This window comes from Melospiza melodia, unplaced genomic scaffold (assembly GCF_035770615.1).
Source record: "Melospiza melodia melodia isolate bMelMel2 unplaced genomic scaffold, bMelMel2.pri scaffold_54, whole genome shotgun sequence".
In the NCBI taxonomy this organism is placed as follows: Eukaryota; Metazoa; Chordata; class Aves; order Passeriformes; family Passerellidae; genus Melospiza; species Melospiza melodia.
Genome location: NW_026948798.1, coordinates 4,454,215 through 4,526,303, shown reverse-complemented (window position 1 = coordinate 4,526,303; position 72,089 = coordinate 4,454,215).

The following is a 72,089-nucleotide window of genomic DNA, read 5'->3' as shown; positions in this document are numbered from 1 at the left end:
TTTTCCTCCTGTAAAAAAACTTCACAACTAAACAAGAAAAACTTCTCTCCAGAAGTAAAGTAAAAAAAAGGCTATTCAAGAAATAGTCAACGAACTAGAAGTTTTAAGTTAGTTTTAAGTTAATTTTAATTTAATTTTAAGTTAAATTTTACTTTCTTTACATTGTCAGTAAAAAGAAAAAATTGTAAAGAAAAAAAAGGTATTTTAAAGAGTTTACTTTAATTCTTAATACTTATTTATTTTTTAATTTAATTTTAATAAAATTTTTTATATCCTTTAAAAATTTTAAGCCTACTATACCTTTCTCATAATCCCATCTCACAACAAAATAAATACATAAATAATTAACTGACACTAAAACCCACCACACTCACCAATACATAAATTAAGAAATCTCAAGAATAGAGAAAACTTAAATAAGAAAAGAAAACCACTAAAATGTAATAATAAACCTTTTGCAGAAGTTTCTCTGATTTTCCAAAATTGCCAGTAATGACTGTTTTGTTCTTCTGAGCTCCTGAGAAGCTCTTGTTGGTATTTCTTCAGGGAGTCAAACTCAGAGTACACAAACAATTGTAATTCCTTTTAAATGTCTCCTTGAGAGAGTTGTTTGGCGTTTGGGAGTCAGGGTTTGTCTGTCCTGCTTGGCACAGCCCAGGCAGGACTTCCCCAGCCACATTTCACACTCCATTTAACAGCTGGAGCCGCTGGTGCCTCTGAGTTGTGCTCCCCCAGCCCCAGTGATGCTCTCCTTGTCTGCCCATTTCCCCATGGTCTCTGGGCAGGGATGGCCTCAGTGAGGGCTGCTGACATCCTCAGCACCTTGGAGGCTGCTGCTGAATTTTCCTGCTCCAGAGGCGTGTTCAGCCTTCAGCTCTTGAGTGCAGGAATTCAGTGTCCCAGAGCTCATTAACATTGAGAACACCTTAACAAGCCAAGCCTCTGGGAATAATTTGATTAAAGTTTTCAGATCATCTATGGTTAATTTGACTGATTTCACTAGTGTGTTCAAATGGAATATATTCTATTCACAAAGATAATGAGAAAGCTTTTTTTAGGTCCTGTTTAGGTTTTTTTCCTCTTAATAAATCCATATGTGCAGTCTCCAATTGACGTTGAATCCAAGCAACTCCTCACACAGTCAGAATAGAGACGAAAATCAAGACCATTCATGGCTGACAATCAATCAGACTCTGTCCCTACCCCCACCCCATCATTTCCCCCATCCAAACCCTGGCACTCAGAGCAGCCTTGTGCAAATCTGAGCTCCCTCCAGCCCAGGCTGCACCTGCATCTTTCAGCTGTGGAGAGATTTATTCATAATTGGTTAGCTGAGAAAGGCCATACTGACATAATGCCACTGGTTAAGCTGAAGGAGAAAAGTCAGCAGTCAGCAAGCTGAAAGGAAAGGTCAGCAGTGACCTTGCTGCAACATGAGGATAGGGAGTAGAGATTATTCCTGAATATATCCTAAGAATATGTAGAAAGTATCAAAAGTAGAACCATAGGAATGTAGAAGTAGGCGTAGGTGCTGATATGTAACTGACCAATCCTGAGCTCAACTTTTGCAATATGTATGAAGCTCATTATTAACTGTATTTAACCCGCCGTACTGATCAATAAAATTGAGCCTGTGATGATCAAACTGATGTCCTGGTTCCCTTCCGTCGACAAATGGTGGAGAATGCGGGCAAAGCTGAATCTCTGCCCTATTTTCTCAGATTAAAAGAAAAAGGGGATTACGCCACGGTCGAGGAAGTTGGGTTTGGGTCCTTGCAGCTGGGACGGTGCCGGAATTTGAAGCACCCTTGAGGTTCACAACGGTGACTGTCGCCTTCTGATGCAAGGCGAGGTGACCTGGTTCTGAGGAAACGGCACGGCGACCCAAACTCTCCAGGGTCACTCGGGCCAAGAACACACACAGACACCAGTATGGTGGACGGTTCAAGACCTTTATTGTCCCGTTTCGTCGGGTTTTATACCGGGAAAGTTTTTTCCCTACGTCAGGGGGCTTTACTTTACTGTAATTGGTTAGTAAGGAGTAGAAAGATACTAATGTTAGGGGGGACTACATTCTTGGGTGATCCCTTATCACTAGAAGTTAGGGGGAGAGGAGCTCTACTGCTTTCCGTAACATCGCGAGATTTTCCGAGCGTTTGACCCTATCTACTACATCTCCCCCCGCTTTTTTACAAATGAACGAAGTAGTCATATACATAGGTACTGAGCTGAGGCGTAGGGTTGTCGACAGAGAAAGGGGTTCGGTGAACCTGGGTAGAAAATCTTGTGACTGGCAGTGTTCTCTGGTCGAATTCACAGCAGTGAATTGCCGGCCTATGAACAGGATGTTGGCCCGTTCTAGGCGGGTCTGAATGAATGAGATCAGCTTGTTCAGCAGGCATGGTCCGAAGGTGACAGCTAAAAGTAGCATTGCCAATGGACCTGTTAGGGTAGAAAGTAGGGTGGTTAGGCATGTTGATCGATTGAACCAGGACTCGAACCAACCCTGTTGGGCTTCCCTGTCTCTCTGTCTCTGAGCCAGTCTGTTTCGGAGTTCTGCCATGGAGTCTCTCACGACTCCCATGTGGTCTGCATAGAAGCAGCACTCCTCCTTCAAGGCGGCACACAGGCCCCCTTGCTGCATGAACAGGAGGTCTAGTCCTCGCCTGTTCTGCAAGACCACTTCTGAGAGTGAGGAGACTGACTTCTCTAAAAAGGAGATGGATTTCTCGATCCTCTGCGGGTCCTCGTCAATTGTTGTCTGCAGCTGTGACAGTCCTTGGTGCTGGGTCGCTAGGGCTGAGACACCCGTGGCTGTTCCTGCTGCTCCTGGGCCCAGCAGCGTTGCGACAGCTACACCTGTTGCTATTTCTCTTTTGTGGAGCCGGCTGGGCTCCTCGAAATGGCAATACACTTCTTCATCTGCGCGGCACAGGGCTCTAGGAACAATCAGAACTTGGACACAAAAGTCATTAGAGTCATTGAATTTGGCAAGGAACACACAGGGACTCACTCCAGATTGCTGGCAAACCCACATCCCAGACGCGGATGGGACTACCCACTTACTGTTTTTCCCGTTGGGTTTGACAACTTTGGTGCAGACGTTGCTTTTCCGCCTAGCTAGGGTTGCATTGCCAAAGCATCTGCCTCGGCCTGTGACTTGACTCAGGGTGATTCCTTTGCGGGGGGTGTCCCATCTACATTGGTTGGGTGCATCTGCTGTGGGGTAACTGAAGGGAGTGTTTAAAGCGACTCCTTTGTAAAAGGGAGATTCGACATTGTAACAGAGCCAGCAGGATTCGGTTAGGTTAGGGTTAGATTCGTTCAGGGATAGGAAGGTAGCTTCTAACACACGAAGGATTGGATCTAAATCTGACTCGGCTAAATGGTCTACCCGAAAGGACATGTGCGTGGAGTGTGGGGAATTGGGGTCTACCTTTGGCCGTCCTGGGAACAGGTTGGTGATGCGGAGCACGAAGGATGGGGTGTTCGGTGTGGTGATTTCTCTGAGCACCTTGTCACTACTAAGGTGTTGCGTGACCCACTTGAACGGCCGATGGGGGTTGTGGTCTGGGCTGACTTGCCCTCTGGCAGCAAGCCCCAACAGCAAGATCACACAGAAACACCATTGATGCTTGGGTCTCACCCGTGCGGGTCTCTCGGGTGCTGCCTGACGGCTTGGTGGTCTGTCACTTTTGTCTGGAACCGGGATGTACGCGTCACGAGGACATCCCACGAGCAGGTCCTGTAAACAGAAACTCGCAACTCTCGTCAGTCTCATTCTGCTCGCTATGGAGGTCCGGCTTAATTGGCTTAAGTGGACACCACCTAATTTGCCGTCCTTTTTGACAGCTGCGTACCCTCTCCCCATGAGCGTCAACCTCCAGCCCCATCCCCATTCGCCTAGCTCGTTTCTAATTAACACCTGTGGGCCCTCCGCTCCTGTTTCTGCTCCCAGGCCTTCTGATCCTCCCTTTTTCATCTGCTCCAGTCGCTCCAGCTGCCTCTGGCCCTCCTGGTGCAGCTCCTCAGTCCTCAATGCCCGCTCCTCTGCATTCTGCTCCGTCTGTTTCACAATGCCCGGCCGGGCTCTCATCAGCTCCTGCTTCCTCTGGCGCTCCAGCTCCTCCTGGACCTCCATGTCCTTCTCTCGCTCTATTTCCATCATCTTGTTCAGATGCCTCTCTTCCTCCGTCAGTTCCTCGAGGATCGTCTGCTTCTCCAGGACTTGCTTGTCCCAGGTCATGTCGCACTTGGCACTGAGGAACAGCGCGTTCAGTTCCCGCACATCTTCCTCCTCTTCCGGCTTCATCCTTGTCGCTCGCTGCAGCAGCTTCTGCTTCCCCTGCTGCAGCTCCTCATCCACGTCTCTCCCGGGGTCCCTCTCATCCTCCAGCTCTGCCTTTGCTTCTTCCAGCATTAGGGCTGCTGCTGATGTTGACACTCCTGGTCCCTTTTTTGTGTGAAGTGTTAAAGCCACCAACTGAGTGCTTTTCCACGCCCGGGACTGCCCTCCCACTCCGTTCACTGGAGGGACTTCTTTGAATTGCCAGTGTTCGGGTCAATGTACTTGGGGAAAAATCGTGCAGTCTGATCCCGTGTCTGCCCAGAACTGAAACCCTATGACGTGGAGATGCTGACTGCCGTAAAGGCGGCATGTCCCCCACACCATCAGGGGTTCCTTCCCTATTCTCATGGCCAAGGCCACCCAGGGATCCCACGCTGGGGTGTCCCCTGCTGTTCCCGTGACTCTGGTGCGGCTTGTGGCAGTGGGGGGTGCGAAAGCATTACTGGTGGTGTTGTGCAATTCTGGCACTGCGTTGTAGGTGGGGATGTAAAATTGACTGCTCCCTGTGGGGGCATGGGGTATGAGGGTCCCCTGCCCCACTGGGGGTTGCTGTAGTTGGGCCGCTGCACATTCCAGATGGGAGGGGGCTGAACACGGCCCAGCCACCCCCTCCCTCCCCCGTTTCCCTGGAGCCTGGATCTGCATTCCTCAGCTAAATGTCCCTTCTTCCCACATGCCCAGCACGGTCCCCTAAGTTCTCCTTCTCGTGGTGGAGCAGCTGCTGATAGGCACCTTGGCTGGGGGCAGTTTGCTGCCATGTGGCCTGCCTGGCCACACTCAAGGCATGCCATCGTACTGGTTATTGCAGTGTGGACTGCTGCTTGGATGGGAGCAAGGTGTTCCTCCTTTGCCACGTGTCTGATCATGTCGGCTATGTTAGCCCCAGGTGGCAGTGATCTTAAGATGTCCTTGGTGGCTGAATTGCATTGCTGGCGTAGGCAGTCTGCCAGCACGGGACCCTTAGCCTCTGAGGGTAATGAGGAGGAATCTAATGCTGCCTGCAGCCTGTCCACAAACTGAGTAAAGCTCTCACTTTCACTCTGTCTTATGGTGGACCACGGGACAGGGCTAGCCACTACTTTGGAAGCAGAAAGAATGGCCTCTCGGGCAGTCCGGGTGGTTGTCATAACTTCATGGGCCCTTAATCCCTCAGCCTGGGCCTGGGGGTTGATCATAGTGGGGTCTTTACCCATCAATCTCTGTATACTGGAGCCGTGTAGTGGATGATCAGGTCCCGTTATCTGGGCTAGCTCCTTTGTGCATTGATCCTCCCACTCTTGTTCAAAAACAATCATTCCTGCCCCATCAAAAATCATCCTACACGTCTGTTTGATGTCAAAGGGAAGCATGTCATGCCCCCCAAAAACCCCGTCTATGAGTGTGTTAACCATGGCAGAATTAATTCCCTTGTCTGCAATCGCTTTAATAATCGCCTGTACCTCTTTTGGATTCACTGGAGAATAGGTCCTTCTTTGGTTTTCGCCTGCCCCCCCTACAGGGACAGGGAACACTAACTTAGCTGAAGGGGTGTACTCGGCGCAGGCTATCTTTATTTTTCGCCAGTCTGTAAGCGGGGTCCGGTCTTTCTCTGATGATCCCTTCACCCATGCGGGAGCGCTGCGACTAGAGACCTTATATGCTGTTGCTCTCCCTTTGTTAAGGCTAGTATCCGAACCGGAGCTCCCCAACTCCCTCTCAGACTCGTCCCGGCTCGGGTCTGAGTCGGAGTCAGATGTGGATTGGCCGAGCACTTCTGGGCTGCTCTGCCTTTTTCTCGGGCTCCGACCCCGCCCCCACCTGCGGAGGGCGGACTGTTCCCTCCCCCTGGGGTCCCCCCGCCTCCTGCTGGGGGAGATCCTTGCCTTATGTGGGCTTAATTTGAATAGAGCGCTCTGATTGGTCTCACCCTCCACCGCGGGGAACGCCCCCCCTCCCCGCTCTCCCGCGCATGCGATGTTAGGCGCGCTGACTCCATTTCCGCCCTTTTCCCCCTCTTCTCTTCCGCCCTGACCATGCGGTCGGTCGCCATTTTCGAGCCCATACGGCGGCGGAGAGATCGTATCGATCCGGGCGGTTTCTGACCGTCCCACCGCTTCCCACGCCTCCTCCGCCAGCCCCCCCCAAAAACACTGCGCCCGTTGCTCTGCCTCCTGCGTCGGGTAGGCAATCGGCGGGGGGGAGACGGGTAGAGGGGCCGCGGTTTTGTCGAGGGGCTCCGGGGGGGGCCTGGGATCCGGCGGGCTCCACGGGGGGGTTGGGGGGTCTCCCGGGGGTTCTGGGCTGGGGTTCGGGGGGAGGTGGGACGCGTCTAGCCCCCGCACAATCCCCGTCTGCAATCTGATCACTTTCCGGGGTGGTCTGTGTCGCTGCCCCCACCCCTAGCTGCGGAGTAGCTATTAAGCAGCTTCCGGCAGCTTTCCAGGTTTCTTGCTCTTCTCGAGCTTTTTGCAGAGCCCGGATGACTCTGCCCCACGATTTTAGGGCTTTCCCCGAGCCCGAAGACATGGTCTCCTCAGCCAGGGTTTTTGTACAATTATCCCACACCTCCGGGTGTAAAATATCCCCGGGGCTCTCTATAGCCCCCAGCTTAATCAATCTCGACAATGCGAGAGTCGTATCTTTAAGCTTACAATCAATTCCCCATCGTGTGCACACTTCACTTACGACCTTTGCAATCACTTCCATGATTCGAGGGCGTCCCCTCCGCTGCACAAGGCCAGCTGTGCAGCCGCCGTCCTCTGTCCAGGCGATACCCGTTCCCCGAGCACTGGTTCGATCCCGGGTTTCCGGCACCACTTGTCGCCTTCTGATGCAAGGCGAGGTGACCTGGTTCTGAGGAAACGGCACGGCGACCCAAACTCTCCAGGGTCACTCGGGCCAAGAACACACACAGACACCAGTATGGTGGACGGTTCAAGACATTTATTGTCCCGTTTCGTCGGGTTTTATACCGGGAAAGTTTTTTCCCTACGTCAGGGGGCTTTACTTTACTGTAATTGGTTAGTAAGGAGTAGAAAGTTACTAATGTTAGGGGGGACTACATTCTTGGGTGATCCCTTATCACTAGAAGTTAGGGGGAGAGGAGCTCTACTGCTTTCCGTAACATCGTGAGATTTTCCGAGCGTTTGACCCTATCTACTACACGGTGACTCAAGCCAATACGTGTCCGCCGGAGCCTGGAGAGTTGCAACAGTGCGCGCTGATTAATAGGTATGGATAGGCAAGCGGCATATGATTTATTCACTGCCTATTTAGAGCGGCGAGGGATAAAAGGGATAGATTTAAAAAAGGAGTTACCAGGGTTATTAGCTTATGGCCATGCTAAGGGTATCTTTTCTAATCCTCATACAGTTCATGAGCTAGCAGAGTGGAAGAAGTTTGGGGAAATATTGTGGGATACAGTACTAGACTATGATAAGTCAGCAAAGAAATTCGGGAAGTTATGGCGGGTGGTGTATAACACGTTACTTCAGCAGGTCTCTGAGAGAAAGGCAGCAGAAAGGGCAACAGAAGCTTATAAGAGGAATGTAGGGTATGGTAGTGAGGATGATCCCCTGGCACCTTCTGTAACTAAAATACTAATGCCTAAGAGTCCCCAGCAAAGTGGTGTGGAGGATTTCCCTATAGGTGCAGTGGAACCGTCTGCACCTTTCCTGTCAGAGGGGGAGGGAGAGTAGGATGGTGGGGGTAAGAGCAAACCAGCTTTGCCTCCGCCACCAGCTTCAGGCGGGTCGGATGGTGGGGGTGGGAGCAAGCCAGCTTCGCCTCCGCCACCAGCTTTACCTCCGCCGCTTCCCCTCAGCGAGCCGGCTCTGGTTACAGCTTCAGTGGGGGGGCCAATTCAACCGTACGAGCCGGCTCCAGCGGGGAGGCTGATTCTTCCGCGCGAGCTGGCTCCGCTCGAGCCGGCTCCGGTTTCACTGTCAGATCCAGCGGGGGGGTTGCTTCCTCCGCGCGAGCCAGCCCCTGCTTCACTGCCCCCCCCGCGCGAAAATTCGGTGTCTGCACCAAAGCGCCAGCAGCATAGCACCCTTAAAGAGTCAGATCCCATCCCAGGGGCACACCGTGATCCATGGGGGGAGATGGCTAAACAGAGGAGGGAAGCTTGGGCTGCTTTGGCGAAAGAAGTAATGCAAATGGGGGATGGTGAAGCAGTGGAAATAGCTTCTAGTCTTGCATGTCCAGTTACATACACACCACAGTATGATGCACAGGGGAACCTTACGCATAATATAGCAGAATATACTCCCTTAGATTGGAAGCTGTTAACTCAGCTACGTTCTACGGTTAGTCAGTTTGGAGTAAAAAGTGAACCTGTTAGGCAAATGTTAGATTATCTTTTTAATACTCAGGTTTTATGTCCTAATGATTTAAGAGGAATAATTCGGTTGATATTTACTCAGCATCAGCAGTTATTGTTTAATGCACATCACCCATTACATGGGGTGACAGTAGAGGAGCTGATGGGCTTAGAGGCATTTTTACGTACAGAGGCACAGATGATATAGGGAGAAGATAAACTTAGAGAGTCTATGCGGTTAGTGTGTGCTGCAATAGACATGGTTAAAGAGCCAGGAGGGTTACCGGCTTATATGGGCATTAAACAAGGTAGGGAAGAATCATTTGGAAATTTTATCGATAGAACAGCTACTGCTATAGATCGGGCTGGTGTTGCAGGGCGCTATTGAAGCAGGTGTGCTTTGTAAAATAGCAATCCAGCAACCCAAAGAGTGTTAGCTACTTTAGGGGCAAATTAGACTATTGAGGAAGCATTAGAGCGAATGGCATTAATGCCAACAGCTTCACAGGCATTTATAGCAGAAGCCTTAAAGGAATTAGGATTAGGGTTGCAAAAGCATAGTCTACTCAAAATCAGGTGTTAGCTGCTCTTGCTCCTCTCCAAAGCGGCTCACTGGCAGTCACGTAAAGAGGCTCGAGACCATTCATCAAGTGTTACCGATGCGGCAATGAGGGACAGACACAAGTTGCTGCCGTGACATCGGAGACACCATCTGCTGCCGTGACATCGCTGCCACCTCCTATCTGCAACCCGCAACAACCGGGAGCCTCGGCTTGGACTTATCAGCAGCAGTAGACGTCACACTAATGACGAACCGGCCTGAGAGGATACCCACTGGAGTAAAGGGCCCTCTTATATTAAATGGACAAACATGTGGAGCATTATTGCTGGGACGTTCCTCTATAACTATGTTGGGATTATTTGTTTTGCCTGGTGTTATCGATGCGGACTTTACAGGGGAAATACAAATTATGGCTTACACCCTTTATCCTCCGATTAAGATTACAAAGGGACAACGCATTGCACAATTGGTACCACTGTCACAAATGACATCAGGAATACAATCATTTACTGGGCAAGCACGGGATGAAAAAGGTTTTGGCTCTACTGGTGTTACACTTTTAACTGTGGATTTACAAAATAGACCAAAGCAAAAGGTTGAAATTACCTATGGGCATCAAAGCATAACCCTTTATGGATTATTGGATACAGGAGCAGATACCAGCATCATTTCTCCAGAAGCGTGACCACAACATTGGCCTCTATTTCCCTCATCAAACATGCTCACAGGAGTGGGAGGATTTACATTGGCAAGCAGGTTGCCGTCTTTGTCTGTGTGCATTGAGAATCAACAAATATCTGCTGTGTTTTCAATTGTTCAACTGCCTCCTACAGTTTCCTGCTTAATTGGAAGGGACATTTTAACACAATTGGGAGTGGTATTAACTAATCAGCACCCTTTGGGGTAATTGCCATTGCTTGGACTTTCCCCATTCCACTCACCTGGAAAACGGATACACCGGTGATGGTTAAGCAATGGCCATTAAAAGGGGAGAGTCTTATGCATGCCCATGAATTGGTACAGGAACAATATGCAAAAGGGCACCTAAGACTGTCCACAAGCCCTTAGAATACACCTATTTTTGTAATCAAAAAGAAATCAGGGAAATATCATTTGATACATGATTTGAGGGCTGTAAATGACCAAATGGAACCAATGGGGGCCTTACAGCCTGGTCTTCCAAATCCAGCTATGATTCCAGAACACTGGCCACTTTTAATTATTGACCTAAAGGATTATTTTTTCACTATTGGCCTGCATCCTTGTCCTGGTTTAGGACAAATTAGGGGAAATCTCCAAAAGGGAGCCCCCCAAAACAAGACAAACCTCCAACCACCCCTCCCCCAACACCGGGTTCGGGAAGGAATTTCTCGGAGGAGCAAAGTGGAAAACAAAACCTATTTATTTACAAGTAACAAAAGAACACTCCCCAACACAAGAAAAGGAAAGAAACAGACTGTGTATGGTGAGGGCACCAGGCTTCTCTTGCAAGCTCCAGGTGTCCTGGACGTCTCAGGTCAGGTCCGGAGCCGGTCCAGTATCTTCAGGGGAGGGTAAGAAAGAGGGAACAAAAGAAAAGAAAAAAAACAGCGCAAAAAGCAGAAAGCAAGCAAGCAAAGCGGCTAGCCAAGCCAAGCAGCAAAAAGCCAAAAGCCAAAAAGACCTGGTCAAACACTCCCCCCCTCTCTTCCCCGCCCCGCCGCAGCAAGACGGCCGGGGGGGGGAAGAGAGAAAAGGCACAGCTGCCAGACACAACACACGATATTGGGATAAAGGCTGTCAACCCACGACACTCCACCCCTTATCCCATATCGTGAATATACAATATAAACTTTCATTTCACTTACTCACACCTTTGACACTTACGCATTCCTCTCATCTTACTTGCTCAGACCTTTGACACTTACAGTTTCCTTCTGTCTCACATTCAACAAACAATGACATTCATATATGAGTCTCATCCCACAATCAGGTCTCCCTGAGGTACACACCGTGTTGTTCCATCTTTCTGCATTATCCACCATGTATAACCTGGTCCTTGAGCAAAGACAATCCCACGGATGGGTTTGTCTGTACTCGAGGCAGGGTTGATCCATACTGTCTTTCCCAACAAACCTCTGACATGGGCCACTGGGGCTTTATCCCCATCTACTATATTAAGGAGCTCAGACTGAGCAGGACCTGCTCGGTTGGTGGAACCTCGAGTGTTAACTAACCAGGTAGCCTTTGCTAAATGCTGCTCCCAGTTTTTAAAAGACCCCCCACCCAATGCTTTTAAGGTGGTTTTTAACAATCCATTATACCTTTCCACCTTCCCTGCAGCTGGTGCATGATAGGGGATATGGTATATCCACTCGATGCCATGTTCCCTAGCCCAAGTATTAATAAGATTGTTTTTAAAATGAGTCCCATTATCCGACTCAATTCTCTCGGGAGTACCGTGCCTCCAAAGGACCTGCTTTTCAAGGCCCATGATAGTGTTACGGGCTGTGGCATGAGACACAGGGTAGGTTTCCAACCATCCCGTGGTGGCTTCTACCATGGTCAGTACATAGTGCTTGCCCTGGCGGGTTTGAGGCAGTGTGATGTAATCAATCTGCCAGGCCTCCCCGTATTTGTACTTAGACCACCGCCCCCCATACCAGAGGGGCTTCACCCGCTTGGCCTGCTTAATGGCAGCACACGTCTCACAGTCACGAATAACCTGAGAGATACTGTCCATGGTTAGATCCACCCCTCGGTCTCGTGCCCACTTATAGGTGGCATCTCTACCCTGGTGGCCTGAGGCATCATGGGCCCATCGTGCTAAGAATAACTCTCCCTTATGCTCCCAGTCGAGATCTATCTTCAACTCCCCTATCTTTGCAGCCTGATGTACTTGCTGGTTGTTTTGCTGCTCTTCATTAGCTCTACTTCTGGGGACATGGGCATCTACATGGCGAACCTTCACAGGTAACTTCTCTAACCGAGTAGCGATATCTTTCCACTCTTCCGCAGCCCAAATTGGTTTTCCTCTTCGCTGCCAGTTCGCCTCTTTCCATCTCTTCAGCCATCCCCATAGAGCGTTGGCTGCCATCCAAGAATCGGTATACAAATAGAGCCTTGGCCACTTCTCTCTCTCTGCAATACCTAGGGCCAGTTGAATAGCTTTGATTTCAGCAAATTGACTGGATTCGCCTTCTCCTTCAGTAGCCTCTGCAACCCGTCGAGTGGGACTCCATACAGCTGCTTTCCACCTCCGTTTCATCCCTATGACGCGACAAGAACCATCGGTGAATAGAGCGTAATGCGTTTCTTCTGCTGGTAACTGATTGTATGGCGGAGCTTCCTCAACCCGGGTCACTGGCTCTTGTTCCTCATCCGCGACACTAAAGCTTTCACCTTCGGGCCAATTTGTAATTATTTCCAGGATCCCAGGGCAATTTAACTTCCCAATTCGAGCGCGCTGCGTAATGAGGGCAATCCACTTACTCCAAGTAGCATTGGTGGCATGGTGGGTAGAGGGAACCTTTCCTCTGAACATCCATCCCAGCACCGGTAGTCGGGGTGCCAGAAGGAGTTGTGCCTCTGTACCAATCACCTCTGAGGCGGCTTGGACTCCTTCATAGGCGGCCAAGATTTCCTTTTCTGTTGGAGTATAGTTATCTTCAGACCCCCTGTAGCTCCGACTCCAAAATCCCAATGGTCGGCCTCGGGTCTCGCCAGGCACCTTCTGCCAAAGGCTCCAGGACAGACCATGGCTCCCGGCTGCAGAGTAGAGCACGTTCTTCACATCTGGTCCCATCCTGACTGGACCAAGGGCTACAGCATGAGCGATCTCCTGCTTGATTTGGATGAAAGCTTGCTGCTGCTCAGGGCCCCAATGGAAGTTGTTCTTCTTGCGGGTAACCAGATAAAGGGGTCTCACAATCTGACTATACTCAGGGATGTGCATCCTCCAGAAACCTATAGCACCCAAGAAAGCTTGTGTTTCCTTCTTATCAGTTGGTGGGGACATAGCAGTGATTTTGTTAATAACATCTGCAGGAATCTGACGCCGTCCATCTTGCCACTTCACTCCCAAAAACTGAATTTCTCGGGCAGGTCCCTTGACTTTGCTCTTCTTAATGGCAAATCCGGCTTCCAAGAGAATATGAATTATCTTCTCTCCTTTCTCGAACACTTCTATTGCCGTGTTCCCCCAAACAATGATATCATCAATATATTGTAAATGTTCTGGAGCCTCACCCTCTTCTAGTGCAGCCTGGATCAGTCCATGACAGATGGTAGGACTGTGTTTCCACCCCTGGGGCAGTCGGTTCCAGGTATACTGCACTCCCCTCCATGTAAAAGCAAACTGGGGCCTGCATTCTGCTGCCAGAGGGATGGAGAAAAATGCGTTAGCAATATCGATGGTCGCGTACCACTTTGCTGCCTTGGACTCCAGCTCGTACTGCAGTTCCAGTATGTCCGGTACAGCCGCACTCAGTGGTGGAGTCACTTCATTCAAGGCACGATAGTCCACAGTCAATCTCCATTCTCTGTCAGATTTTCGCACGGGCCAGATAGGGCTGTTGAAGGGTGAGTGGGTTTTACTGACCACCCCTTGGCTCTCCAGCTCTCGGATCATTTTGTGGATGGGGATCACGGCATCTCGATTCGTCCGGTACTGCCTGCGGTGCACTGTTGAGGTGGCAATTGGCACTCGTTGTTCCTCTACCTTCAAGAGTCCTACTGCAGATGGGTTCTCTGATAGTCCAGACAAGGTATTCAATTGTTTAATACCCTCTATCTCCACTGCAGCTATTCCAAAAGCCCACCTGAATCCCTTAGGATCTTTGTAATAGCCATTCCGGAGGAAGTCTATGCCCAAAATACACGGAGCCTCTGGACCAGTCACAATCGGATGTTCCTGCCACTCCTTCCCAGTCAAGCTCACCTCAGCTTCCAACAAAGTCAACTGTTGTGATCCCCCTGTCACTCCAGCAATGGAAACAGGTTCTGTCCCCACGTGTTCCGATGGCATTAAGGTACACTGTGATCCAGTGTCAACCAATGCTTCATAGTCTTGTGGCTCTGATGTGCCAGGCCATCTGATCCACACCTTCCAGAAAACCCGGTTCTCCCGTGCCTCTTCCTGGCTGGAGGCAGGGCCCCTCTAAGCCAGACTGTCCTTCTTTCCTTGGGCATATGCCTTAGAAGTTCCTTCAAGGGGATCGGACATGTCATCGTCATCAGCATACTTAACATCTCGGCTACGAGCGACCGGAGCTGCTATCCTTTTGGTGATACTTTCTCTTTTCTTCAAATCATGCACCCGTTGTGCCAAAGCAGCGGTGGGTTTTCTGTCCCATCTCCTCATGTCTTCTCCAGACTCACGCAGAAAAGCCCATAACTCAGCCCGTGGGATGTACCTTCTCTCCCCATCAAAGGAGTGCCAGCGTTGGACACCAGGGCCTCTAATTTGTACAGCTGAGATTTGAATAAGGTCCTCCTTAATCTCTTCCCGGAGTTTCTTATGATTCTCCTCTATTTTGTCCTCTAGTTTCTGCAGTCGGGTTTCCACTGCTGCAATTCTGGCATGAGTTGGGCCATGCACAGCATCTGCATACGCTCGAAGCTTCTTTGCCATATCGAGCACAGTCTCATATGTATCATCCCGCTTCATTATTGCTAGGGCAGAAGCGTATTCAGGTGGCCCAAGTCGCACAAGTTTCCTCCACATTATAGGTGTGCATGGTACCAGGTCCGGATTCCTAGTTGTTGTATCATCTGAGAAAATGAGCTCTGCCACCGCCATCTCTCTCAGGCGTTGGATCCCCTGTTCTATGGTCTTCCACCGTCTCTGCTGCATATAGAGATCATCCGTACACAGGTATCGTTCTGCTACGCTTCTTAGGACCCGTTCCCAGAGGCTGTGAGGGTTAGCCCCCCTCATCATACCTTGATCAATGACAGGATCATGTGACAGGGATCCCAAATGCCTCGCTTCAGTACCATCCAAAATTGTAACCTCCCCTGCAGCATCCCAAAGGCGGACTAACCAACTAATTATAGATTCGTCAGGTTGTCGTCTGTAATCCTTTCTTAGGCCTCTGAGGTCCTTCAGAGAAAAGGAGTCAATATTAGCTCCAGATTCTGTGCCCCTTGATGTGGCCTCTGATTTTGGTGAGGGTCCTTCTCCTGCATCATCATCATCATCATCCACCTTTCGATCAGTCTTGCCTTTACACTTTCCACCTCTTGTATTAGCTGCAACAGCCATGGGTTGGGGCCTATTGTCTGATTCAGCTGCTAGCCTGGAGCCTGGGATGTTAGCTGCAGCCTGGGTCACTGGGATAGTAACTAACTTATCTCCCTGTTCCCTTTCTGCTATCTGCTGCTCCACAGTATCTAGCAGAGTACGGTAAACAAACGCCAAGGCCCAGCTCACTGCAGTAACCCTTTCCTCCTTAGTATTACCATGGCACTTCTCCCTCAAATACTTTGCCACCTCGACTGGATCCTGAATTTGATCAGATGGAAAGTCCCAGTCTATAGGATCGGAAAATTCCTTTAAAGTCTGGCCCATGTCCTCCCATTTCCCACTCCAGTCAAGATTTTTCCTGCTTTGTTTTACTCCTAAGTCAGGAGTGTCTCTAACCCCTCTAGAAATCTCAGTCTTCATTTTATACACACTCTAGACAGTATAGAAAAGGCTTAATAAATTAAATGCCAGAAAGATGGTTTCTTTCAAACTCAGGGGAAATTCAGTATTTTCTAATAGAGATGTCAACAATTTGGAGGACAAGAAGGAGGACAAAGGCTGAAAAGCCCCTTCCCCTTCTTCTCCCCAAACAAACTGAGTAAACAACCATAACAGCAATCCATACATTCCTGAAATAAAGTCCAGCATTTTTATCCGACACATCATCACACATAAGACCAGCACAATGACTATTCTGGTTAGTGCCCCCCGCTTACAAAAGCTACTTATTAGGGACAACATCAGAGCTATTTTTGGGTAAGGAAATAACCCCAGGGACCACAAAAGTATTAAAACTGCAAAAACCCCTAGGGACCAGAAATACCGGCAAGCTTCCACTCCAAATGACATTATGAATCACCAATATGCCCACCAAAATAGCCAAAACCAAAATATTATTGTTATAGGTTTTTTTTCCACTGTTTTTTTTGGCCTCCGTTTCCCGGCCAACGCACCAAAAAGTATATTGTCCTGGTTTAGGACAAATTAGGGGAAATCTCCAAAAGGGAGCCCCCCAAAACAAGACAAACCTCCAACCACCCCTCCCCCAACACCGGGTTCGGGAAGGAATTTCTCGGAGGAGCAAAGTGGAAAACAAAACCTATTTATTTACAAGTAACAAAAGAACACTCCCCAACACAAGAAAAGGAAAGAAACAGACTGTGTATGGTGAGGGCACCAGGCTTCTCTTGCAAGCTCCAGGTGTCCTGGACGTCTCAGGTCAGGTCCGGAGCCGGTCCAGTATCTTCAGGGGAGGGTAAGAAAGAGGGAACAAAAGAAAAGAAAAAAAACAGCGCAAAAAGCAGAAAGCAAGCAAGCAAAGCGGCTAGCCATGCCAAGCAGCAAAAAGCCAAAAGCCAAAAAGACCTGGTCAAACACTCCCCCCCTCTCTTCCCCGCCCCGCCGCAGCAAGAAGGCCGGGGGGGGGAAGAGAGAAAAGGCACAGCTGCCAGACACAACACACGATATTGGGATAAAGGCTGTCAACCCACGACAATCCTGATGACATGAAGAGATTTGCTTTTACTTTACCAGCATTAAATCGTGGGGAACCAGATAAAAGATTTGAATGGACATCTCTTCCGCAGGGCATGCGCAACTCCCCCACTTTATGTCAGCTTTATGTTGATGCTGCATTACAGCCACTACGTCGTAAATGGCCAGCAACTATAATATATCATTACATGGACGATATTTTGTTTGCACAGCAGCAGCCATTCTCCTCTTTACAGATTAACACCATTATAAATACTCTTGCTGCATATTCACTTGTTATTGCTGCAGAGAAAATTCAGACTACAAAGCCCTGGAAATATTTGGGATGGACTTTGATGGATCAAATAGTGATACTACAAAAATTGGAATTACAATTGGACATTAAAACTCTACATGATGCACAGAAGTTGCTGGGAGACTTACAGTGGCTGAAGCCTATTGTGCGAATACCAAACAATTTATTGGAAGCCCTATGGCCTTTGTTAAAAGGTGTGGACCCTACTACTCCTGTACACCTGACAAAGGAGCATCGTCTTGCCTTGCAGCAAATTAGTAACTGTGTACAGCAAGGGTATGTGTCTCGTCGACAACTCGACCACCCCATTGACCTTACTATCTGGAATAGCCCTTGCCACTTGCTTGGTGCTCTCTCTCAGCTGCAAAGAAAACGGGGGAGATACGGGTGTTGGAATGGTTATCACCACCACTACAGCACAAGAAAACAATATCTTCAAAAATTGAACAATTGGCTGCATTAATCAAAAAGGGGCGTCTCAGAATTCTTGAAGTGGATGGTAGAGAACCTGCTACTATTAGATTACCTATGGAAAAAGAAACCTTGGACTGGCACTTGATAAATTCAAAGAATTTACAAGAAGCATTATTGATGTCACCTGCTAAAGTAGAGACTAGTAAATTAGTGCCTAGAGTTTTGCAATGGATGACAGAATGGAACTGGATCACTCGACCTTTGAGAGAAGAAAACCCCATAGAAGGAGCTATTACAGTTTTTACAGATGCAGGAAAGAAATCAAGGCGTGCTGCTGTTACCTGGCAAGAAAAAGGACAATGGAAGCATAAACTCCTCACAGCAGACCCTAAAGATAGCTTACAAACTTTGGAATTGTTAGCAGTAGTATGGGCGGTGTCCAACTTACAGGAGCCTTTAAATGTGGTCACAGACTCTATGTATGTTGCAGGAGTAGTCAAACGAATAGAGGAAGCAGCAATTAAGGAAGTGAATAATAAACGATTGTATGAGTTACTGATACAGTTAAGGAAGGCTTTACGAGAAAGAAATGCAGCATATTCTGTGATTCATATTAGGAGCCATAAGTGGTCTGAAGGTTTAGGAGAAGGGAATGAACGTGCAGATAAATTGGTTACCCTACCCATTGATAATTCTTGTCCTATTGACAAGCACACATTGGCCAGAGAAGCACATAGTAGATATCATCAAAATGCAAGAGGTTTAGCAAAACACTTTGAGCTGAGTTTGTCAGAAGCCAAGGCCATTGTCAGAGCATGTCCAACATGTAGTTATCATAATGGTGGGATAGGTCTAGGCATCGGGGTTAATCCTCGAGGTTTAAAAATAAATGAGATATGGCAAATGGATGTTACACACGTAGCTAGATTCGGTAAAGTCAAGCATGTGCACGTCACCATAGATACATATAGTCATTACATATGGGCTACGGCTCAGGCAGGACAGAAAGCTATACAGGTTATCAGACATCTGTTAAGTTGTTTCGCTGTTATGGGAGTTCCAAAGAGTATCAAAACGGATAATGGTCAAGGTTATGTAAGTGCTAGGGTCCGGAAATTTTTGAATCAGTGGTCTCTCAAGCATGTGACAGGTATTCCACACTCTTCTACTGGACAGGCAATAGTGGAAAGAGCAAACGGTACCCTTAAGCAGTATATTGAAAAACATCAAGATTTGACAGATCCACAAGCATGTTTGGCTAAGGTTTTGTATGTGATTAACCATTTATGCATTTTTGGGGAAGATGATACCCCCCCTGCAATGAAACATCATCCGAGGTCAGGTCAGGAAAATACTAAGGAAGCAGAGGTCTGGGTTAAGTATAGGAACCCAAGTACAGGATTATGGGAAAAACCTGCAAAAGTATTATATTGGGGTCGGGGGTATCTTTGTGTTTCCTCACCTACAGGGCCTTTGTGGGTGCCTGCTAAGTGGACGAAACCTGTTTTTGATGCAGCCTCTGGTGGATCGCCTTACGGAGGAGGACAGGGAGCGACTGGGGAAGAAACTGCTTCTAGTCCTACAACCACTACTGTTACAATTGAAGGGGTACTCGGAAGCGGTGGACAGAGCACTGACACGTCACTATCGGACAGCCCAGGAGTTGATTGGTTTCATTGACTCATTATCAACTTTTCACTTAACAGATCCAGCGAAACTACATTGCCTTGACTGTCATAATACACATTGTGCTGCCTGGATAGCTCTACGTTGTGGGGGTTGTAAAAGAACTTTTTTGATAGAACAATCATTATTACGGGATTTGTGGTGTCATACTTGTGAACACGAGCACACGTGGGGAAAAAGCTGGCAAGATGAATTATGGAGACAAACGGGGCAAAACGCATATATAGCTTTAAATCTTTATGAGTCTCCTGAACAGAAGGTTCTTGCTTATTATCGATGGGAAATACAATGTATTGTAAATAGAATTAAGGTTCAAAGTAAATCACGTATAGTTTCTATAAGGTGTAGGAAATTAGTGCCTTTAACACAGCATTCAGTTGTAGGACCCTTCCAAGGGGATCCTGATAGAGCATTAGATTGCTGCATTGATAAGTTGCAAAAATTAAGTTTGAAAGTGGCAGGACCAGTGAAATTAGGAGCAGCGAGATTGAAGACAGATGAGAAAAAGAAGGCAAAAAAGGGAACGGTCTCATTTGAATAGGGGTATCAGTGATTGCTAATTGATTTTCTATGATTAGAACACGTTTACAGTTGTGGGACCCTCAGGAGGATATAGTTGTTGAGGAGGATAATGAACAAGAACTACGATTACGAAATAAGATACGCCTTGTGTTAAAGAAAGACCTTGAGCTGTTAGCCTCATATAGTAAAAAAGCTGAAGAGGCTTTGCGATCACCACCATTGAATTGGTTGCTTTGGGTTGAAGAACCAGAATTTTATACTGGTCCTTACTTACATTTGCTTCCTTGTTATGTTTGCAAAAAGGATAAAGATAAATGCTATGCATGGGTAGCTTTGCATTGTGCAGATTGTAATCAGGTTTATTGGTATTCACAGAGGTCATTGGGATATTTATGGTGTACATCTTGTTTTGGAAAGTGGATTCGAAATTTTATCTGGGTTAGAGCTCTTGAGCAAAGTACTGGCCTGCCAGGACGGACAGGATTACAGCTCTTTGAGAGTGCAGAACAAGTGATTATAGCATATCTTAGGTGGAAGTTGCAGGAAAACCTTAGAGTATTTGAAATTACTAAAGCCTCATGCATCATAGCAGCTCACTGTAAAGCTGATTTGTCTTCAAACTTACCTCATGCTATACCTGTGAGCAAGGATGCTGATTTAGAATTAGATCAGTATATTCAAAAATTGACACAGCCTTACAATAGACAATCTAGCAAACCAGGGAAAAGACAGCGAAGAATGGAAAAACAGCGCAAACAGAAGGAAGAAAAGGAGAAGCAAAGCAAGCAGAAAGAAAAATGAGGTTTGTTTTTGTTATACTGCTCAATGCTGTAGCAAGTGAAGCAGTAAGAGTAACACACTTTAGTCAAACAAGGGAAAATTTATGGGTAACACTTGCTAATCAAACTAACCAATCATCACTTTGTCTTAGTCTTGGAGGAGTCACTAACCCATTTCGAACATGCCTGGTGGGACTTCCAGTGTGGTCTCCTGGAGAATTTTGCAGTTTGATAAACAATGAAACCTTATGTATGTCTAACATGTCAAACATCACATTGCCGGTGCAACAAGGGTATACTGCAGGTCAGAGTGATGGCTATCGTCAATGCTTACTAATCCAATCACTTAACACATCTTTGCATTCTCCTCCTGAAGAACTGGATCTTTTCGGAAGTACAAATGCCAGCATATCTAACACTACATCTGGTGGATGGTTTAGCTTCAAACTTCCGGGTGCTCAGAATTTAAACCAACCTAAAGAAACATGGGCCACCCTAGATTCATCCCTGAATGTGAGTGAATTCTCTCCACAGCATTACAGTCAATGTAACGGCACAAATATCACAGCACCAATGAAATTACCCACAGGAATATTTTTGATTTGTGGAGACAGGGCATGGAATGGTATACCAGCTAAACCACAGGGTGGACCCTGTTTTTTGGGAAAATTGTCACTGTTTCATCCTAATGTGTCCTTGCTAATATAGCTGAGTCAAAATTCAAACAGGAGAAAACGTAGCATACATGACTTAGACTGCAGCAAGATAGGAGATCCACGGTTTTGGGGCACATTCAAACAGGTGGTGGTTTCAACTATCTTACCAGGAGGATCTGCCAATAAAGCCATGAATTTAGCAAAACAATTAGGATGCTGGGCAAGGGATGAGCTGAACAAGACATCACAAATCCTAGACATGTTAACTGCAGATGTGCAAAGTGTTAACCATGCTGTTTTGCAAAATAGAGCTGCTGTAGAATTTTTGCTCTTAGCATAAGGGCATGGATGGGAAGAGTTCGAGGGAATGTGTTGCATGAATCTGATCATTCAGTGTCCATTCACACTAAGATAAAAGAACTGCAACAGGGACTTCACAAACTTAAGGAAGAAGATGGTTTAGGAATTGACGAATGGCTTAAAGGCTTAGGACTCGGACCGTGGCTGAGGAACCTTGTGATCTATGCTATAGGACTGCTGGGTGTAATTTTACTGTTTTTGCTTATTTTGCCTTGTATCTTTAACTGTATTCAAAACATGGTCAGCCGTACAATAGGAAAAACATGGCAAACTAATCTCCTTGCACAAGAAGAAAACGGGGGAAATGTGGAGAGTATTATTAATAATTGGTTAGCTGAGAAAGGCCATACTGACATAATGCCACTGGTTAAGCTGAAGGAGAAAAGTCAGCAGTCAGCAAGCTGAAAGGAAGAGTCAGCAGTGACCTTGCTGCAACATGAGGATAGGGAGTAGAGATTAGTCCTGAATATATCCTAAGAATATGTAGAAAGTATCAAAAGTAGAACCATAGGAATGTAGAAGTAGGCGTAGGTGCTGATATGTATACTGACCAATCCTGAGCTCAACTTTTGCAATATGTATGAAGCTCATTATTAACTGTATTTAACCCGCCGTACTGATCAATAAAATTGAGCCTGTGATGATCAAATTGATGTCCTGGTTCCCTTCCGCCGACACCACACCTTGAGTACTGCCTCCAGTTCTGGGCCCCTCAGTTTAGGAGGGATGTTGAGATGCTTGAGCATGTCCAAAGGAGAGCAATGAGGCTGGTGAGGGGCTTGGAACGCAAGCCGTATGAATAAGGACTGAGGGAGCTGGGGTTGTTCAGCCTGGAGAAAAGGAGACTCAGAGGTGACCTTATCACCCTCTTCAACTTCCTGAAGTGTGGCTGTGGTGAGCTGGGGGTCGGTCTCTTTCTCCAGGAAACAACAGATAGAACAAGAGGACACAGTCCCAAGCTGTGCCAAGGGAGACACGGCTAGAATTCAGGAGGAAGTTTTTCACACAAAGAGTGGTAATACTGGAATCATCTACCCAGGGAGGTGGTGGAGTCACCATCCCTCGATGTGTTTAAAAAAGACTGGATGTGGCACTTGGTGCCATGATCTAATTGAGGTGTTAGAACATGGGATGGACTCGATGATCTTAAAGGTCTCTTCCAACCCAGAAATTCTGTGATTCTGTTATTCATGGAACCAAGGATCCACTGTGACACTTCAGGGCCTGGGGGGACCAAGGGCGATTGTGACACTGCAAGGCCAAAGATCCAAGGGACTTTGTGACACCAAGGGGTCCCATGGAACCAAAGGGACATTGTGACACTGGGAGGCCTCATAGAATCATGGAGACCATTAGGACACTCTGGAGAACCGTGCTGACAGCAAGTTGGGTGCAAGTTTAATCTGCTGGAGGGTAGGAGGGCTCTGCACAGGGCCCTGAACAGGCTGGATCCAGGGCCCAAATCCAACAAGGTGATGTTGAACAAGACCAAGTGCTGGGTCCTGCACTTTGGCCACAACAACCCCTGCAGCACTACAGGCTGGGGACAGAGTGGCTGGACAGCAGCCAGGCAGAAAGGGACCTGTGGGGACTGATGGACAGCAGGCTGGACATGAGGCAGCAGTGTGCCCAGGTGGCCAAGAAGGCCAATGACTCCAGGCCTGGATCAGGAATGGTGTGGCCAGCAGGAACAGGGCAGTGATTCTTCTCCTGTGCTGGGCACTGGTTGGGCAGCACCTGGAGTGCTGTGTCCAGTTCTGGGCCATCCAATTTAGGAAGGACATGGAAGGGCTGGAGTGTGTCCAGAGAAGGGCAATAAGGCTGATGAGGGGTCTGGAGCACAAGTCCTGTGAGGAGCGGGTGAAGGCCCTGGTAGTTGTTCAAGTTCTCCAGCCCTTGCTGGCCCCAGGGACTGATGGCATTTGTGCTCCCTCAGGTTCATGTCCCCACACCAACAGCATGGGGGTGCTCCCACTGCTCTGTGCAATGCAAACAGGGGCTCCTGAGGCAGTGCTGCCGTGTCTGTGCCTGCAAGGATGGGGCACCTGTGTGAACTGGGGGAGAGGCCAGGGCTGCAGAGGGGAGATGTTGTTGGCAGCTCCATGAGGATGCTCTGGGATGCTGCCCTGGGCTGTCCAGCGCACTGGGGATGGATCAGCCCCTGCTCTTCTGCTCCTTCCCGTCTGCCCGAGGGCCCTCGCAGAGCCCCAGCCATGCTGTTTGACCCCAGCCTGCCCACAGCCAGCCTGGAGCTGCTCACAGGGCTTTTCTGTGCTGAGCTTTGGCCTGGGCATGTTCTTGAGAGAGCCTGGGCAAGAAGCCTGGAGCCCCCAGGCCCTGGCCTGAGGCGTCAGCGCTGCCCCAGCAGTGCCCATGGCCTGTCCCTGCTGCAGCCCTGGCACTGCCACCCCCAGGACTGTGCCCAGCCCCGAGAGCACTCAGGCCCTACAGCAACACCAGGGCCACCAGGGCAGCGGGGCAAGGCCACGGCAGCAGCTGTGGCAACACCAAGTGCTGCTGCTGCTGCTGGGCACAGCTGCTTGGCCAGCACTGATCTGCCCCCATCTCTGCACACAGACATTGCTGCTGCAGCTCCAGAGAAGGCAAAAAAAGGGCATCTCTGCAGAAAACTCGGCTGAGGGATCCTTTCATTCTTTTAAAGCCACTGAGACTTCAGCCCCTCATTGACACAGCCTGTGGCCACAGGGAAGATGGAGAGAAAAAATGAGTAATTGCACAGACAATGACATTTCTTTGTGAACAATCCAGAACAAATAAAGAAAAGAAAGCAAAAATCTAAACCAAGAAGGAGTATGAAAGATGATTTTTATTACAATTAAAATACCAAAACAGGCTAATAGTTTAATGTTCCGGTAAGCATCCCATCATCAGTCTCCACACGGCAGCCTTGAGCTCCTGGTTCCTCAAGCTGTAGATGAGGGGGTTCAGGGCTGGAGGCACCACCAAGTACAGAACTGACAGGACCAGATTCAGGGATGGGGAAGAGATCAAGGGGGCTTCAATTGAGCAAATATTCCAGTGCTGACAAACAGGGAGACCACGGCCAAGTGAGGGAGGCAAGTGGAAAAGGCTTTGTGCTGTCCCTGCTCAGAGGGGATCCTCAGCACGGCCCTGAAGATCTGCACATAGGAGAAAACAATGAACACAAAACATCTGAGTCATAAACAGACAATGACAGCAATGAGCCCAAGTTCCCTGTGGTTTGAGTGTGAGCAGGAGAGCTTGAGGATCTGAGGGATTTCACAGAAGAACTGGTCCAGGGCATTGCCATGGCACAGAGGCAGGGAAAATGTATTGGCTATTTGCAGCAGAGCATTGAGAAAGACACTGGCCCAGGCAGCTGCTGCAATGTGGGCACAAGCTCTGCTGCCCAGGAGGGTCCCGTAGTGCAGGGGTTTGCAGATGGACACGTAGCGGTCATAGCACATGACGGTCAGAAGGGAAAATTGTGCTGAGAGGAAGAACATAAAGAAAAAGACCTGAGCAGCACATCCTGTGTAGGAGATGTTCCTGGAGTCCCAGAGGGAATTGTGCATGGCTTTGGGGACAGTGCTGCAGATGCAGCCCAGGTCAGCGAGGGCCAGGTTGAGCAGGAAGAAGAACATGGGCATGTGCAGGTGGTGGCCACAGGCTACGGCGCTGATGATGAGGCCGTTGCCCAGGAGGGCAGCAAGGGAGATGCCCAGCAAGAGGCAGAAGTGCAGGAGCTGCCGCTGCCGCGTGTCTGCCAGTGCCAGCAGGAGGAAGTGCCTGATGGAGCTGCTGTTGCAGATTGGTTCTGTCCCTGCATGGGGTTCTATAAGAAAAGAAATCATGGAATCGTTGGGTTTGGAGAGGACTTTAAATATCCCAGCAAAGCTTGAGGGGACTTTCCCCCACTGCCTGCCCAGGGCTCTGCTGCCTGGAGATGTCCCTGCCAGCAACTGCTTCCCTGTGCCCAGGGCTGGGCCCTGCCAGTGCTGCCAGAGCCCAGCCCAGCCCTGGGGGCTCAGGTCAGCCCTGCAGACCTCTCCCAGCTCAGGCACTGCCCAGGGGCAGCTCTGGCTCTGCAGGGTCTGATGGCAACATCAGAGCAACCCTGAGGAGTCTGGAAAAGCGACACTGATGCTGCATCTGCAGAGCCCTGTGCTAATTTCTGTCACTTCCTCGTGAGTAAGTTCCGAGAAAAAGGTTTTTTCTTTTTCTGAACTTGAACTGAGAGATTGATATCAATGTGCAATTTCCCATCCTGGCAACCCAGAGCAGTGGATTAATAAAGCAGGATTTTGCCTTTCATGCAGCCCCTGACTTGCTGTATTACCTGTATAATCTTCTTGGTAACTTTCTGCAGTTAAATATCATACTGTGAGCAGCCCTGAACAATGGAGCATCATCACCACATAAGGAGCACACTTCCAAGCCTTACCAGCTGTCTCCTCCTACCCAGATCTTGTCCCCCAGTGCTGGGAGATGCTGCCAGGGCTGGCTGAGAGTGTTCCCTGGCAGCAGCAGAGCCCCTGCCCCAGCACAGCACCCTGGGCTGCAGGACCCTGCTCTGCAGGACAGGCCTGGGCACCCCTGGCTGCTCTGCACAAGAGACAATCAGAGAATGTACTCACAGGGTCTGTAGGCATTGGAATGTTCCAGCTTTAGGAGATCATTCCAGGAGCTGCAGCTGCATTGTCCTGCAGCCAGAGGTTCCTGTGCCAAGGGCTGGCAGTGATTCTGCCCCAGGCACTTCTCAGCACTTTCCCAGCACTGACTGACTGAAACTCTCTGTGCCTCTGTGCTGTGCCCGGGGTGGCTGCAGGCAGTGCTCCAGCCCTGCTGGGCTGGCAGAAAAGCTGCTCATCAAGAGAAATGTGCTTTTGAAGCTCTTCTTGGTTACCAGGAGCTGCCTCTGTGCCAGGTGCCCAGCCCAGTTCAGCAGCACAGACAAAGCACAAGGACTTTAACGACCCTCCAGGGCTTTGTGCTCAGGCCCTGAACATCAGTCCCTGAGAGGGAGCTGAAGAAGCCTCTCCAGAGCTCCAAGTCAGAATCCAACTCCAAAGTTTCTGGGACTTTTAATGGGTCCCACTGAGGGACATGACTGAGAAAGTGTCCCCAGGCCTCTCTGCAGGCAGAGCAGAGAACTGCAGGCAGTGATGACAGGTGGGGACAAAGAGAAGCCAGGTATTGGCGCACTGGGGCACAGCAGGGTCTGTTCCACCAAGGACTGTGAGGAGACACCTTGTCCTGAGGCCCTGGGGCCTCCTGGCACAGCCCCAGCCAGGCTGGGCACTGTCAGCCCCTTGTCCTGCCCTCAGCATCCCCCCCTAGCCCACATCCCAGTGGCCTCAAGGATCTGCTGGAAGAAGTCCCTGGGGAGCCTTGCTCAGGAATGGCCCTGGGGGCTCCTGAATGCTCCCTGCAGGGACTGCAGGTTTTTCAAAGGACTTTGGGTTTGGCTTTTGCCTTGGAGTCTCTGAGAGGTTTGTGCAATCATGGCCTCCAATTATCGGCTGTAATTAGTCACTGGAGAGGCTTTGTCAGTAACAGCACTCAGTGGAGCTCATTAATACTTCAGGGTACTTCAGTTATTTTAAGGTACTTGGTGTTTCCCTCTTGATAGAGACTCCATGAGAGGTTTGTGCAATCATGGCCCCAATTATCTGCTTTAACGAGTCCCTTGAGATGTTTGTACTGACACTCAGTGGTGCCCATTAATGTCTTGAGATACTCAAGGTTTTTAAGGTACTTTATGGATTTAAGACTACTTCTAGGTACTTTCAAGGTGTTTCCTTCCCACACTGAGTCTCTGAGAGGTTTTTGTGCCATCCTGGCTGCCAGTTCTCTCCTCCAAGAAGTCCATGAGGAGCCTGTGTTGGGTATCTTCCTCCCTCCTGTTTTATAACAAAGATGGAACTGAAAGAATTTTGTAAGATTTTCTAGAAGGATCCAAACAAACATGGGACAATTAACAATGCAACAACAACTAAGATAATTAATAGTCCTGTTTTAGTTAAATATCATCCAACCCTTTAATCCCTTGAATTGGAAGAGTTTATTGAAGCAGTCTTTGTTTTGCACTTGAAGATTCTTGAATCCTTCAGTACCTGAAATGCTCTTGTGAATTGACTCGCTGTGGCTGGAGGGGTTCATGCAACACATGCCCTCAGAGTCTACACAGCCATGCCCATGTGCCCAGATTAAAAACTGTATCACTGTTCTGGAAGGTGGCATGTCTGATGGTCTCTGCGTCTGAGAGCAGGCCACTCAATGTGAGGCAGGTAGCATTGGTTTGCTTACTTAACAGGCATCCTAGATGGTCTAATTGTCCTAAAGCTTTAGCTGCAGCCACCCAAGGTAGTCCAGATTGGGGGTGCTACCATCTGATACCTGGATTAAAGCTTTCAAAGCCTTCTCTTTGATATCATCCAAGACTTCTCTAGGGATACCTGCTGCTTGATCATCTGGTAGGCTGTGTTGTCCTTCTCCAGCTAGATGATTGATTGTCAATTCTGCCCTTGCCTCATTATTATCATAGTCTGCTATTAATTGATTTAGTGAACACTTCCATCTCCCTTCCCACAGGGTGTATTCTGTAGGTGACAACAACATGGTCATAATATATTTTAAATCATAGGAGGTTAAGACATGTGTTGTAACCATGGCCCTAATTAGGCCATTAAAACAAGCTAAGTCCTTCCTATGGTCTTTAGCTGCCCTACACAGATCCCTTATATCCCTGTAAACCAGTGGCTGATGCCTGGGATTCTGCTCCCTTTCTCTCATGACATACCAGGGCAATGAGAACTTTTGAGACAATTTTCCAGTCTCCTTCCTTACCTGCTTCTTTCCAGATCCTTTCCCATGGGTTTTAAGGGGTTGAGTGGTGAGGTGGATCTGAGGAATCCAAACTGTCTTCTGGGGAGGAAGAATAACTTGGTGCAGAAATATTTGTATTAGAAATAGTGTGACCATTGGGCTTAGTATCTTTGACCATGGGGTTACATTTTGCCGGAGGGTGAGGCAAAGGGTGCGGCCATTTTGTAGGGTGTTGGGGAGGAAGGCCTTGATTTAGGATGGTGGACTTCTGGGGTTGAGTTCTGGAGGCATGGCCTAGGGTGAAGGTGGAATAATTGACAGTGGTGGTGTTACCTGCAGTTTTGGGGGTGGAGTCTGGAGGCTCTTTCATGGCAGGAGAGAAGGTTGTGGTAGCAGGAAGTGGTGGAGCCAAGATGGAGGGAGCATGGTTGGCTCCCAAGCCACATTCAGGCTCCTTCTGTCTTGAGTCTTCAGAGCATGATGCTCCAAGACCCCGTGGCCATTGCCATCTTGGACTATCATGGAAGGTCTGAGAAGGGCAGGTTTGAGGGGAGGTCCTGAGTTTGGAGTGACCAACGGATTGAGTTTTCAACACACTGCTTGTTGATCAAGAATGGTGTGGAAGATGGGGAGCATGTGGCATACAATGGGGTCCCTTTTGATCGAAAATTGTACAGTTTAACTCCCACTGAGTCCTAAAATTCAGTGGTAGGGATTTCATCAGCAGAGGCATGTGCAAAACTTTTAATGATCCACCGCATAATTGATTTTGATTTGTTCTTTGAAAATATTATGTCATGATCAGTGAGATTTAATGCATCCATATATGATCTTTCTACTTTGGACATCTGGCTGCCCATTTTTCTCTTTCTCTGCCTTATGGGGAAGAGCCACCGGAACAACCCAAATCAATTATGGGATATGGGTGCATATTGTAAAAACACCGTGGAAAATCGGCAATAAATGTCTTCCATTTCCCCAAACCCACCTGTAATACTATGCAGGTGAAACCATCGTTGTCCCTGCAGATCCTGGGCAAGGTTCCTTGAAGCAACAATGAATCCGCCGGGCGCGGCACAATCCAAAATCCCAGGGAGCGCTGGCCTATCCATCAGCTAACCCCAGCTGACATGACTGACACAGGCAGCCCTGAATGTCATGATCCCTGTTTGAGCACCAAATGTCAAAGTGAGGGTGGCTGTGACAAACCTCTCTGGTTCCCTGACTTCAGGGTGAGGGTGGCAAAAATAAAAAGGAGAAGGATTGATGGAGTTGTTTAAAAGGAACTTTAATAACAGGGTGAGAAACAATAAACATGGAGAAGTTGAGAACTGTATTAGGGGCAGGATCCAAAGACCCGAGCCAAAGGGGAAGCAATGACATGTACACTTGGGGTAGAACACTCTAGAACAATATCCATCTAGGGAAAACAAGTAACCAATGGAGAGTGGAACTTCGACAAGTTAACATAGCAACACTAAAGGCTTATGGGGGAACTCTCAAGCTCACCCTGAGTTAAACAAATGATTCCCAGGGCTTGAAACTCATGCTCAGTTCTTTCAGGTAAAACCTGGCTGCCTCTGAGTTACAGCTGGCTAAATACCGCACCACTGCTTCACAGTGGCCCCTTGGGACCATGTGGCCCAACAGAGCCACAATGATGTCCTTGGTTCTATGAGGCTCTACAGTGCCACAATGGTCCCTTGGATCCATGGTACCCTGCAGTGTCAGTATGGCACCGTGCATTTCACAAGACGCCAAAGTGTCACAATGGTCTCCATGGTTCCTCAACACTCCACAGTGTCACAATGGCCCCTTGGATCCATGGTACTCACAGTTTCACAACGATCCCCTTGGTTCCACAAGTTCCTACAGTGTAACAATGCCCTTTGGCTCCACAACCCCCCACAGTGTCACAATGGTCTCCATAAGAAGGAAATAAGTGAGCCCCAGTGGTGCAGGGTCAGATGAGAGGCAGTCACCAGAGGCCAAGTCTGGCCAGACTTGACTGTATTGGTAGATCTTTTTGGAGAATAACCCTTGAATATACGTAATTTTAGAGTTGGAATCCTAATTTCAACCATGTGAGCCTAGACAAGAAAGATAGTTCTTTTCCATAGGAATAAAAGCATGGAGCCCCAGTGCTTCACGGTCAGATGGAAGTCACTCTTGGCACATCTAATTCAGTGGGATCTGTCACACAGTCCCAAGGAGGCCAAACTAGGCAAACCTGTTACATGTTGCCTTTTTTTTAATGGTTCCCATATCGTCACAATGGTCCCCTTGATTCCATGAAGTCTTGCAATGTCACAAAGTTTTCCTGGTTTAATGAGCCCCAGCAGAGTCACAAACATCCCTTGACTCCATGTGGCACCCCTGTGTCACAATGGCTCCTTGTTTCTATGGGCCCCAATGTTTGATCACTGACCCTTGCTTTTACAGGGCCCCTAAGTTGCACAATGGTCTCTTTGATTCCATGAGGTTCCATAGTCTCACCACGGTTTCCTTGGATCTCCATTGTCACAACTGAGCCACAGTTGCATGTGGTTCCCCAGTGTCACCATTGTGTCCTTGGACCTACATTGTCACAACTGACCCTTGGTTCCAGGAAGTTCTGTAGTGTCACCATGGTTGCTGTCAGAGGCTGGATGAGACTGATGTCCCAAGACACCTTGGGATGCTCGGAATGCCCGTGTAGGGTCAGGGCTGAGTCAGGCCTTGGTTTGTGTTGGGACAGAGCCCTGCCCCCAGCCCTGGCCTGGCAGAGCTGTCTGTCAAACAGCAGGGAAGATGGTAACCCAGTTCTGATTAACTGAGCTGTCAATCAATCACACACCAGCAGCTAGTGCCTACCCTGACTCTGATTGGACAAGCAACTGGTAGTCCCACCCAAGGGGCGGGCCCATGAAGGGGGTTAAAAGCCGGAGCACAAGGCCAGCCCATAGTCTGGGTCGTGCGCTCTCTTGGGGTTCCTTTGTTAGTGATGCTGGGACCCAAGCAGTCACTATCTATGTGAGTATTTTTCTGTGGGTCTTCTGTCTTTCTGTTTGTCCTGGTTCAGAGCAAATCTGGGAGAGAACCCCCAAAGGGGCTTCTCTAGGAAATCAAATTCAACTGACCCCTCCCTAATGAGCCTTAATTGGTCTTGTCCTAAACAAGCTATGACAGCTCCAGAGGTCAGCCCCCAAGGGGACTGAGTGCCAGAGGCCAGCTCGCTCAGACCAAGTCTGTGGGTCAGTCCCTAGCAAGCAGGGGGATATTCAGCTCTCATAGTGATTAGCCAGCTCTTATGACTTCAGCTTTGCTTGCCAGGTAGCTTGCCCTTGGCTTGAGGCTCCAGCAGATGGTAGAGAGGGGAGAAGGAGAAGACACCGGTTGTTCCATGAGTATGGCTTTATTGGAGGGGTCCGTGAAGGGTCTCAGCTCTTCTTCCGAGTAAGTAGGGTTACAGTATGCTACTTTTATACCCTTGGTCTGGTTCCAATCTTGAACAATGGCAAAGGTTAGAGTGACCATAAGTGACCAACAGTAGGGTTAACAAGATATTACCTTACATGGCTATATGGATAGGTTATAGGTTGGATGTCCCTGGAGTCAGGAAGCTTCTTTGCTGCTGTATCAGCATTTCCATTATTCAGATTCTCCACGGGGCCCTGGCTAAACTTGTGGGTTTCACTACACATCCCCCGAATCGGTTCGGGAGAAAATATCTCCTTGGAGAAAAGTGGAGAAAACCTATTTATTAAACAATAGAGCCTAAGCAATTTTAAACTATAAAACCTCTTGCTGCTCTAAAAGAGATTACAAACTCAGAAAGTCCCCTCCCTGGGTTGCAGCTTGGCTCAGTCTCTTATCAGTCCCTCTTGTGCTGGAAATGCTGCGGCCCAGGCCCGGCCCGGTGGGCCACAGGTGCAAGCTGCCGGTGCTCTTCTGGGTGTTCAGTCCAGAGCAGGTTTAAACAGTTACAAAGAAAAGGGAAAAAACCCCCAGTCCCGGGAATTTCTTTGCCTCAGTAATCTAAAACAAAGGAGAGCTCTGTCCCACTGTCTGTCCATCCACAGACAACACAGTCCAGGAGCAGGAATGTGAAGTGAGTGCCATGTCTGCAAACAAACTGCGCACTTCTTCTCTTCCCCCTTCACTCTCTGGAACAAATCTTAAAGGTGCAAAATCTCTTATTCAGCATAAGTTGAATGTTGTGGTTTGACCAGAAATGGGACATCTGGGATATGTTATTTTGCTGTGGTTACCAATGGGTGTTCGGATTTTAGGATGAGCACCTGGTTTGGCTAGTGGGGCATTGGATCTGCCTCTTGAGACTAAAAACCCAAGGAGTTAAAAGCAGGGCTCTTGTCCTTCAGCGCTCTCTTGGGATTTCCAGCGTGAAGGGTTGGGCCTCCCTCCCCCGGCCCAGTTGCTGGCTGGGCTGGGGGAGGGGAAAGCCACGTGGCCCATCTACGGTAGGCCGGACCCGGTGGAAGGGTGGAGGGGGCATCGAGCGACATGCTTACCCCCCCCCCCCCCCCCTTTTTTTGGAGACGGAGAGAGAATGCAGCCTGTGCTGGAACTTTTACCTTGAAACTTGATATCATGTGCTGGCAGCACAGCTGGGAGGAGAAGTGGGGGGGGGCAGCGAGCAGCCCAGCCGCCTGGATGAGCTTTTAACCCTTGTGGATAGTGAGAACTTCAAGGAACATTACCTTTCCTAGGAAAGGGATAAGAGTGGAAGATGAAGGAAGAAACAGGCCAGTAAGGGGGTCTGGCAAAGAGAAAGAGAAATGTTGAATGAATGGGGGAAGATGGAATGGCAACTTTGCTGGACTCTTTTGTTGTAGAGCCATGGACTGTTTCCTGGTGATACAGAGGCTGCATTGCAGGGGGAAGCAGAGGCTCGGAGCCAGAGGAGTTTGGTGTTGAGACCCCTCGGCCCCAGGGGGTGTAGAAGAAATGGGGGGGACAAAGGTCCCAGAGATGAGAGTGTGCTCTGCTTGGAATGAGACAAGGCATCCTTAAAAAGGTCCACCCTGAAAGCAGGCCTCTGCCCCATCCCATGCCTGGTGGTGAGAGCACCTTGGCATGGAAAGGAGATGTCACGAGATAGCAGGACTCCGGGCGGTGCTAATTGTGACAAGAAGTCCATGGTACAAGGAAGGACTCCGCCTACTCTTCATAAGCTGAAGATTTGATTTTCTAAAGGGTGGTGCCAGACTGAGTGTGGATAATTTTGGGAGATGAATTGTACTGGGATCTGGAGGAGGAGGGGGAAGTGTTTCTGTGTAGTTTTCGTTCTCCTTGTGATTTCTTTTTTTTTTTTTTTTTGTGTGTGTGTAGTTTAGTAATTGTGTGTAGTTTAGTTAATAAACTTTTCTTTATGTTTAAGCTGGAGCCTGCTTTGCTTATTCCTGCTCACATCTCACAGCAGATATCAGGTAGAGGGTATACTCATAAGGGCTCTGGCTTTGCCAGGCCCAAACCATAACATTGAACAAGAAAATTGGGGATAAAAGCATCATATAGTCAACCTAGGACATTCCACCCCTTATCCCCATATCATCAGTTTACTTCTACATCTAATGTATATTCTAACTCTACAAACACGTACATTATACATCCAATATACAGCTATACACAGACAATGGTAGTAACATTCAGCAAACAGTGATATTTACACATAGTTCTCACCCAACAATCCGATCTCCCTGACGTACACATAATGGTCTTCCATCTTTTTGCATTATCCATCATGTGCAACATGGTCCCTGAGCAAAAACAACCCCATGAATGGGTTTGTCTGTACTTGAGGCAGAATTGATCTACATAGTCTTCCCTAACAAACCTCTGACATGTACCACTGGGACTTTGTCTCCATTTACTCTATGCAAAGGCTCAGACTGGGCAGGGCCCACTTGGTTAGTACAGCCTCAGGTGTTAACTAACCACTTGGCTTTTGCCAGTTGCTGTTCCCAGTTTTTGAAAGATCCTCCACCTAATGTCTTGAGGTGGTTTTTAACAGTCTGTTGTACCTCTCCACTTTTCCTGCAGGTGGTGCATGGTAGGGGATATGGTATACTCACTCAATGCCATGTTCCCTAGCTCAGGTATTGATAAGGCTGTCCTTGAAATGAGTCTGATTGTCTTACTCAATTCTCTCAGGGGTACCATGCCTCCAAAGAACCTGCTTTTCAAGGCCCAGGATGGTGTTCCAGGCCACAGCATGACACAGGTTAGGTCTCCAACCATCCAATAGTGGCTTCCACCATGGTCAGCATGTAGCGCTTGCCCTGGTGTGTCTGGGGCAGTGTGATGTAGTCAATCTGCCAGGTCTCCCCATACTTGTACTTGGACCACCACCCACCATACCATAGGGGCTTCACTCGCTTGGCCTGCTTGATGGCAGCACACGTCTCACAGTCATGGATAACCTGAGAAACACTGTCTATGGTTAGATCCACCCCTTGGTCTTGTGCCCACTCAGAGGTGGCAACTCTGCCCTGATGACCTGAGGAAACATGGCCCCATTGAGCTAGGAATAACTCTCCCTTATGTTGCCAATCTAGGTCTATCTTTGTCACCTCTGTTTTTGCTGCCTGATCTACCTGTTCATTGTTTTGGTGCTCTGCATTAGCCCGACTCTTGGGGACATGGGCATCTACATGGTGGACTTTCACAGGTAGCTTCTCCACCTGATTTGCAATGTCTTTCCATTCATCAGCAGCCCAGACTGGCTTTCCTCTATGCTGCCAGTTGGCCTTTTTCCACCTCTCCAGCCATCCCCACAGAGCACTGGCTACCATCCATGAATCAGTATAAAGGTAGAGATTTGGCCACTTCTCTCTCTCAGCAATGTCCAGGGCCAGCTGAACAGCTGATCAGCTTTGAGCTCACCAAGTTGACTTGATCCACTTTCTCCTTTGGCAGCTTGTGCAACCTGTTGTGTGGGGCTCCATACGGCTGCTTTCCACTTCCGGTTAATCGCTACAATGCAACAGGAATTGTCCGTGAAAAGATTGTAGCATGTTTCCTCTGCTGGTAGAAGGTTGTATGGTGGAGCTTCTTCAAACCTCGTCACCTGCACTTGTTCCCCTTCATCAGTGAGACCAAAGTTTTCACCTTCGGGCCAGTTTGTAATTATCTCCGGAATCCCAGGGTGATTCAGGTTTCCAATATGGGTGCGCTGTGTGATAAGAGCAACCCACTTGCTCCATGTATTGTCAGTGGCATGGTGAGTGGTGGGAAGCTTTCCTTTGAACATCCACCCCAGCACCAGTAGTCGGGGTGCCAGGAGGAGTTGTGCTTCTGTACCAATCACCTCTGAGGCAGCCTGGACTCCTTCATAGGCAGCCTAAATTTCCTTCTCTGTTGGAGTATAGTTGGCTTCAGACCCTCTGTAACTTTGACTCCAAAATCCCAGTGGTCGACCCCGAGTCTCCCCAGGCACCTTCTGCCAAAGGCTCCAGGACAAGCCATGGTTCCCGGCTGCAGAGTAGAGCATGTTCTACACCTCTGGTCCTTTTCTGGCTGGGCCCAGAACTACTGCATGAGCAATCTCCTGCTTGATCTAGGCAAAGACTTGTTGCTCCTCAGGGCCCCAGTGGAAAGTGTTCTTTTTGTGAGTTACCAGGTAAAGAGGGCTCACGATATGACTGTACTCAGGAATGTGCATCCTCCAAAAATCTATGACACCTAGGAAAGCTGTGTGTCTCCTTCTTATTGGTTGGTGGAGACATTGCTGTGATCTTGTTGATGACATCTGTAGGAATCTGATGCCGTCTTTCTTGCCACTTCCTTCCCAGGAACTGAATCTCACAAGCTGGTCCCTTTACTTTGCTCTTTTTAATGGTGAAACCAGCTCCCAGGAGTATTTGGATGATTTTCTCTTCTTTCTCAAACACTTCCACGGCTGTGTTCCCCCACACTATGATGTCCTCAATGTACTGCAGATGTTCTGGGGCCTTACCCTTTTCCAGTGCAGTCTGGATCAATCCATGGCAGATGGTGGGGCTGTGCTTCCACTCCTCGGGCAGTCGGTTCCAGGTGTACTGCACGCCCCTCCAGGTGAAAGCAAACTGAGGCCTGCATTCTGCTGCCAGAGGAATGGAGAAAAATGCATTGGCAATGTCTATAGTGGTGTACCACTTCACTGCCTTGGACTCCAGCTCGTACTGGAGCTCTAATGTGTCTGGCATGGTGGCGCTCAGTGGTGGAGTCACTTCATTCAATGCACCATAGTCCACAGTCAATCTCCATTCTCCTTCAGATTAATGCACAGGCCAAATGGGGCTGTTGAAGAATTAGTGGATTTTGCTGACCACCCCTTGGCTCTCCAGCTCTCGGATCATCTTATAGATGGGGATCACAGCATCTTGAGTGGTTCTATACTGTCGGCAATGCACTGTGGAAGTGGGAATTGGCACCTGTTGCTCTTCTCCCTTCAGATGTCCTACTGCAGATGGATTCTCAGACAGTCCAGGCAAGGTGTTCAATTGCTGGACACCCTCTGTTACTACAGCCTATAACAAATGCCCACCTGAGTCCCTTTTGGGTCTTTGAAATACCTACTTCAAAGGCAGTCTATGCCCAAAATACATGGGGCCTCTGGGCCAGTCACAATAGAGTGTTTCTTCCACTCATTTCCAGTCAGGCTTACTTCAGCTTCCACCAAAGTGAAATCTTGTGGATTTCACACCAGCAATAGAAACAGATTCTGTCCCCACATATCTTGATGGGTTTAATGTGCACCGTGCACCAGTATTGACTAAAGCTTTATATTCTTGTGGTTCAGATGTGCCAGGCCAACAAACACACACAGTCAAAAACCCACCGTTTTCCTTAGCCTTTACCTGGCTTGAGGCAGGGCCCCTCTAAGCCTGGTTATCCTTCTTTCCCTGGGCATATGTCTTGGATGTTGCTTCAAGGGGATTGGACATGTCATCATCATCATACCTGGCAGTTCGGCTATGGGCAACTCGAGCTGCTTTTCTTTTTGGTGGAACTCCCTCTCTGAGCCCTGTCTTCCTTCAATTCACTCACCCGTTGTGCCAGAACAGCAGTAGGTTTTCCATCCCACCTCCTCATGTTTTCTCCACAATCACGCAGGTAGAACCACAGCTCAGCTCGTGAGGTGTACCTTCTCTCTACATCTGGGGAACATCTGCCTTGGATATCAGAACTTCTGATCTGTATTGCTGAGATTTGGAGAAGGTCTTCTTTAATCTCCCCTCTGAGATTCTTATGATTCTCCTCTATCTTATCCTCTAATTTCTGCAGACGTGTTTCCACCACTGCGATTCTGGCATGTGTGTGCCATGTACAGCATCTGAATATGCTCTGAGCTTCTTTACCATATTAAGCATGGTCTCATCCCTCTCATCCCTCTTCATTAAAGCAGAAGCATATTCATGTGCCCCAGGTCATACAAATTTTTGCCACATCACAGATGTGCACGGTACCAAGTCTGGATTCCTGGTTGTTATGTCATCTGAGAAGACAATCTCTGCCACTGCCATTTCCCTCGGGCATTGGATCCCTTGCTCTATGGTCTTCCTCTGTGTTTGCTGCATATAGAGATCATATGCAAACAGGGATCTTTGTGCTACACTTTCCAAGACCCCTGCCCAGAGGCTGTGAGGGTTAGCCCCCCTCATCATTCCTTGGTCGATGACAGGATCATGTGGCAGGGATACCAAATGCCTCACTTCAGTGCTGTCCAGAATTGTAGCCTCACCTGCAGCATCCCAAAGACAGACTAACTAAGGTGCAAAGTCTTGGTGTTTCACAGGTCCCAGTCTGGAGCAGGCCCAACTAATTATGGGTTCATCAGGTCATCAAGTGTAATCCTTCCTTAGGCCATGAAGGTCCTTCAGGGAAAAGGACTCAATAGTGGCTTCTGACCTTGCGCCTCTTGCTTTTGATTTTATGTCTGATTTTATATCAGGAAGAATTTAGGCTCCTTCACCTGCATCATCATCATCCATTCTCGATCAGTCTTGTCTGTGCACTTTCTGCTTCTCGTGCTGGTAGCAACAGCTATTGGTTGAGGCTTCTTGTCTGGTTTAGCTGCTGGCTTAGGCTCACTATAAGGTTTAGCTGCTGGCTTCGAGCCTGGGGTGTTGGCTGCAGCCTGAGTGACTGGGATAGCTGCTGATTTATCTCCCTGTCCCCTTTTCCTCTGTCTGCTGCCCGACAGTATCTAGCAATGTGCGATAAGCATATGCCAGGGCCCAGCTCACAGCAATGATCTTTTTCTCCTTAGGGCCATCATGGTACTTCTCTTTCAGATATTTCCCCACCTCAGCTGGGTTCTGAATTTGTTCATGGGGAAAGTCCCAGACTATAGGGTCCGAGAATTCCTTCAGGATTAGGCCCATATCCTCCCATTTCCCACACCACTCAGGATTTTCCACACCTGGGTCTACTTCTGGGTCAGGGGTCTCCTCAGCCCATCTAGAAATCTCAGCCCTCATTCTAGAGAAGGAGCAGACTGTATAGAGGAAGCTTACCAGATAAAATACCAGAAAGATGGTTTCTTTAACATTCAGGGGAAACTGAACATTCCCCAATAGTGATGTAACACATTCAGGGGGGAAGAAGGGAAGCAAAGGCTGAAAAGCCTCATCCCCTGCTCCTCCTCTAACAAACTGCATGCCTAACCATAGCCATGAACCATTCATACCTGGAGCAGACCCCATCATGTTTATAAACTCCTTACAAATCATTACCACCAAGCCCAGCAGGAGAGCTATTCTAGTCACTGCTCCTCTGCTGTAAAAACTACATATTAGAGACAATACCAGAGCTATTTCTAGGTAAGAAAATAAACCTAGGGACCATAGAGGTATTAAGATCTCAAAAAAACCTAGGGACCAAAAATGCACGCAAGTCTTCACCCCAAGAGACATTATGAAGTCAAAAAACATGGTTATTAACTGCTTATACCAAAAAAGAGTGATGGCAACCAAAATGCAGTCAGACCAGGTTTTTTTCCCCTCTCTCGACCCATGCATTGGACCCCAGTTTTTGTCTTGGTTTAGGGCAAATTTGGGAGAAATTTAGGGCAAATTTGGGAGACATTTAGGGCAAATTTGGGCCCCCCTCTCCCAAAGGGTGCCCCTCCAGAAAGCAAATCGACACGGCCCCTCCCCCCAACTGGTTCAGGAAGAATTCCTTGGAGAGAAGTGGAAAGAACCTGTTTATTTAACAGGCAAAGCACCCCCTAGCACACAAAATGACCAACACCAGATGACACCACTCTTTCACTGCTCTGAAAAAAAATGAAAGTCTCTCTTAGAAGTGGTCGCTCTGTTATCGGTCCCTCTGGTGCTGGGAATAGCTGCTGCGGGCCACAAGGTGCAATGTCTTGGTGTTTTGCAGGTCCAAAGTGGTTCCAAGAAAGGGAAAGAAAAACAGTCTAGGGAACAATTCAGGCTGCCTAACTAAACTAACTAACAAGAACAAGGAAAAGCAAGAGCAAAGCAGGAGCAAGAGCAAAAAGCAAAGGCAGCCCTATATACTGCCCCATCTGTGTCCCACCAACTGTGGGAGAGTGAGCAGGCTGATAACAAAACAAAACTTTGCTTTTCAGAGCCAGTCTTGAAGGCACAGAACATAATATCCACCATAAACAGAGCACACAAATGGGGATACAAGCATCATAACGTCACACTAGGACAATGGCTTTCTGTATTTTTATCAGAACCACAGTGGATTTGAGGCTGAGTCCAGGACCCTCAGGCACTGAGAGAAGACTCAAGAAGCTGCTCAAGGAGTCAGAAGCAAAACTCCAAGTCCCTTGGAGCATCGCTGGGCCCCACTGAGGGCAGGGAGTGCCAAAGACTCCCCAGGGACTGCTGAGAGCAGATCCTTGAGGCCAGGATTGCAGGCAGCCAAAGGCTGAACTGGGAACTGCAATGCTGAGCAAGGCCTGGGCTCGTTGGGGGAAGCAGAAAGGCCAAGCCCTGAGCCCAGCCTGGGACAGCAGGGCCTGTCCCTCACGGGTGGCTCGGGGCTGTTTGTGGGGCAGTGGGATGTGAGGGGCAGCAAGGACAAATGTCATAAACCCGTGTGACACTGCAGATCCTCATGGAACCAAGGGGCCAGTGGGACACTGTGGAGCCTCATGGAAACAAGAGGCCATTGTGAGCCTGCAGGACTGGAACACCCCAGAACACTGAAATGCTGGGGGTAACCAAAGGTTCCTTGACTTGAGTTTGGTGCACAGGAGAGGAGAAACATCAACCAGTTATTCTTAACACGGACAGATGCTAAATAGCATCTTAATAGCAAGGGACCCACAAGGATCATCAAGTCCTGCTCTTAAGTGAATGGCCCACTCAGGAATTGAACCCACAGCCTCGGTGATACCTGCACCATGCCCTAACCAATTGAGCTAGGAGGTCAAAATTACACAAAATTTTACTGGCAAAATAGAGACAATCAAGGAACTTGGGCAAAGCATTTAATACAACATCCACTTCAACATAAAACTCTTCTCAAAGCATTACCTTAATTTACTTAGCCCATTTAACTGAAAAATGTTTACCCTTAACATGTTAAGTTACCCAAAAATGTTCCAGTTAAGTAGGATTAGAAGAAGAAATAGAGAACAGAAGGACAGAAGATCTACAGGAAGACATGCACATAGGTATCAACTGCTGGGTTTCCAGTATTGCCAACAGAGGAACCCCATTAGAAGGCAGGATCCAGACCACAGGCTGGCCTCATGCTCCGGCTTTTAATCCCCTGGGCCTTCATGGGCCGCCCCTGGGGTGGGACTGCCAGTCACTTGCCCAATCAGAGTCAGAGTAGCACCAGCTGTGCCTGTTGTATTATTGATTGGCAGCTCCTCTGTGTTTTATATGGGTTTATTGTAAAGTTGGTTATTTTTTATAAGTTAAGATTTTGGTTTGACCCTCGGTTCTCCCCACATTCTCCCTCCTAATGGTTTGTTCCTCCCATCCGTTGCCTGTCAATCATTGTAACCATCCCCTCTCATGTTGAGAATCTTTTATGTCAATCATCCCTCACCTAGCATATGGGTTGTCCCCCGAACCTTTTCCCTCCCCTGGGCCCTTCCTATTGGTTCAGTTGTATCCCTTGCTCCTCCCCTGGGCTTTGTTCATTGGTCCCTCGTGTCTCCTTCCATTACCCCCTTCCCCTTTTTAAGTGCCTCCCTAACGGCTTTTCCCTGACACTGTCCCTGGCCCCACCTGGGTCAAATAAAGCACCTTGGCATCCACCACATCTCCACTCCTTCATTCCTTTACCACAGTTCTTCGCAGTCCTGCTCTCACCTGCATCACCACGCCGCAGCCGGAGCCACTACTCGAGGTTCTTGTAGAGAACCTGGGAGTGGCGGGACCCGTAGTCTCTACCGGTCACTCCTAGAGCGGCGAGCTGCCCTGTCAGCTCCAGTGGCCGCAGAAGTGAGACTGCGAAAGTTAGCACTCTTCCTGCTGTGTGATTGACAGCTCTTCCAGGGCTGGCCTGGGGGTGGGGCCCTGTCCAACCACAAACCAAGGCCTGCCCCAGCCCTGGCCCCACACGGGCATTCCGAGCATCCCAGTGTGTCTCAGAACATCAGTCTCATCCAGCCTCTGACAATGACCACTGTGACACTACGGAACCTCATAGAGCCGTGGGTCAGTTGTGACAATGTGGGTCCAAGGACACCAGGGTGACACTACGGAACCTCTTGGAACCAAGGGTCAGTTGTGACCTCATGGTGCCTCATGGAACCAAGGAGGCCGTTGTGCAACTCAGAGACCCTATGGATGCAAGGATGAGTAATCAAACATTAGAGCCCATGGAAACAAGGAGCCATTGTGACACAGCGGGGCCGCATGGAGCCAAGGGAATCCTTGTGACTCTGTTGGGTCTCATGAAACCAAGAAACCATTGTGACATTGCAAGACCTCATGGAATCAAAGAGAATACTGTGACAGTCTGGAGACTCATGAAATCAAGAGAACATGGAACAGGTCTGCCTGGTTTGGCCTCCTGGGGGCTGTCTGACAGGTCCCACTGAATTTGACATGACAAGAGCCACTTCCCATTTCACCTTGAAGAACTGGGGCTCTGTGCTTTCCTTCCTATGGAAAAGAACTGTCTTTCTTGTCTTGTCTCCCATGGCTGAAAGTAGGATTCCACCTCCAAAAATTCCCTATCTCCAAGGGTTTCTCCCAAACAAAATCTGCCAATACAGTCCAGCCTGGCTAGCCTCGGCCTCTGGTGACTGCCTCTCATCTCTCCCAGGGCTTGGTTGTTTTCTTTCTATGGAGACCACTTTGACACTCCGGGGTGTTGTGGAGCCAAAGGGCATTGTTACACTGTAGGAACTTGTGGAACCAAGGGGATCATTGTGAAACTGTGAGTACCATGGATCCAAGGGACCCTTGTGACACTGTGGAGTCTTGAGGAACCATGGAGACCATTGTGACACTTTGGTGTCTTCTGAAATGCAGGGGATCATTGTGACACTGCAGAGTACCATGGATCCAAGGGACCATTGTGACACTGTGGGGCCTCCTGGAACCAAGGACATGATTGTGACTCTGTTGGGCCACATGGTCCCAAGGGGCCAGTATGAAGCAGAGGGGCTTTGTGGAACCAAAAGGCCATTGCTGCATTTCAGGGCCGTGGAGCCAAAGGGCCGTTGTGATCCTGCAGGGCACTGTGGATCCATGGAGACCATTGTGGCATTGCAAGGCCCCATGGAATCATGGAGAGTACTGTGACACTGTGGGGCCCCATGGAACAAAAGGGCGATTGTGACCCTGCAGGGTCTTATGGAAGGAAGGGGGCATTGTGACACTATGGGAACTTGTAGAATCAAGGGGATCATTGTGGCACCACTGGAGCCCATGGAACCAAGGGGCCATGGTAACAAAGTGGGGCTTCATGGAACCAATAGATCATTATGACACATGGGGCCTTGTGGAACCATGGAGACCATTATGATCCTTAAGGACTTGTGTAACCAAGGGGCCATTATGACACCAGAGGGCATCATGGAAGCAAGAGAACCATTGTGACACTGCAGGGCCCATATGGAAGCACGGGAACATGAAATAGGTGTGGCTGCCTTGGCCTCCCAGGGGTTACCTGAACGGTCTGGCTGACTTTGGAATGTGGAAGGCCACTCCCATCTGCCCCTGAAACACCGAGGCTCTGGCCTTTTCTTTTTATGGAAAAGAACTGTCCATTTTTTCTAGGTATCTATGGCCAAAACTTGGATTCCTCCTCCAAATTTCTGAGTATCCAAGGATTGTTGCCAGACAAAAGCTGCCAGGACAGACAGGTCTGGCTGGTCTTTGACTCCTGAGGGGCAACACTCACCTGTTTTCCAAGCACTGGAAAGGGCTCTGTGCTTTTCTTTTTATGAAAAAAAGACCCCATCCCTTTTCTCCAGGCACAAATGTTTTAAATTAGGACTCTGCATTCATAATTTCAAATATCCAGAGGTGGCTCCAAGCAAACCAGCCAGGACAGACAGGTTAGGCTTACCTTGGCCTCTGGTGGTTGCTGTTCATCAGCTCCTGAAACATGAGGGCTCCGTGGTTTCCTTCCTATGGAGACCAATGTGACATTGGGAGCCTTGTGAAATGAAGTGGCCATTGTAACACCGCAGAGCACCATGGATCCAAGGGACCATTGTGACACTGTGGAGCCTCGTGGAACCCAGGACATCATTGTGGCTCTGTTGGGCTGCATGGTCCCAAGGGGCCAGAGCAAAGCACCAGTGTGGTAGTTAGCCCAGCTGGAACTCAGAGTCAGCCAGATTTTACCCCAAAAGAATTGGGCATGAGTTTCAAGCCCTGGGAATCATTCGTTTAACTTAGGGTGTGCCTGAGAGTTCCCCCATAAGCTTTTAGTGTTGCTGTCTAACTTATCCAAGTTCTATTCCCCTATTGGTTACTTGTTTCTCCTAGATGATTATTGTTCTAGAGTGTTCTATCCCCAAGTGTACATGTTTTTGCTTCCCCTTCGTCTCAGGTCATTGGATCCTGTCCCTCATGCTGTTCTCGACTTCTCCATGTTTATTGTTTTTCACCCTGTTATTAAAGTTCCTTTTAAACAACTCCATTGATCCTGCTCCTTTTTATTTTTGCCACCCTCACCCTGATGTCAGGGAACATGAGAGGTTCGTCGCAGCCACCTTCATTGTGACATTTGGTACCCGAACAGGGATCATGACATTCAGGGCTGCCTGTGTTAGTCACGTCAGCTGAGGTTAGCTGATGGATAGGCCAGCGCTCCCCGGGATTTTGGATTGTGCCGGGGCTGGCGGACTCATCATTGCATCAAGGGACCTTTGCCAGGATCGGCAGGGACAATGACAGTTTCACCTGCATAGCATTGCAGATGGGTTTGGGGAAATGGAAGACATTTATTGCCCATTTTGCCACTGTGTTTCTACAATATTTGCACCCACATCCCATAATTGATTTGGATTGTTCTGGTGGCTCTTCCCCATAAGGCAGAGAAAAAGAAAAATGGGCAGCCAGATGTCCAAAGTAGAATGGACCATATATGGATGCTTTAATTCTCACTGATCATGACATATTATTTTCAAAGAACGAATTAAAATCAATCCTGAGGTGGATCATTAAAAATTTTCCAACGCCTCTGCGGATGAAATCCCTACCACTGAATTTTGGGACACAGTGAGAGTTAAATTGTACAACCTTTAGATCAAAATGGATCCCATTGCACGCTGCATGCTCCCCACCTTCCACACCATCCTTGAGACCCTTCACCAGCAAGCAGCGTGTTGAAAACTCAATCCATTTGTCACTCCTAACTCAGGATCTCCCCTCAAACCTGCCTTTATCAGACCTTCCACAATAGTCCAATATGGCGATGGCCATGCGGTCTTGGAGCATCATGCCCAGGAGACTCAAGACAGAAGGAGACTGAATGTGGCTCGGGAGCCCGACCATCCTCCCTCCGTCTTGCCTCCTCCACTTCCTGCTACCACAACCTTCTCTTCTGCCCTGAACGAACATCCAGACTCTACCCCCACAACTGCAAGTCATGCCCCACTCTCAATCATTCCACCTCCACCCTGGGCCATGCCTCCAGAAGGCCACCTCAGAAGTCCGCCATCCTAGATCAAGGCCCTTCCTTCCCAACATCTGACAAAATGGCCACGCCCTTTGCCTCACCCTCCGGCAACAATATAACCCCATGGTCAAAGATACTAAGCCCAACGGTCACACTATTTCTAATACAAATGTTTCTGCTCCAAGTTATTCGTCCTCCCCAGAAGACAGTTTGGATTCCTCAGATCCACCTCACCCCTCAACCCCAGAAGATCCCTGGGAAAAGAAGAAGACAGGCAAATAGTCTTGAAATTGCTCATCGCCCCCGTATGTTATGAAAGAAGGGTGCAGAATCCCAGGCATCAGCCACTGGTTTACGAAAAATTCAAAGAGCTGTGTAGGGCAGCTAAAGGCCATAGGAAGAATTTAGCTTGTTTTAATGGCCTGATTAGGGCCATGGTTACAACACATGTCTTAATCTCCTATGATTTAAAATATATTATGACCATGTTGTTGTCACCTACAGAATACACCCTGTGAGAAGGGGGATGGAAGTGTTTACTAAATCAATTAATAGCAGACTATGATAATAATGAGGCAAGGGCAGAATTGACAATCAACCATCCAGATGGAGAAGGACAACACAGCCTACCAGACGATCAAGCAACAGGTATCCTCAGAGAAGTATTGGATGATATCAAAGAGATGGCTTTGAAAGCTTTAATCCAGGAATTGGATGGCAGCACCCCCAATCTGGACTACTTTGGGTGGCTGCAGCTAAAGCTTTAGGACAATTAGACCATCTTGGTTGCCTGTTAAGTAAGCAAACCAATGCTACCTGCCTCACATTGAGTGGCCTGCTCTCAGACACAGAGACCATCAGACATGCCACCTTGCAGAACAGCGATACAGTTTTTAATCTGGGCACATGGGCATGGCTGTGTAGACTCTGCAGGATGTGTTGCATGAACCCCTCCAGCCACAGCGAGACAATCCTCAAGAGCATTCAGGTACTGAAGGAAGGGTTCAAGAAGCTTCAAGTTGAAAACAAAGACTGGTTCAATAAACTCTTCCAGTCCAAGGGGCAAAAGGGTTGGATGATATCTAGCTAAAACAGGACTATTAATTCTCTTATTGGTTGTTGTTGCATTGTTAATTGTCCCATGTTTGTTTGGATGCTTTTAGAAAGTCTTACAAAATTCTTTCAGTTCCATCTTTGTTATAAAACAGAAGGGAGGAAGATACCCAACACAGGCTCCTCATGGACTTCTTGGAGGAGAGAACTGGCAGCCAGGATGGCACAAAAACCTCTCAGAGATTCAGTGTGGGTAGAAAAACCTTAAAATTACCTAAAAGTACTCTGAAATCCAAAAAGTATCTTAAAAACCTTGAGTATCTCAAGGCATTAATGAGCCCCACTGAGTGTCAGTACAAAACTCTCAAGGGACTCGTTAAAGTAGGTAATTAGAGCCATGATTGCACAAACCTCTCACAGAGTCTGTATCAAAAGAGAAACACCAAGTACTTTAAAATAAGTGAAGTACCTTGAAGTATTAATGAGCCCCACTTAGTGCTGTTACTGACAAATCCTCTCGAGGGACTAATTAATACAGATAATTGGAGGCCATGATTGCACAAACCTCTCAGAGACTCCAAGGCAAAAGCCAAACCCAAAGTCCTTTGAAAAACCTGCAGTCCCTTCAGGGAGCATTCAGGAGCCCCCAGGGCCATTCCTGAGCAAGACTCCCCAGGGACTCCTTCCAGCAGTCCTTGAGGCCACTGGGATGTGGGCTGGGGGGGATGCTGAGGGCAGGACAAGGGGCTGACAGTGCCCAGCCTGGCTGGGACTGCGCCAGGAGGCCCCAGGGCCTCAGGACAAGGTGTCTCCTCACAGTCCTTGGTGGCACAGACCCTGCTGTGCCCCAGGGCACCAATACATGGCTTCTCTTTGTCCCCACCTGTCATCACTGCCTCCAGTTCTCTGCTCTGCCTGGGGCCTGGGGACACTTTCTCAGTCATGTCACGCAGTGGGACCCATTAAAAGTCCCCGAAACTTTGGAGTTGGATTCTGCCTTGGAGTTCTGGAGAGGTTTCTTCAGCTCCCTCTAAGGGACTGATGTTCAGGGCCTGAGCGCAAAGCCCCGGAGGGTCATTAAAGTGCTGTGTCTGTGCTGCTGACCTGGGCTCGTGGCACAGAGGCAGCTCCTGGTAACCAAGCAGAGCTTCAAAAGCACATTTCTCTTGATGAGCATCTCTTCTGCCAGCCCAGCAGGACTGGGGCACTGCCTGCAGCCACCCCAAGCACAGCACAGAGACACAGAGAGCGTCAATCAGTCAGGGCTGGGAAGGTGCTGAGAAGTGCCTGGGGCAGAATCACTGCCAGCCCTTGGCACAGGAATCTCTGGCTGCAGGACAATGCAGCTGCAGTTCCTGAAGCTGGATCATCCCAATTCCTACAGACCCTGTGAGTAAATTCTCTGATTGTCTCTTGTGCAGAGCAGCCAGGGGTGCCCAGGCCTGTCCTGCAGAGCAGGGTCCTGCAGCCCAGGGTGCTGTGCTGGGGCAGGGACTCTGCTGCTGCCAGGGAACACTCTCAGCCAGCCCTGGCAGCTTCTCCCAGCACTGGGGGACAAGATCTGGGTAGGAGGAGACAGCTGGTAAGGCTTGGAATTGTTCTTCTTGTGTGGTGAGGATGCTCCATTGTTCAGGATAGCTCTCAGCATGACATTTAACGGCGGAACATTTCCAAGTCTATTATCAAGGGAGAACAGGCGCTGCATAAAAGGGAAAAATCTGCCTTCTTTAACCTAGTGCTCTGGGTTGCCTGGATGGGAAATTGCCCATAGATATTCATCTCTTGGTTCACATTTGTAAAACTCAAAATAAAATTTCTCACAGATCTGAATAAATCGGGCAGCGACAGAAATCAGCACAGGGTTCCCTCACCAGAAGCATCAGCGTCACTTTTCCAGCCTCCTCAGGGTTGCTCTGATGTTGCCATCAGAGCCTGCAGAGCCAGAGCAACCCCTGGGCAGTGCCTGAGATGGGAGGTGTCTGCAGGGCAGAGCTGAGCCCCCAGGGCTGGGCTGGGCTCTGGCAGCACTGCAGGGCCAAGCCCGGGGCACAGGGAAGCAGCTGCTGGCAGGGACAGCTCCAGGCAGCAGAGCCCTGGGCAGGCGGGGCGGGGAAAGGGCCCCCACGCTGTGCTGGGATATTTAAAGTCCTCTCCAAACCCAACAATCAATGATTACTTTTCTTACAGAACCCCATGCAGGGACAGAACCAATATCCAAGAGCAGCTCCATCAGCCACTTCCTCCTGCTGGCATTGGCAGACACGCGGCAGCTGCAGCTCCTGCACTTCTGCCTCTTGCTGGGCATCTCCCTGGCTGCCCTCCTGGGCAACGGCCTCATCATCAGCGCCGTAGCCTGTGGCCACCACCTGCACACGCCCATGTTCTTCTTCCTGCTCAACCTGGCCCTCAGCGACCTGGGCTCCATCTGCACCACTGTCCCCAAAGCCATGCACAATTCTCCCTGGGACACCAGGAGCATCTCCTACGCAGGATGTGCTGCACAGGTGTTTTTCTTTATGTTCTTCATCTTAGCAGTTTTATCTGCTGACCATCATGAGCTACGACTGCTACGTGTCCATCTGCAAACCCCTGCACTATGGGACTCTCCTGGGCAGCGGAGCTTCTGCCCACATGGCAGCAGTTGCCTGGGCCAGTGTCTGTCTCTACACTCTCATGCACACAGCCAATACATTTTCCCTGCCCCTGTGCCATGCCAAAGTCCTGGGCCAGTTCTTCTGTGAAATTCCTCAGATCCTCAAGCTCTCCTGCTCCAAATCCTACTTCAGACAATTTGGGCTGCTTGCTGTTAGTGCCTGTTTATCATTTGGTTGTTTTGTGTTCATTGTTTTCTCCTATGTGCAGATTGTCAGGGCCGTGCTGAGGATCCCCTCTGAGCAGGGACGGCACAAAGCCTTTTCCACCTGCCTCCCTCACCTGGCTGTGGTCACTTTGTTCATCAGCACAGCAGTGTTTGCTTACCTGAAGCCCCCCTGCATATCCTCCCCATCCCTGGATCTGGCCCTGTCAGTTCTGTACTCAGTGGTGCCTCCAGCCCTGAACCCCCTCATCTACAGCCTGAGGAACCAGGAGCTCAAGGCTGAAGTGTGGAGACTGATGACTGGATGCTTTCACAAATATTAAACTGCTGGCCAATTGCTGCAAATCATTTGTAATAAAAGGAATCTTTGATACTTCTTGTTGGTTTTATGTTGGAGGTTATCTTTATGGGTCTTACTTTTATAATATAATCAACAAAGAAATGTCATTGCTTGCGCCGTAATTAATTTACTTTCTCTTAACCTTACCTCTGGCCATATATTGTGTCAATGAGGGGCTGCGCTCTTTGCAGCTTTAAAGGAACTAAAGGATGTCCCAACAGAGTTTTCTGCAGAGATGCCCTTTGGTTGCCTTCCCTGCAGCTGCAGCAGCAATGTCTGTGTGCAGAGCTGGGGGCAGATCAGTGCTGGCACAGCAGCTGTGCCCACCAGCAGCAGCACTTGGTGTTGCCAGTGCTGCTGCCGTGGCCCTGCCCTGCTGCCCTGCTGGCCCTGGTGTTGCTGTAGGGCCTGAGTGCTCTCAGGGCCGGGCACAGTCCTGGGGGTGGCAGTGCCAGGGCTGCAGCAGGGACAGGCCATGGGCACTGCTGGGGCAGCGCTGACGCCTCAGGCCAGGGCCTGGGGGCTCCAGGCTCCTTGCCCAGGCTCTCTCAAGAACATGCCCAAGCCAATGCTCAGCACAGAAAAGCCCCGTGAGCAGCCCCAGGCTTGCCGTGGGCAGGCTGGGGGCAAACAGCATGGCTGGGGCTCTGCAAGGGCCCGGGGGGGACCGGAAGGAGCAGCACAGCAGGGACTGATCCATCCCCAGTGCAGCGTCCCAGAGCGTCCTCATGGAGCTGCCAACAACATCCCCCCTCTGCAGCCCTGGCCTCTCCCCCAGCTCACACAGGTGCCCCATCCTTGCAGACACAGACACGGCAGCACTGGCTCAGCAGCCCCTGTTTGCATTGCACAGAGCAGGGGAGCACCCCCATGCTGTTGGTGTGGGGACATGAACCTGAGGGAGCAGAAATGCCATCAGCCCCTGGGGCTAGCAAGGGCTGGGGGACACCAGGGAAACCACTCAGCTTTGTCCTGGCCTCTGCAGTCAGCCAGAAAGTTTGTTCCCATCAGCTGGGAATTTCCTGTCCCACTGCAGACGCTGTTGCTCAGAGCCAGGGCTGCCTGGCAGCCACCCCCAAACTGCCCTCAGCATTTCTTCTGCTTCACCTTTGCTTTCTTTACTCTTCCTGTTACAAACTTCTTCCTATTGCCCACCCCTGTTCCCTCCCCTGCAAACAGCCCATCCCTGTTTGCCCTTTCCTCTCTGGCCACACTCCCCATTGCAGTTCCTGACTTGGCACCATGGGAACGTCCCTTGGGGAGCAGGATCATCCTACAAGTGCTGCAGGAATTGTCTGCAGGCTCCTGCAGGGCCTGGTGCTGCTCCCTTGCCAGAGGCACCCCAGGCCAGGGGGGCACATCTGGGCTGCTGTGTCTGGCTCTGGGGCTCCCTGTTCTGGGCAGTGAGGAGGAGCTGCAGAGGCTCTGCAGGACTGACAGGATGGGCTTTGGGGCTGGTAGGAGAAGCTGAGGGACTTGGGCTGCTTGAGCTTCTCAAGAGGAGGCCCAGCATTCATTCTGCAACTGCTCCAAGGGTGGTTTCAGAGAATTCCAGAATCATTGAGGTTGAAAAAGACCTTGGAGATCATCAAGTCCAGCCTGTGCCCTGACACTGCCTTGTCTCCCTGAGCCTCCTCTTCTCCAGGATAAACAACCCCAGCTCCCTCAGCTGCTCCTCACAGGACTTGTTCTCCAGACCCCTCACCAGCCTTGTTGTCCTTCTCTGGACATGCTCAAGCTCCTCCATCTCCTTCCAAAATTGGAGGGCCCAGAACTGCAAACAGCACTTGAGGTGCTGCCCAACTAGTGCCTAGCAGAGCTGAAGAATCCCTGCCCTGCTCCTGCTGGCCACACCATTCCGTATCCAGGCCAGGAGCCATTGGCCTCCTTGCCCACCTGGGCACACTGCTGGCTCATGTCTAGCCTGCTGTCCATCACGCCTGCATGTCCCCTTCTGCCTGGCATCTGTCCAGCCACTCTGTCCCTGCCTGTAGTGCTGCAGGGGTTTTTGCGGCCAAAGGGCAGGACCTGACCCTTGGACTTGTTTAACCTCATCTTGTTGGATTTGGTGCCTGGATCCAGCCTGTCCAGGGCCCTGTGCGGAGCCCTCCTACCCTCCAGCATGTCAACACTCCCAGCAAACTCGGTGTCATCACAGTTTCATGAGACCTCTAAATGTCACACTGGTTTTCACGATTCCATGAGGCCTCCCAGTGTCACAGTGTCCCTTTGGTTCTATGATCCCTTTGGTGTCACAAAGTCCCTTTGATCCTTGGGCCTCACTGTGTCACAATGGCACTTTGGTCCCCCAAGGCCCTGCAGTGTCGAAATGGATCCTTGGCTCCATGAGGTCAGGCAGTGCAGCAATGCTCTCCTTGGTTCCACAGTGTCACAATGGCCTCTTGGTCCTAAGGGCCACCACGGTGTCAAACATGTTTCCTTCATTCCAGGAGTCCTTGAGGAGCAGCATTGACCCCTTGGTTCCAGGTGGCCCTGCAGTGTCACAATGGCCCCATCATGACACCAGATCCTGCTCTGTCACAATGCTCTGCATGGTTCCACAAGGCCCTGCAGGGTCACAGTGGCCTCTTGGTTCCATGAGGCCTCAGAGTGCCACAATGAATTTCTTGGTGTTGCAATGTCACAATGGAGCCCTGGTGACACAAGACCCTGCAGTGTCTACAGGGACCCTTGGTTCCATAGGGCACCACATTGTCACAATTGTTCCCTCAGTTCCCAGAGTCGTTGCAATGGAGCAATGGCCCCTTGATTCCATTGTCCCCAGGCTCTCTCAAGGGTCTCCTTGGTTCCACAGTGGCACAATGGTCCCTTGGTTTAACAAGGCCCCGCAGGCTAACAGTGGCCTCTGTGGTTCCACCAGGACACGGACTGTCACTATGGACTCCTTGCTTCCATTCTGCCCCACAGTGTAACAATGGCCCCTTGGCTCTCTGCTGCCATGTCGTACACAATGTCACTATGGTCCCCTTAGTGCCCCAGGCCCTGCAGTGTCACAATGGACTCCTTGCTTCCATTCAGCCCCAGAGTGTCACAATGGCCCCTTGGCTCTGTGCTGCCACGTCGTACACAGTGTCACCATGGTCCTCTTAGTGCCACCAGGCCCCGCAGTGTCACAATGGCCCCTTGCTTCCTCAGAGCCCTGCAGTGTCACAATCATCAGAGAATCAATCAGGCTGCAAAAGACCTTGGAGAGCATCAAGTCCAACCTGGAACCCAACACCACCTTGTCACCCAGACCATGGCACTGAGTGCCACATCCAGTCTTTACTTAAACGCCTCCAGGGACGGTGACTCACCCACCTCCCTGGGCAGCCCATTCCAATGCCCAATCACCCTTTCTGGGAAGAATATTTCCTAATGTCCAGCCTAAAATTCCCCTGGTGCAGCTGAAGGCTGTGTCCTCTTGTCCTGTCCCTGTTCCCTGGGAAAAGAGCCTGACCTCCACCTGGACGCACCCTTCTGTCACAGAGTTGTAAAGAGTGATGAGGTCTCCCCTGAGCCTCCTCTCCTCCAGGATAAACAACCCGATCTCCGTCAGCTGCTCCTCACAGGACTCGTGCTCCAGACCCCTCACCAGCCTTGTTGCCCTTCTCTGGACATGCTCCAGCCCCTCCATGTCCTTCCTAAATTGGGGGACCCAGAACTGGACACAGCACTTGAGGTGCTCCCCAAGCAGTGCCAAGCACAGAGGAAGAATCACTGCCCTGGTCCTAAGTGTAAATGTTCGCAGGGGTCCCAGGATGAGGGAAGAGATGAGAATATTGACTCCATGTTTCATAAGGTTCATTTATTTGTTCAAGATATATATTATATTAAAATAAAACTATATTACAAGAATAGAAGAAAGGATTTCATCACTATGCTAGAAAGTAAAGAAATGGAATGATAAAATCTTGTAACTGACCAAAGTACCAATGTAGCTGGACCTGTAATTGGTCAAGTAGAAACAATTTCACCTGCTGCGTAAACAATTCTCCAAATCACATTTCAAAGCAGCAAAACACAGAGAAGCTGAAGCTTCCCAGCTTCTCAGGAGAAAAGATCCTAGTGTGACAGTCCTGCTGGCCACACCATTTCTGATCCATAGAAGTGCCAGGGGTTGGATGACGGAAATGGTGAGGAGGGGGTGGGGAAAAAGTCTGGTTGATGATCAGCCATGAAGGGTCTTGATCTTCTTATCTATTTAGACTGCATTAGAAGTTGAAGGGGAGCAATATCAATTGGATATTGGCAAAACCAAATTATAAACAGGAAAAGAAAACAGGTAAAAAATGTTCTCTCTGCTTTTTTTTCAAATATAGCAGATTCAAGTTGAATAGACTTCTAAACTATGTCTAATTAACCACAGAAGAATTGAAAACTTAGATTATTTCCATGGGCTTTTCTTCTTTGAGTATTTCGAACAAATGTTTATGAGCCTTTTTCACTGAATTCCTGAACTGAAGAGCTCAAGAAAGAAAAGGCCTCCAGAGTAGGAAAATTCATCAGCAACCCATAGTGGCTGAGGATCCATCCCCATCAGAGCAGCAATGAAGAGAAATGGGCACAGCTTTGTGGCTGCCCCAGCTTTGGCATGGGCCCTGGGCCTGGAGCAGGAGCAGCTCTTGAGGGCCCCAAGGCCGGGGCTCTTGTGCTGCCCTGGGCAGATGGGACGGCAGCAGGGGCTGCAGAGCTCTCAGCACCTCAGCCCAAGGGGAGCAGGGCAGCCAGGGAGCCTCCTTTGGCCTTGGCCAAGCACCTTCCCCCAAGGCTGGGGCTGAGTCCTGTGGCAGCTGCAGCTGCTGCTGTGCCCTTGCCAGGGGCTGAGGCCGTGGGGCCAGTGGCCAGAGCAGCCCGGCCTGAGCAGACCTGTGGAGCCAGAGCTGGCTGGGCTGGGCTGGGGAGAGGCCCTTGGTGCTGCCCAGAGCTCAGGGCAGCTGGCAAAGCTTGCAGGGAGCTGGGCTGGGCTCAGAGAGCCTGGCCCAGAAACCATCAGTGTCCATCTCAGCCTGGCTGAGCGTGCAGGGGCAGGACTCAGGCCAGGCCTTGTGGGGCAGGGCCAGCGCCTGTGCAAGGCATTGCAAACAGGCAAGTGGCCCAGAGAGGAGGCTGCTCTGTGCCCTTGGTGGCATGGACAGAGCAGGGAGGGGGTCCAGGATATTTGCCAGCACCAGCCTCTGTGCCCATGCATTGGCAGGCCTGGCTGCTGAGCCCAGCTTTGGCCTGGGCTGAGTTTGGCTGTGGCCCAGCTCCATCCTCCTGCAGGGCTCAGGGCCTGTTCCCAGCCATGGCCAGCCCTGGCTGCCTCTCTGCTGGCCCAGAGGCCGGCAGAGCCTGGGACAGGACTGTCTGTGCAGCCCCACAGATGCCACGGGCTCTGCAGGAGCTGGCAGAGGCTGCCCAGCAGGGAGGCCATGGGGCACACCTCAGGGCACAAGTGGCACTGCCTGTTCATTGGCACACAACTGATGTCTGCCTGGAAAGGGACACAGGTTTTAACACCATTGGTTTCATAATATACAAGCATATTTTTATTGTCTGGGTCATTTAAATACTTTTAAGAGATGGCAAAATTTTTTCCGCCAGGAAAGGGAATTTCCTGGATCTACTGGATCCTTTTAGTAATGGCAGGAGAAGAAATACTGATCTTCCCCTCCGTCTTTGCCATCAACATTCAGTCTATTATTTCATGACACCCTTTCCTTCACTTGTTTCCAGGTCTCCTGGATAAATGGCTATATTTAAGGACATCTCTTCACTTGACCAGCTGGATCTATTTCCCTTCCATTTCTCCCAGACTGCCTCCTCCAGATGCTTTCTGGTCATGTGAATGCCTCTCAACTGACTGGGTTCATGCTTTGAACCTCAGGATGTTCCTCAATATTTCTGAAATCAAAATAAATATCACATTACTTAACATCCTAATTACATTTGTAACAATCCTAGAATTACCTTTTCCTATGTCTTTGTCTAAAACTCTTCCTGTACAGAAATCCCTGGGGGATGGTGGACATGTCAGAAGCTGCTGAGACATCACAGAGACCTGAAGGAAAGCTGTGATGGTTATTAAACTGTTCAAATGTTCATCTTCTATTTGTTGACAAGAAACCTTTCTGTGCCTCTTAGTGTCACCAGTCCCTGACCCCAAAGGACACTGTCCTGGGTTGACTATATGATGCTTTTATCCCCAATCGTCTCATTCTGTTTATGTTGAATAATAAGTTTTGCACCTTTAAGAGTGTTCCAGAGAGTGAAGGCGGGGAGAGAAGAAGCGCACAGTTTGTTTTCAGACACTGCACTCCTCCTCCACATTCCTGCTCCTGGACTGTGTTGTCTGTGGATGAACAGACAGCGAGACAGAGCTCTTCTTTTGCTTTTTAGTTAGTTTTAGCTAGCTGAGGAAAGAAGTTCCCTGGACTGTTTTTTTCCTTTTTCTTTGGACCTCTTGAAACTGCTCTGGACTGAATACCGGCAGCTGCACCTCTGGCCCACTGGGCCAGGTCTGGCCTGCGACAATTCCAGCACCGGAGGGACTGATCAGAGACTGAGTGAGCTGAGCTTCAACCCGGGGTTTTCTCAGTTTGTCATCTCTTTTAGAGTGGCAAGGGGTCTCATTGTTTGATATTGTGTTGGTTTTATTGTTTAATAGACAGTTTTTTCCACCTTTCTCCAAGGAGGTATTTTTTCTCTCCCGGACCAGTTGGGGGGAGGGGCCGATTGGATCTGCTTTTTCCCACTGGAGCTCCTTTGGGGGATTCTTCCCCAAATTTGCTCTAAACCTGGACAAATAAATGAATTGCGCCCAACACGCAGCTGGAAAAGGTGGAAAAAAGCTCTATTAATTGTGTGTTTGTTGTTGTTAAAGCAGTTAGTAGCCATGCTGCTTGAACCCCTGATGTCTCTGCTTGTGAAAGCCTTAGTGTGGCACTGGGCTCTAGACCTTTTGAGGTTTCAATACCTTTCTGGTCACTAGGATTATTGTCCTTAACAATTAATTTTTATGGTAGAGGCGTAGGATTGGAATAGCTGTTGTGCTGGCTTTGGTGATAATGATTTATAAAGCGTTTACAAAGATACTGGCCTCTGTTTACGATATGTATGGTTTCTTCATCCTACCCTGCATCCCAATTCCAGTAGTACGTTTTGGAAATTTATTAGTAATTACACTCAGTCTGTTAGAGGAGGAGCCGAGAATGAGACTTTCCGGCCTTCCCTTTCCTTCTTCTCCTTTGGATTGGTTATGTCACTTTTTGAGAATGTTCAGTTTCCCCTGAACATTAAAGAGACCATCTTTCTGGTATTTAATCTGGTAAGCTTCCTCTATATGGTCTGCAGCTTCTCTATAATGAGGACTGAGATATCCAGAAGAGTTGGTAAGACCCCTGACCCAGAAGCAGTTGAAGGCGTGAAAAATCCTGAGTGGTGTGGAGAATGGGAAAATATAGGCCAAACCCTGAAGGAATTTTCTGATCCTGTAGACTGGGATTTTCCACAGGAACAAATTCAGAACGCAGCGGAAGTGGGGAAATACCTAAAAGAGAAGTGCCATGATAATTCTAGGGAGAAAAGGCTCATTGCAATAAGCTGGGCCCTGGCCTATCCTTATCGAACTTTGTTAGATAGTGCAGGGCAGCAGACAGAGGCAGGGGGGCAGGGAGATAAATCAGCTATCCCAGTCACTCAAGCTGTAGCCAACAGCCTAGGCTCAAAGCCAGCAGCCAAACCAGATAGTGAGCCTACGCCAGCATCTAAACCCATGGCTGTTGCGACCAGTACTAGAAGTGGGAAATGCATAGAAAAAACTAATCGACCAGTGGATGATGATGATGGTGATACAGGAGAAGGAACCTCGATGCCTCCTGACATAAAATCAGGAGTAAAAGCAGCAGGTGCAAGATCAACTGCAAATATTGAGTCTTATTCCCTGAAGGACCTTCGTGGCCTAAGGAAGGATTACACCCGATGACCTGATGAATCCATAATTAGTTGGCTGGTCCGTCTCTGGGATTCTGCAGGTGAGGCTACAATTCTGGACAGCACTGAAGCCAGGCATTTGGGATCCCTGTCACAGGATCCTGTCATAGACCAAGGAATGATGAGCGGGGCTAACCCTCACAGCCTCTGGGAACGGGTCCTTAGAAGTGTAGCAGAAAGATACCTGTGCGCAGACAATCTCTATATGCAGCAAACCCAGTGGAAAACCATAGAAGAAGGGATTCAACGCTTGAGGGAAATGGCAGTGGCTGAGATTGTCTTCTCAGATGATGGAAACACTGTAAATCCAGACTTGGTACCATGCACATCTGTGATGTGGAGAAAACTTGTACGACTTGGGCCATGAGAATACCCTTCTGCTTTAGCCATAATGAAGCGGGATGATGGTGAGGAGACTGTGCTGGATATGGCAAAGAAGTTCCGAGCATATGCAGACACTGTGAATGGCCCAACACATGCCAGAATCACAGCAGTGGAAACATGTCTGCAGAAATTAGAAGACAAGATGGAGGAGGGTCACAAGAAACTGAGGGAGGAGATTAAAGAGGGCTTTCTCCAAATCTCAGCAGTGCAGATCAGAGGTTCTGGTACCCAATGCAGACGTTCCCCAGATGGTGAGAGAAGGTACATTCCACGAGCTGAGCTGTAATTCAACCTGCGTGATTGTGGAGAAGACATGGGGAGATGGCATAGAAAACCTACCGCTGCTCTGGCACAACGGGTACGTGAACTGAAGACTCAGAGAGGAAGTTCCAAAAGGGAAGCAGCTCCAGTGGCCAGTAACCGAACTGTCACATATGATGATAATGACAATAGTTTTGATGCCCTTGAAGGAACCTCCAAGGCATATGCCCAGGGAAAGAAGGATAATCAGGCTTAGAGGGGCCCTGCCTCTAGCCAGGTAGAGGCTGGGGAAAACTGTGTTTTTTGGACTGTGTGGATTCGTTGGCCTGGCACATCTGAACTGCAAGAATACAAAGCTTGGTTGACACTGGTGCGCAATGTACATTAATCCCATCGAGACATATGGGGACAGAGTCCGTTTCTATTGCTGGTGTTACAGGGGGATCACAGGATTTTACGTTGGTGGAAGCTGATGTGAGCCTGACTGGAAATGAGTGGAAGAAACACTCTATTGTGACTGGCCCAGAGGCCCCATGTATTTTGGGCATAGACTACCTTTGAAGTGGGTATTTCAAAGACCCAAAGGGACTCAAGTGGGCATTTGGAATAGCAGCTGTAGTGGCAGAGGGCATCCAGCAATTGAACAACTTGCCTGGGCTGTCTGAAAAACCATCTGCAGTAGGACTTCTGAAGGGAGAAGAGCAACAGGTGCCAATTGCCACTTCCACAGTGCATTGACTACAGTATAGAACGACTCGAGATGCTGTCATCCCCATCCATAAGATCATCTGAGAGCTGGAGAACCAAGAGGGTCAGCAAGATCCATTCACCCTTCAACAGTCCCATCTGGCCTGTGCGAAAATCTGAAGGAGAATGGAGACTGACTGTGGACTATGGTGCATTGAATGAAGTGACTCCATGGCTGAGTGCTGCCATGGGGGACAGGCTGGAATTCAAGTACGAGCTTGAGTCCAAGGCAGTGAAGTGGTACACCACTGTTGACATTGCCAATGCATTTTTCTCCATTCCTCTGGCAGCAGAATGCAGGCCTCAGTTTCCTTTCACATGGAGGGGTGTGCAGTATACCTGGATCCGACTGCCCCACGAGTGGAAGCACAGTCCCACCATCTGCCATGGACTGATCCAGACTACACTGGAAAAGGGTGAGGCTCCAGAGCACCTGCCTTACATCAATGATATCATTGTGTGGGGGAACACGGCAATGGAAGTATTTGAGAAAGGAGAGAGGATCATCAGAATTTTGCTAGAAGTTGGCTTTCAAGAAGAGCAAAGTCAAGGGACCTGCCCGAGAGATCCAGTTCCTGGGAATGAAGTGGCAAGATGCACAGCATCAGATTCCCACCGAGGTCATCAACAAAATCACCGCGATGTCTCCACCAACTAGCAAGAAGGAAATGCAAGCTTTCCTGGGTGCCATAGGTTTTTGGAGGATGCACATTCCCGAATACAGTCAGATCGTGAGCCCTCTCTACCTGGTCACTCGTAAGAAGAACAATTTCCACTGGGGCCCTGAGCAGCAACAAGCCTTTGCACAGATCAAGCAGGAGATTGCTCTTGCGGTTGCCCTTGGCCCAGTCTGGACAGGACCAGAGGTAAAGGACATGTTCTACTCTGCAGCCAGGAACCATGGATTGTCTTGGAGCCTTTGGCAGAATGTGCCTGGGGAGACTCGAGGCCGACCACTGGGATTTTGGAGTCAAAGCTACAGAGGCTCTGAAGCCAACTACACTCCCACAGAGAAGGAAATTTTGGCTGCCTATGAAGGAGTCCAGGCTGCCTCAGAGGTAACAGGCACTGAAGCACAACTCCTCCTGGCACCCCAACTACCAGTGCCGGGGTGGATGTTCAAAGCAAAGGTTCCCTTTACGCACCATTCCACCAGTGCTACATGGAGCAAATGGATTGCTCTTAACACACAGCGTGCCGATATTGGAAAACTGAATCACCCTGGGATTCTGGAAATAATTCTAAACTGGCCAGAAGGTGAAAACTTTGGTATCACTGATGAAGGGGAACAAGAAGTGACACGGGCTGAAGAAGCTCTACCATACAACCATCTGCCAGCAGAAGATGAACGATACGCTCTTTTTACTGATGGCTCTTGCCACATTGTGGGAATGTACCGGAAGTGGAAAGCAGCCGTATGGAGCCCCACACGACAGGTTGCAGAGGCCTCTGAAGGAGAAGGTGGATCAAGCCAACTGTCTGAACTCAAAGCCGTTCAACTGGCCCTGGACATTGCTGAGAGAGAGAAGTGGCCAAACTCTACCTCTGCACTTATTCATGGATGATAGCCAATGCTCTGTGGGGATGGCTGGAGAGGTGGAAAGAGGCTAACTGGCAGAATAGAGGAAAACCAATTTGGGCTACTGATGAGTGGAAAGACATCGCTACCAGGGTAGGGAAACTGCCTGTGAAGGTCCGCCATGGATTGCTGTGTCCCCAAGAGCAGAGCTAATGAGGAGCACCAAAACAATGAGCAGGTAGACCGGGCTTCAAAGATAGGGGTGTCCAAGATAGATCTAGATTGGGAAAACAAGGGAGAGTTATTCCTAGCTTGATGAGCCCATGATGCCTCAGGCAATCAGGGGAGGGATGCCACCTCTAAGTTGGCACAAGACCGAGGGGTGGATTTAACCACAGACAGTATTTCTCAGGTTATCCATGACTGTGAGATGTGTGTGGCCATCAAGCAGGCCAAGTGGTGAAGCCCCTGTGGTACAGTGGGCGGTGGTCCAAGTACAAGTATGGGGAGACCTGGCAGATTGATTACATCACACTGCCCCAGACACGCCAGGGCAAGCGCTCCGTGCTGACCATGGTGGAAGCCACCACTGGATGGTTGGAAACCTACCCTGTGTCTCAAGCTACTGCCTGGAACACCATCCTGGGCTTGGAAAAGCACATCCTGTGGAGACATGGAACACCTGAGAGAACTGAGTCAGACAATAGGACTCATTTCAAGGACAGCCTTATCAATACCTGGGCTGGGGAACATGGCATTGAGTGAGTATACCATATCCCCTACCATGCACCACCTGCAGGAAAAGTGGAGAGGTACAACAGACTGTTAAAAATCACCTTGAAAGCATTAGGTGGGGGATCTTTCAAAAACTGGGAACAGCAACTGGCAAAAGCCAAGTGGTTAGTTAACACCTGAGACTCTACTAACCGAGTGGGCCCTGCCCAGTTTAAACCTTTGCACAGAGTAGATGGAGACAAAGTCCCAGTGGTACATGTCAGAAGTTTGTTAGGGAAGACTGTGTGGATCAATACTGCCTCGAGTACAGACAAACTCATTCATGGGGTTGTTTTTGCTCAGGGACCATGTTGCACATGGTGGATAATGCAAAAAGATGGAAGAACACGATGTGTACCTCAGGGAGATCGGATTGCTGGGTGAGGACTATGTGTAAATATCACTGCTGAATGTTACTACCATTGTCTGTATAGCTGTATATCGGATCTGTAGTGTGCATGTTTGTAGAGTTAGAATATACATTAGTTCTAGTAGTAAACAGACGATATGGGGATAAGGGGTGGAGTGTCCTAGGTTGACTATGTGATGCTTTTATCCCCAATTTTCTTGTTCAACTTATGCTGAATAAGAGATTTTGCACCTTTAAGATTTGTTCCAGAGAGTGAAGGGGGAAGAGAAGAAGTGCGCAGTTTGTTTGCAGACATGGCACTCACTTCACATTCCTGCTCCTGGACTGTGTTGTCTGTGAATGGACAGACAGTGGGACAGAGCTCTCCTTTGTTTTAGATTACTGAGGCAAGGAAGTTCCCGGGACTATGGGGTTTTTTCCCTTTTCTTGTAGCTGTTTAAACCTGCTCTGGACTGAACACCCAGAAGAGCACCGGCAGCTTGCACCTGTGGCCCACCAGGCCTGGCCTGGGCTGCAGCATTTCCAGCACAAGAGGGACTGATAAGAGACTGAGCCAAGCTGCAACCCAGGGAGGGGACTTTCTGAGTTTGTAATCTCTTTTGGAGCAGCAAGAGATTTTATTGTTTAATATTGTTTAGGCTCTATTGTTTAATAAATAGGTTTTTTCCACTTTTCTCCAAGGAGATATTGTCTCCTGACCTAGTTGGGGGGAGCAGCCAGTTGAATCTGCTTTCCTAGAGGAGCCCCTTTGGGGGTTCTCTCCCAAATTTGCTCTGAACCAGGACAAACAGAAAGACAGAAGACATACAGAAAGAAACTCACATAGGCACCAGCTGCTTGGGTCCCAGCATCACTAACAAAGGAACCCCAAGAGAGCGCACGACCCAGACTATGCACTGGCCTTGTGCTCCGGCTTTTAAGCCCCTGGGCCTTCATGGGCCCGCCCCTGGGGTGGGACTGCCAGTCGCTTGTCCAATCAGAGTCAGGGTAGGCACCAGCTGCAGGTGTGTGATTGATTGACAGCTCAGTTAATCAGAACTGGGTTACCATCTACCCTGCTGTTTGACAGACAGCTCTGCCAGGCCAGGGCTGGGGGCAGGGCTCTGTCCCAACACAAACCAAGGCCTGACTCAGCCCTGACCCTACACGGGCATTCCGAGCATCCCAAGGTGTCTTGGGACATCAGTCTCATCCAGCCGCTGACAGCAACCATGATGACACTACAGAACTTCCTGGAACCAAGGGTCAGTTGTGACAATGTAGGTCCAAGGACACAATGGTGACACTGGGGAACCTCATGCAACTGTGGCTCAGTTGTGACAATGGAGATCCTAGGAAACCATGGTGAGACTATGGAACCTCATGGAATCAAAGAGACCATTGTGCAACTTAGGGGCCCTGTAAAAGCAAGGGTCAGTGATCAAACATTGGGGCCCATAGAAACAAGGAGCCATTGTGACACAGGGGTGCCACATGGAGTCAAGGGATGTTTGTGACTCTGCTGGGGCTCATTAAACCAGGAATACTTTGTGACATTGCAAGACTTCATGAAATCAAGGGGACCATTGTTACGGTATGGGAACCATTAAAAAAAAGGCAACATGGAACAGGTTTGCCTAGTTTGGCCTCCTTGGGACTGTCTCATAGATCCCACTGAATTAGACGTGCCAAGGGCCACTTCCATCTGACTGTGAAGCACTGGGGCTCCATGGTTTTATTTTTATGGAATGGAACTATCTTTCTTGTGTAGGCTCACATGGTTGAAATAAGGATTCCACCTCTAAAATTACGTATATTCAAGGGTTACTCTCCATAAATATCTACCCATACAGTCAAGTCTGACGAGCCTTGGCCTCTGGTGGCCGCTTCTCATCTGACTCTGCACCACTCGGGCTCACTTTTGTCATTCCTATGGAGACCATTGTGACACTGTGGGGGGTTGTTGAGCCAAAGGGCTATGGTGACACTGCAGGCCCTTGTGGAACCTATTACACTGTAGGAACTTGTGGAACCAAGGGGATTATTGTGAAAATGTGAGTACCATGGATCCAAGGGGCCATTGTGACACTGTGGAGTCTTGAGGAACCATGGAGACCACCTGGACACTTTAGGGCCTTGTGAAATGCAGGGGATCATAGAGACACTGCAGGGTACTATGGATCCAAGGGACCATTGTGACACTGTGGGTCCTCATAAACCCAAGGACATCATTGTGGCTCTGTTGGGCCACATGGTCCCAAGGGGCCAGTAAGAAGCAGTGGTACTGTATTTAGCTCAGCTGTGACTCAGAGTCAGCCAGATTTTACCCCAAAAGAATTGGGCATGAGTTTCAAGCCCTGGGAATCATTTGTTAAACTTAGGGTGAGCTTGAGAGTTCCCCCATAAGCCTTTGATGTTGCTGTGCTAACTTGTCCAAGTTCTATTCCCCTATTGGTTACTTGTTTCCCCTAGATGATTATTGTTCTAGAGTGTTCTACCCCCAAGTGTACATGTTGTTGCTTCCCCTTTGTCTCAGGTCTTTGGATCCTGTCCCTCATGCTGTTCTCAACTTCTCCATGTTTATTGTTTTTCACCCTGTTATTAAAGTTCCTTTTAAACAACTCCATTGATCCTGCTCCTTTTCATTTTCGCCACCCTCATCCTCAAGTCAGGGAACCAGAGAGGTTTGTCACAGCCACCTTCATTGTGACATTTGGCACCCAAACAGGGACCATGACATTCAGGGCTCCCTGTGTCAGTCACGTCAGCTGGGGTTAGCTGATGGATAGGCCAGTGCTCCCTGGGATTTTGGATTGTGCCAGACACGGCGAATTCATCATTGCTTCAAGGGACCTTTGCCAGGATCGGCAGGGACAACGACGGTTTCACCTGCATAGGATTGCAGGTGGGTTTGCAGAAATGGAAGACATTTATTGCCCATTTTTCCACTGTGTTTATAGAATGTGAACCCATGTCCCATAACTGATTTGGGGTGTTCCGGTGGCTCTTCCCCATAAGGCAGAGACAGAGGGAAATGGACAGCCAGATGTCCAAAGTAGAAAGGACCATATATGGATGCATTAATTCTCACTGATCATGACATAAAATTTTCAAAGAATGAATTGAAATCAATCATGAGGTGGATCATTAAAAGTTTTCCAGATGCCTCTGCTGACGAAATCCATACCACTGAATTTTGGGACACAGTGGTAGGTAAATTTTAAAACCTTTCGATCAAAATGGACCCCATTGCACCCTGCATGCTCCCCATCTTCCACACCATCCTTGACGAGCAAGCATTGTGTTGAACACTCAATCGGTTGGTCACTCCTAACTCGGGACTTCCCCTCAAACCTGCCTTTCTCAGAGCTTCCATGATGGTCCAAAATGGCAATGGCAATGCATCATGCCCTGGAGACTCAAGATGGAAGAAGCCCGAATGTGGCTTTGGAGCCCAACCACCCTTCCTCCATCTTGGGTTCTTCACTTCCTGCTACCACAACCTTTTCTTCCACCCTGAACAAACCTCCAGATTCCACCCCCACATGCGGGTCATGTCCCCACTGTCAATCATTCCAAATCCACCCTGGGCCATGCCACCAGAAGGGCACCTCAGAAATCCGCCATCCTAAATCAAGGCACTTCCTCCCTAAAACCTGACAAAATGGCCACGCCCTTTGCCTCACCCTCCGGCAACAATATAACCCCATGGTCAAAGATACTAAGCCCAACGGTCACACTATTTCTAATACAAATGTTTCTGCTCCAAGTTATTCGTCCTCCCCAGAAGACAGTTTGGATTCCTCAGATCCACCTCACCCCTCAACCCCAGAAGATCCCTGGGAAAAGAAGAAGAGAGACAAATAGTCTCGAAATTCCTCATCACCACTCTATGTTATGAAAGAAGGGGTCAGAAACCCAGGTAACAGCCACTGGTTTACAAGGAAACCAAGGAGCTGTGTAGGGCAGCTAAAGACGATGGGAAGGACTTAACTTGTTTTATTGGCCTAATGAAGGCCATGGTTACAGCACATGTCTTAACTCGCTATGATTTAAAATATATTATGACCATTTTGTTATCACCTACAGAATACACCCTGTGGGAAGGGGGATGGAAGTGTTTACTAATTCAATTAATAGCAGGCTATGCTAATAATGAGGCAAGGGCAGAATTGACAATCAACCGTCTAGCTGGAGAAAGACAACACAGCCTACCAGATGATCAAGCAGCAGGTATCTCCAGAGAAGTACTGGATGATATCAAAGAGATGGCTTTGAAAGCTTCAATCCAGGTATCAGATGGTAGCACCCCCAATTTGGACTACCTTGGGTTGCTGCAGCTAAAGCTTTAGGACAATTAGACCATCTTGGATGCCTGTTAAGTAAGCAAACCAATGCTACCTGCCTCACATTGAGTGGCCTGCTCTCAGACATAGAGACCATCAGACAGGCCACCTTCCAGAACAGCGATACAGTTTTTACTCTGGGCACATGGGCATGGCTGCGTAGACTCTGAGGGATGTGTTGCATGAACCTCTCCAGCCAAAGTGAGTCAATCCACAAGAGCATTTCAGGTACTGAAGGAAGGGTTCAAGAAGCTTCAAGTGGAAAAAAAAGACTGGGTGAATAAACTCTTCCAGTCCAAGGGACTAAAGGGTTGGATGATATCTAGCTAAAACAGTACTATTCATTCTCTTAATGATTGTTGCATTGTTAATTGTCCCATGTTTGTTTGGATGCTTTTAGAAAGTCTTACAAAATTCTTTCAGTTCCATCTTTGTTGTAAAGCAGAACAGAGAAAGGTACCCAAAACAGGCTCCTCATGGACTCCATGGAGGAGGGAACAGGAGGCCAGGATGGCACAAAAACCTCTCAGAGACTCAGTGTGGGAAGGAAAATCCTTAGAAGTACCTTAAAGTGTTCTTAAATCCATAAAGTATCTTAAAAAACTTGAGTATCTAAAAACAATAATGAGCCCCACTTAGTGTCAGTACAAAGATCTCAAGGGACTCGTTAAAGCAGATAATTGGGGCCATGATTGCAAAACCTCTCACAGAGTCTGTATCAAAAGGGTAACACCAAGTACCTTAAAAAAACTAAAGTACCCTGAAGTATTAATGAGCTCCACTGAGTGCTGTTACTGACAAAGCCTCTCCAGCGACTAATTACAGCCGATAATTGGAGGCCATGTTTGCACAAACCTCTCAGAGACTCCAAGGCAAAAGCCAAACCCAAAGTCCTTTGAAAAACTTGCAGTCCCTGCAGGGAGCATTCAGGAGCCCCCAGGGCCATTCCTGAGCAAGGCTCCCCAGGGGACTCCTTCCTGCAGATCCTTGAGGCCACTGGGATGTGGGCTGGGGGGGATGCTGAGGGCAGGACAAGGGGCTGACAGTGCCCAGCCTGGCTGGGGCTGTGCCAGGAGGCCCCAGGGCCTCAGGACAAGGTGTCTCCTCACAGCCCTTGGTGGCACAAACCCTGCTGTGCCCCAGGGAACCAATACCTGGCTTCTCTTTGTCCCCACCTGTCATCACTGCCTCCAGTTCTCTGCTCTGCCTGGGGCCTGGGGACACTTTCTCAGTCATGTCACGCAGTGGGACCCATTAAAAGTCCCAGAAACTTTGGAGTTGGATTCTGCCTTGGAATTTTGGAGAGGTTTCTTCAGCTCCCTCTAAGGGACTGATGTTCAGGGTCTGAGCGCAAAGCCCCAGGGGCTCATTAAAGTCCTGGTTCTGTGTCTGTGCTGCTGAGCTGAGCTGGGCTCGTGGCACAGAGGCAGCTCCCGGTAACCAAGAAGAGCTTCAAAAGCACATTTCTCTTGATGAGCATCTCTTCTGCCAGCCCAGCAGGACTGTGGCACTGCCTGCAGCCACCCCGGGCACAGCACAGAGGCACAGAGAGCTTCAATCAGTCAGGGCTGGGAAGGTGCTGAGAAGTGCCTGGGGCAGAATCACTGCCAGCCCTTGGCACAGGAACCTCTGGCTGCAGGACAATGCAGCTGCAGCTCCTGGAGCCATCTCCTAAAGCTGGAACAACGCGATGTCTACAGACTCTGTGAGTACAATTCTGGGTATTTCTGGTGCAGTGAATGTGAAATTCTCGTGAAGCTCTTACATGCAGAGGCTATCTGATCAGTCATAGAATATTTCCAACACAAGGATTTTGTTAAAAATGAGGACATTTCCAAAGACTTTGTATTCCATTTTGTACTATATGGGAGTTGTGGGGAAGCGGTGGAGGGCAGGCAGTAGAAATATTAAAGGATGATAATGAATTATTAATCATGAATTTTGAGAAGTGCCTGAGACATCTAAACTGTTCCCTTTAGTGATCAATATGGTCACAGGAGATCCCTAATGTGCTTTCAGCCACTCTGCCATTGGACATTAGCAGCACCACCTTTGCTGGAGCCATCAGGCTCAGTCTGAGCTGTCCTCTCTCCAGGCTGCAAAGAGAACCTGCCCCCAGCCAGTGCCCTGCAAACAGACAGGGTTCTGTCAGGCCAAGGAGAGTGCACAGAGATTTGGGGTCTGTGAGAGATCAGGCACAGGGAAACATCTGCAGGAGGAAAATCTGCAGGAAGCAGAGAGAAGATCAGACAATGAGAGAAAACAAAACCCAGCAACGCTGTGGCAGGGAGAGGTTAGAGATGCCCACAGGATCCCCTCAAGTGCAGCCCCTCCCTCTGAACAAGCCCCCTCCCTCCTGTGCCCCAGCCAAGCCTCTGCCCTCAGGGCCGGGGCTCCAAGGCGTGCAGCCCCTCCTGTGCAGGCAGAGCTGCAGCAGAGCTGTGGGGCAGCTCTGCAGCCCCAGGCCCTGTTCCCTCTGCAGAGCACAGGGCTGGGAGCAGCTGCCCAGCCCTGGGGGCTCTGGCAGGGGGCACAGCTGGCTCAGGGTGACGCTGTCCCCAGTGCCCACCTCTGGGCAATGCTGTCAGTGCAGCCAGGGAAGGAGCTGCATCTCCCTTCATCCAGTGCCATCATTAGGACACTTGGAAATCTCTCTGAGATTTCAGTCCAGGCTGGGACCTTCAACCCAGGGTGCAAACTGAAATACACAGGGCAGGAGAGTTTTTCTCCTTTTAATGCCTATATTAAAAGTGATCAGCTCAGGATTGGGCAGCTCAGCGGGTCTGCAGCTTCCCGTCGTTTCTCCCAAGGCAACTCAGAGGAGGAGGATATTCGCAGCGTTGTCCACTATGGGCAGAGATGGGGGTCTGGTGCTTGTGGGAGCCTTTAGGGCGTCATGACCCTTTCGATGTTGAATTGGTCCCAGTCTCGCCCCCTCCCAGACCCAGCCCAGGGCTCTCGAACACAGGGTGAGGAACAACGAAGGTTTTTTCAGCGTCTCTGCAGGCCCAGCACTCCGCTCTTCACGTCCAGACATCACTCCAATCTTTCAACTCCTAGGTGGCTCGTTGTTTTTGGGGTTCTTCCTGCACGTTTGGAGTAGGGGTCCCACCCAGCATGCTGGTCCTTGGAGTATTTTGCATATCCCTCCCCTCCAAAGTCTCTTCTCCTCACTGTTTGGGAGGTAGCCCACCCTTCACTGTCTCAGAGAAGGGCCAATAACTCGCCCCTGCCAGGGCTTTTACTGATACAAAAACAACTATTAACAACAACGACCCGTAATTACCATAACACAAGCCGCATCCCAGCAGCAACAGTGGTAACCTTTTTCTCACAGAAAAATTCAACAGAATTTTTGTTCATAACAGTCCCCCCTCTTTTTCTTTGATCGAGCTTAAATTTTAAACTCGCATCAACTTACAATTTTTGATTCATGGGTTTCATATTTAAGTTTTTGAATTGACTATTAATTTCTTGAGCACTTTGGTAATCACGTTGACTTAACTTTGTTACTTTCCTTGGTTTCTTTCGGTTGGTCTGCACGGCAAATGCTGTTTTAATGAAACAGATAAATAAGCATAGTAAAAAGAGCAATCCTCCAAGTATACACTCAGTGAGAAAAAGTACTCTTTCCCATACATCCTTTTTGAAAATCTCCAGTTCTCCCACCAACTGGAATCAAGTGTAGGAGTTTGTTCTTGATTATTTACACATGCTAATATTTTTATTTTGTTTGAAATGTTCCTAATAATTGCATTCTTTATTTTTAATACTGCCTGGAGCCTGATGACTTTGTTTAACATAGATATTGGGATCTGAACTTGTACTTTACAATTTTGAATTTCCTCAATTTCTATTTCACTTTTCTTGTTCTGTTTAATTTCTCCCAAATCATTATATATAGGAACTCCTAAACTTGATCCAGTTTCTTTGGGCAACAAGAAGAAAATTGGTTTTATCATTCTAGTGGTGCAGCTGCCAGACCAGTGTCCTGACAATTTGGTGTGTGCTGTGGTATCAGAGATCAAACCTAGGGCTTTAGAGCTCCCCTGAAATGTGTTCCAAAAGGGGTTTATCTCTTTTTTAGTACATTCATAACATTCATAAACTTCATGGTGATCACACTTGTCTCTTTTTTCTCAACAGACTCTAATTTGTTTGGGTCTCTTGGGATCCACTGGGTGGCTGAATACTCCACTGCTAAATAATTGTTACGAACATTTTTTCTTACCATTTTCACCATTTCTTTTCTTTTTACTAGATCTACTGAGCTTTTTCAGCAGCATCACATTCAAAGCAAAACCAGGCTTCCCCTATAGGGCACTCTCCTAGAAGTGGCTGCCTAAAAGTGGCAGTATTGTATGCTATCCAATACACTCTCTTATTTTTCTGATAAAGGACCAATTGGGAGAGGTTAACACAATCAGGGTTAGAACTGATGGGGATTCTCGACAAGGAGCTCACTTCCTCCTCATAGAGGGGTTGGTAGCATTCACTGCACGGCTCAGCTGGGCTCCCCTGAGCACCACCAGCAATCAGAGCCATCATTACTACCCTTCCCAAGAGTCCGGTATGGGTAATCTTGCACAGCCTGCCCACCCGGCCTTGCCTCTTGGGGAATTTTACTGAGAAGAAGCTTCCAAGCTCTTTAGAGTCATTTCTACCCGCTTCTCTGGTTAAAGCTCTCTTGGTCTGTTCCCTACCAATTTTGGTTTCTCTTAGGGGAGTGCTCTGTATAAGATTAACCTGGAGTCTTTAGAATTAAATTGGGGAACTTAACCAGAATTACTTATTTACAGTCTTAAACTTTTTACCAACATAGTTTACACAGAACAGTCTTGAAACATTTTAAGCAATGTTAGAACTCTGATACCAATTTTTCCCATACAGTTCAGTCTTTTTGACTCTTCCTTCTGAGAGCCAACTTTAAATCCTTTGGTCCTTTTATTACAGTATACTCAAGTGAATTAACTTGTGATGTGGATGTATCCTTGTCCAGTGCCCGGAGGTGAGAGTGGTGTGGACTCTGGCCCAATGCCAGAGGGAAAAACTGGGACTCTGGCCCAATGCCAGAAGGAGAATGGGGCGGAGTCCGGTCCAATGCCAGAATGCTAGAAGGAAAAAAACTGATGTTGAATCCTGGTCCAATGCCAGGGGGTGAGAGTGATGTGGGTCCAACCTTTTTCCTTTGGTCTGCACAGTCAAATTAGTAATGAAGAGTACCTGAAACGGACTTTCAAACACAGGCAATAATGGTTTGCAATGTTATGATTCTATCAAAACTCAGTTTCTCTGTTTAATAATATTGGTTAATTTCTCTTTTTCCATAGCTTGTATGTTTCTCTCATCAACTTCTGCATACTTTGTATTTTGCAAGGAGTTCTATTTCTGTTAGCTAACTTAACTCCCAGAGTGTATTTATTCTCCTGTTTTTCTGTGTATTTAATTCACTAGTTTTCTATTCTATTTTGCAGGATCTTATCTATTTATCTCTTGTTTCTGTTTCTTACTTTCACTTACAGCTTAAATACTACTTTTCTTTCAACCCCTTACACTTTTTCTCACACTACTCTTCTACACAATACACTTCCCTTTAAGGAGATGTCGTAAAACTTATAATGCACAATCTACATTACCTCTATTCTAATTTGTCTATATTCACTCTCTTTTATTTCTCATTCACTTTCACACATTCCTTCACACCCTCAAGACAGAAACTGGATCATTAGTCCTAGAAAATCACAGGTCCCTGTAGCCCCCCTCACCTTGGGGTTGGCTCACAGGTCTCAGTATCTCTGGGCCTCTTGGAAGGGCCCTGACTCTGGTTGCCTCTGGTGCACATTCACCTGTGAGGTTGTCTGCGTGTCACTCATGCTCTTACAGCTACAGCTCCCTCACACATCTGGGGAGAACTAGTCTCGTTTGCAGATCACACACATACACTTCAGTCACAGCCCCCACCTGCCCGGGAAGTTGAGGCTGACTTTGTGACTCACTCTCACACACACAAC